Source organism: Bos mutus, chromosome 29, assembly GCF_027580195.1.
Source record: "Bos mutus isolate GX-2022 chromosome 29, NWIPB_WYAK_1.1, whole genome shotgun sequence".
NCBI classification, from domain to species: Eukaryota; Metazoa; Chordata; class Mammalia; order Artiodactyla; family Bovidae; genus Bos; species Bos mutus.
In genome coordinates this window covers 32,115,880-32,187,968 of record NC_091645.1, presented here as the reverse complement: position 1 = coordinate 32,187,968, position 72,089 = coordinate 32,115,880, and the positions used below count along the sequence as shown (strand labels likewise).

Below are 72,089 nucleotides of genomic sequence, written 5' to 3'. Positions count from 1 at the left end.
AAACCAAAGTGAAACAGGAGAAAAATTAGTTAAGAATTTTTATTTTTTAATTAAAGTACAGCTGATTTATAATGGTGTGCTAGTTTCATGTGTACAGTAAAGTGACTTATATGTTCTTTTTCTGATTCTTTTCCATTATAAGTTGTTACAAGATATTGTATGTAGTTTCTAGTGCTAAACAAGAGGTCCTTGTTGTTTGTCTATTTTATGTATAGTTAAACAAAACAATCAGTTCAGTTCAGTCACTCAGTCTTGTCCGACTCTTTGCGACCCCATGAATTGCAGCACACCGGGCCTCCCTGTCCATCACCAACTCCCAGAGTTCACCCAAACTCATGTCCATCGAGTCTGTGATGCCATCCAGCCATCTCATCCTCTGTCGTCCCCTTCTCCTCCTGCCCTCAATCCCTCCCAGCATCAGTCTTTTCCAATGAGTCAACTCTTCACATCAGGTGGCCAAAGTATTGGAGTTTCAGCGTTAGCATCGGTCCTTCCAATGAACACCCAGGACTGATCTCCTTTAGGGTGGACTGGTTGGATCTCCTTGCAGTCCAAGGGACTCTCAAGAGTCTTCTCCAACACCACAGTTCAAAAGCATCAATTCTTCAGCGCTCAGCCTTCTTCACAGTCCAACTCTCACATCCATACATGACCACTGGAAAAACCATAGCCTTGACTAGACGAACCTTTGTTGGCAAAGTAATGTCTCTGCTTTTGAATATGCTATCTAGGTTGGTCATAACTTTCCTTCCAAGGAGTAAGTGTCTTTTAATTTCATGGCTGCAGTCACCATCTGCAGTGATTTTGGAGCCCCAAAAAATAAAGTCTGACACTGTTTCCACTGTTTCCCCATTTATTTCCCATGAAGTGATGGGACCAGATGCCATGATCTTCATTTTCTGAATGTTGAGCTTTAAGCCAACTTTTTCACTCTCCTCTTTCACTTTCATCAAGAGGCTTTTTAGTTCCTCTTCACTTTCTGCCATAGGTTGATGTCATCTGCATATCTGAGGTTATTTCTCCCGGCAATCTTGATTCCAGCTTGTGCTTCCTCCTGCCCAGCGTTTCTCATGATGTACTCTGCATATAAGTTAAATAAACAGGGTGACAATATACAGCCTTGACATACTCCTTTTCCTATTTGGAACCAGTCTGTTGTTCCATGTCCAGTTCTATCTGTTGCTTCCTGACCTGCATAAAAGTTTCTCAAGAGGCAGGTCAGGTGTTCTGGTATTCCATCTCTTTCAGAATTTTCCACAGTTTATTGTGATCCACACAGTCAAAGGCTTTGGCATAGTCAATAAAGCAGAAATACAAACAATAGTAGTATGTATTTGTTAATCCCAAATTTCTAATTTATCCATTCCCATCCCCCTTGGTAACCATAAGGTTGTTTATTATGCCTGTCAGTCTGTTTCTGTTTTGTAAATAGGTTCATTTGTATCATTTTTTAAAATTTTGTAAATAAGTAATGTGCTTAGTCACTCAGTCATGTCCAACTCTTTGTGACCGCAGCCTGTAATCTGCCAGGCTCCTCTGTCCATGGGGATTCTCCAGGCAAGAATACTGGAGTGGGTTGCCATGCCCTCCTCCAGGGAATCTTCCCAACCTAGGGATCGAACCCAGGTCTCCCACATTGCAGGCAGATTCTTTACCGTCTGAACCACCAGGGAAGCCCAAATAAGTGACATCATATGGTATTTGCGAAGAGGATTCAATTACAGTTTCCAAATGTATGCATGTCTAAGACCAGTTACGCCGTGTCAGTAAAATATGAAAATCAGTCCACAGCCATATGCAACCTTAATAAACCTGTTGGGCCATTATGGTATTAGCTCCCACTTTCCATTCTCCCGGGATTTGAGTTCTCTTTGTTTTATTTGTTTAGCTAGCATCTCTACAGTTAGGCGTAGATGAAATAAGGAGGGAAGCCCAAGTGAACACAGGCAGGTTTACTGTTAAAAATTGTACTGATATATATATACTGTGTGTATATATATATATATACATGTATCAGTGTGTGTATATACACACACTATATACACTATATATATATAGTGCTAGCAGAGTAAATCAGATTATGAAATGGGAAGCCTAGGACAGGAGGTGCTCAGGCAGCCCAGCAGCTTTACTGGGCCAGGGTCTGCGTCTTCCAGGTTAGCCTATATCCCTGAAGACCAGTGTCCCCCTTACTCCTGATTCAACAGGAAGGGCAGAGGCCAGACCCACTGCCTCTCTACTGCTTATCTTAACTCTCTATCAGTTGGTAGGGATCTTAAGCAGGCTGACTCCTACCTGCTTATTTGAGAGCTAGAACCAGTTTGAGGCTTCTTCATGAGTTGTGTGGCAATGGTGTCCCCAACTAGCTTGGGGTGCTGACAGAAATTGCCTTGGGAGAGATGCCTCCCTCCTAGTTCGCCATCTCCACTTGGGGAGTAGAGTGGGCCCTGGTACTGCTCTGAGTGGTCCCCGGTACATCTCTGCCCCCACCCCACAGGCCCCCATCTGTGCCCAGGGCTATGAGGTGCTCAGAGCTTTTGCTTCAGAGGAGTGTGTGAAAAAGACCAAAGGGAATATGAGTCAGAGAAGTAACCTCACCCTAGAATTGTTTCATTAAAATGGAGAGCTGGAGAAAGAGGACCTTCTTTTGCCAAAGTTTCCACACTGTTCCAACTTGCCCTTGACGTGAGGACTCTGCAGACCCAGGGCTCATGAATTGAGAAGGGCTTGGTTTACAGAGTTCTCCTCTGTCCCGAGAGGATATCAGACGTTGTAAACTCAAGCTCCAAAGTGCTTGTAAACCATGTGAGCTGGTCCTGTGCCCCACCTCTGCCTAGCACCCTAGAGTAAATTTCCAAAAGGAGGCAGCACAGAAAAAAGTTTCTTCTCTCGAGATACCATTAGGTGGGTTGGATGAATAGCCCAGCCAGTTGCTGAGTTCTTCAAGGCAGGAATCTCAAGTTCACCGGGGGAATTTCCTGCAAGCTCCCAGCTCTCTGCCACTCAGCTTCAGGGGTCTTCCACTGGGACTGGGGCGTGTTGTTTAATGATAGGGGCATGTTGTTTAATGGTAGGAGCTTGGAGAGACAGCTCCAGTTGTCACAGCGTGGCCCTAACAACACAGACAACCGAGTTCCTACAGACTGTTTTTAGACCTTCTTCCCAGGGAACACAGTCCTACCTCGCTTCCCTGGAGCACTGCAGTGTATGACTGGCTTCCCTTACAGTCTTCCCTCCAGAATTTCTATAGAAGAGGGCCTTAGAGGCCTCAATAATGGAAGCTGAGGAATTTGTCTTAAACCTGGGTTTTCAGGGACAATCAGAAAAGAAACAAACATAAAAGCATGACTCATGAAAATATGTATATATTTGTTTATATTAATGAGTTACTCCCTTGGATTTTGTGGACTTGAAATCTGGGATTTATTTTTTCTTTCTTACCGTCCATCAGTTTTCCTAGTTGTATTTTGTATCATTTGCTTTTGCTTAGTTTCTTCCTTCTAGAATATCCTGTGACCTCATTGGCTGAGAGTTTAAATAAAACATACCTTGTGATTAGCTGAAATTTCTGTATGTATTTGCTGACTTAATTTGTTGGGTGTTTGGGCAAAGGTGTGGAGTAGATATGTTTGGCCCTGCCACTGTTCCTTGGCTCCTTGGGCTCCTGAAATGAATGCTGTTTTTTAGAATTAGCCTGACTACATCTCTAGTAGAAGCACAAAGAATCAGATTGAATCCAAAAAAAAAGGGAGATGTTTCAATCTCATAAGAGAGCAAGACACTGTTCCTCTCTGGATTTCCACTTCCTATAAAATGAAGATGTTGGCTTAGCTGACTAAGGTCCTTTTCAGCTAGCTCTATCTAACCACCCTTTTGTCCTCAGCAGACCAAATGATGGGGCCTATTACTCAGGTTATTTTCATCTCTCCCATCTATTGATTATAATCCCAGATTGAGTTCTTTTGAGTCTCTCCAACCTCTTGTCCTCTAACCACGAAGTAGAGACACTTAGATTGGCCACAAGTATTGGCAAGGAGTCTCAGCATCTCAGGCAGGAAAGGTGATTGACTCGTCTTTCCTGAAGAATCTCCAGAGCACAGCCAAATAGGGAGGAAGTCACACACAAGCACAGATGGACATTTCCTTTCTTGAGAGAAGGAAAATTAAAGAGAATTAATTAAACATGGGACTACTCCAGACCAGCTGGCCCACGGCAGTGGCAGCAGGCTCCACCCACCCTCCCCCTGGGATCCTGGTCACTCTCACATTTACACTATTGGAGCAGGAAGGTCTGCCAAGATCGTCTCAACAACTATAATTTTGGAGGATGATATAAGCTGTGATACATCTTCATTAAGCTGGAAGCCACCTTTTCCTTCAATAGTTAATCCAAAGAGAATCTGGTAAACACACAAATTCAGAGCCAAACCAGATGAAATAAACAGAGAAGGCACCTTCCCACTAAGAATTTATGATCTAAATTAAAAAGCATAAACTCCCAATGGGGAGTTTAAATGTCCCGTTTAAATCCTGGACAGCCTTAAAGAGCATTGAGTCCACAGTCGATATTGATTATCTGGCTTTTGATGTGTTTGGAGTGGGGTGAGTACTGTGGGTTTGACATGGGGCTTTGCTCTCTCCAAGAAAATCGTAATGTCCTGTAAGTCAGTCAGGGACATTTCCTGGCTAGTGGAAATAGCTTACAGTGAACGATGTTGGATTTGTGATTTCTGGAGAAGATTTAGCTTTGGGACCAGGGACCAGGCTTGATCACTCAAGAGCTTTTGTATAGCAGAGTTTTATTAAAGTATAAAAAGGGACAGAGAAAGCTTCTGACATAGATATCAGAAGGGGGATGGAGAGTGCCCCCCTTGTTCACCTTTATCAAGGGAATTATATATTTTTTAAAATTAGTTATTACAATAAATCAAAAGAATGTGTCAAGGTTGTAAAGATCTTACTAGACCCACTCCCATAACTTATATTTTAGGATAATAGGATTAGAATTTAACAATAGAAAGATCCTACCAGACCCACTCCCATAATATACATTCTAAGATATCAGAATTAGTCATAAGGTTTTCAGGAAGGAGAAACTGTCCTCAAGCAGGATACATTATTGCTATATAATCCTTAGTACAGAGTTTAAACTGAGTTGTTTGTTGTGTAATCATCAGTTCCAGGCTTAAAGGAAAAAAATGTTTTATGTGACAGACTAAGGAATGTAGAGGAGAAAAAAAAAAAGACTTTTGTCCTTTCCTGCTCCTTGAGAATTCCAGACCCCTATCTCCTCTTCGAGAGCCCCAGACCCTTCTCTCTTCCGGGACCCAGGACTCCTTATCAACCTGCCTAGGAACTGACTCTCTCAGTAGGAATGCTAGAAATTCAACAGGTTGACCTGGAAACTCGGGAGCCAAGGTGGTGCCCAGAGGAAGTTGAAAGGAGAGTGAATGAGCTCATTTAACAAAGACCAGTATTTTCTAGAGCCTTAAAGCATGTGGCTGCTTGAATCGAGAAGTTGCTAAGTTGATTCGCTGTATCTCATTATGGAAAAGTCTCTGGAAATCCCATTTCCTCCACAGCGCCTTTCCAGGATGCATCCCACTAGACTCCGGATCTCCACCATCAACTTACCGTGTTAGAATTCAGATGGATGTGTGAGTGCTCTCTACCTAAATTCGCACTGGCCTCTGGCACGTATTTATACTTCAGTGGCTTAGTGAATTGTATCCATTGTGTACTTTCAAGAGGCAGACAACATGCATTGTCTGTCCATAGAATGTTAGAGCAGGAAGAAGGGTTAGCTACTGCAGCCCACTCATTTCACAGATGCAAACACTCAAGTTACCAGAGACTTTGGAAAACTTGCCTTGTCAGTGACCTTGGGAACACAAATGTCATATGTGTCCGTGCAGTGCTGGTGGTGCATGGCCTTGGACCCGTCTTCCCAATGTGCCCCATTCCAGCTTCCCTTCCCTGTCTGGGGAAGCCTCCTCCACCATCCCCATCCTCTGGCACTCACCCCCGCACTCAAAGACTCCTCCTGTTAAGCTCTAGCATGAAAGTCACAGAGTAGAAGGGAAAACTGGGCTTCAGTATAAAGTGGAGGGGAGGAGAGAGACAGGTGGAGAAAAGAAAAGGTGCAAAGTATAACTGTCTTGTGAACATAAAGCAGATAAGACTGACCACGTTGATTATACCAGTTCACAAAGAACTCCAGAGATGTTTAGCCCAAGGCAGCCACTTCTGAAGACTACTGTATGTTTCAAGGTGGTTATGGAGAAAAGAAGTGACTATTTTAGTACTTAAAAGTATTCTAACTATTCACTCCCTTTTAAAAATTATTATTTTTTATTTATTTTTGGCTGTGCTGGATGGATCTTAGTTGCTGTGCATCCGCACAGTTGCAATGAGCAGGGATTACTCTCTAGCTGTGCTATGCAGGCTTCTCAATGTGGTGGCTTGTCCTGTTGCAAAGCATGTACTCTAGGGTGCATGGGCTTTACTAGTTGCAGTTCCCGGGCTCTAGAGCACAGACTCAATGCCCGTGGCTTAGTTGCTCTGCGGCACATGGGATCTTCCCAGACCAGGGATCGAACCTATATCTTCTGCATTGGCACTTACCACTGAGCCACCAGAGAAGCCCTCACTCTTTTTTTTTTTTTTTTTTTGAGTCTTTTTTCTTTTTTAGTGGAAAGTACATTTCTCCACTAGAGGATTCAATTCAGCTATAGCTGCACAAGAATCATTTCTGGACTCGAGACCAAACTAATGACGTATATTGGTCAGCCTGGCTATAATTCCAGGCCAGGAAGGGAGCATTCTTGACACTCAAAAACAACATAATAGGAGATGAAGTGATGGAAATTTCAGTGCAAAGGTTAGGTTGTGCATCCTAAAAGCAAAAATTCTTTAAGAAGTATGCCTACCCTAAGATAAGATAAAGGTGTAGTCAGTGCTTGTGGAGTAGCAGTTCAGAAAGCAAAACAGAATTCAAATGCTAATGACCAATTACATGTTGCTTTGTATATTTGCCAGCTTCAAGAAAATTTGTGCTAACAACTTGGCAGCAGGTGCATGCCTCCCGGGATTTATTTCCTCCAAGTCATCACAAACCCCTGTTTCTTCAAAGTTCTATTTAAAGAATCTTATCAGAACATATCCAAAAATTGCCTTGAAAAATGCAGTTTCACTTTCTACTCATTGTGGTAAATATAACAAAAATCATGCTAAGGTATTAAAGGTTTAATTGATTATTGTATAGCAGTGGTTGGCTTTTCTATCTCCCTGTTTGGCATTTACACATTTCATAAAGCTTTATACTGACTTGTGTACAGATATATAATTTGCATTCAGTTGATTGTGGCATTTGTGTCATTTTCTAGAAAAAAATTTGTCACTCTGCTGTTGGTAATACAAGTGGCTTAGTTTTTGCTAGGAAATCTGATTCACCATCCAACACTTTGATTTATGGCAACCTTGCCAGGAATGGAATCAGCGAGTGCAAGATTGCTCTATTTCCTCTCAGGTCAGTAGAGACTTGTTGTTTTTAATGGGTTGTGTGTAGGACACAAGGATGTGACTCATCTATCCACTTAGGAGTCATAAAAGTACATGAGCAACTCAGCTTCAGTCATAACATTCATTGTCTGGACCAGATTGAAGGTGCATTGCCAGGCAGTTGTTGTGATTTAAGAGGAACCTGGGCCTTGGTGCCCAGTGAATAAGCAGAATGTCTGTAAAGTTCAATATACCATTAATGTCATTAACATAAATGTTTCCAGTTGTCATAATGTAGATGTGCTGACTAGTGGGTTATAAATTGGACATCACTGAAATCCCCTTCTGAGGTCTTTCTGCCATGAAGAAGAGAAGCCAGTAGCTACATTTCCAGGCACTGCCTGGTTCCAGGAAGCATCATCCTATGAAAGGCACTTAGGAGGAAAGGGGAGCAGAAGAAGGGATCATTATTCTCCTGAGGCAGATGGAGGCAGATACACAGAGAAATGCAGGTTCAAACTGCTTTAGATAGATTTTTTGAAAATTGTCTATGTTGTGCTATAGGCTGAGACGGCTGGTGGAAACATCTCAGAGATTCGTAAGTTTTGTAGTTTCCCAGGTCAGCTCTTGGGGATCACATGCTTCAATGTCACAGGTTGAGAGTATTTAGGATGACTTTCTTGATCTTTGCTATCCCAATGGTTGTGTAATGATACAATAGACCAGTTAGACCTAATTGATATCTATAGGTCAAGCCTTACTTTCTTAAAGCTCTTAATACTTGTAGGGCATACAGAGTGGTTTCTCTTTTCCTAATAAAACCATCACTAATACAATAAGTTGGAGAAGAAAATGGCAACCCACTCCAGCATTCTTGCCTGGAAAATCCCATGGACAGAGGAGCCTGGCAGGCTACAGTCCACAGAGTTGCAAAGAGTCAAACACAACTGAGTAACTTCACTTCACTAATACAATATGTAGTTATTAAAAACATTTACTACAAAGTTAGGGAAAACAGAATGCAGAATGGATGAGAAAAGTATATTGTGTTATAGGAACACCTCTAAAGGGAATCTAATCCAGAACTGGGGATGGGGGAGAGAGACTTCCTGAGAAAATGGCCTCCAAGCTGAGACTTGCAGGATAAAAATGGGTTAGGTAGTCAAAGCGCACAGGGTGGGGGAGATGGAAGTTGTCTTATCTTTGTGCAAAGACCCTAAGGCCAGAAGGGGCTCAGAGAGTGTTGGGGGTGGCGATAGGTAGTGAAATCTAAGAGCAGTAGAGAGATACTATAGCATTTTAAATTGTAGAGTTTATGATTTCAGATGATCACTCTGGCTGTGGGGTCAAGAATGGAAATTCAAGAGAGCAAGATTAAATGTGGGGAAAGTGATAGGTGGCTGTTGTAAGGGTTCGTACATGAGACGTCCATAGCCTGGAGTTGGGAACTGGCAGAGGGGGCAGAGAGGTGGTGGCAGAGACAAGAAATGTTTAGTAGATGCCTGGACGGGTTAGAGAATGGGAGAAGTCAAGGATGACTCATTTTGCATCAACGGAAACCGAAGCTTAGAAGGATTATACAGTTTACCTCAGGTCACATAGCTGGAAGCACTGGAGTCAGGATTCAAACCTTAATTTGTCTAACTCTGGAGCTCTTGCTTAACTAAGCTCTATAGCATACAAACAAGAACACAATCACAGATCAATTTTTAAAAAATAATTAGAATGAGGACCTTGTGGCCCACAAGGTTAAAGGTAGCACATGGGCTAATGCCAGGTTACACATGAGATAATGCCGGGTTCTCTTCCTCTCCTCTATGACTTCCTAGTTGATTTACCTTATTTTCAAAAGTTTTTCCTCTATGTTTTACAATGTTGTAATTAAAAGAAAAAGAATGGGGAAATATTTCTCCTTCTCACTTGAATTGTGGTTTCAACTAAAGGAAAACCAAAAGGCATTTCTATTTCATTTTTTTGAAGTACATAAATCTGTAACTTCGGAAGTTCGAGAGGCTAAAAACCATAACTGGTTGTCATTATGGTTTGTTTGCTTGCCAAAATGACTAAGATAACGTGTAAGGTTGGGAAAGCACTAAAATAATTACCCATCCTGCTCCCAGACGCCCACCTCTGCTGTTATACTGTCAATGTCTTAAACAAGTCCCAAATAGTTGGAAGCAAATACCAACTTGCCCAGAATTCTGACTCCTATTTGTTACTGAGTCTTGAGCCTCTGTTTCTAGAACAGACCTCTTTGCTGAGCCCCAAACAGAGGGAACACTCTCAGTCGAATGACTTGGGCTCCTCAAACTTTTTGTATTCCAACAATCTAGCTGTTCCACACAGCTTCTCTTCCCAAAATCTTCACCACCCATGTCCACAATACCAGACACTTCAGTAATTATTCTGGACTCACATCTTCCCTATTTCTCATGTTAAATCAGCCACTAAATCTGATGATTTACCTCTTAAATATCCTTTTATTTTTTCTTTTCCTCTCAACTTTCACTGTGGCTGCTTAATACAGGATAGCATTTCCAAATTCCTGAACAGATAGTAATTCTTGTGAGGCAGAAACAAGAAATTGGAATTCCAAGGTATTCCCCAAATAATAATTTATTCTGTATTTTTCCATAACACTTTCAGTTCAGTTCAGTTCAGTCGCTCAGTCATGTCCGACGCTTCCTGACCCCATGAATTGCAGCACGCCAGGCCTCCCTGTCCATCACCAACTCCCAGAGTTCACTCAGACTCATGTCCATCGAGTCAGTGATGCCATCCAGCCATGTCATCCTCTGTCGTCCCCTTTTCCAAATTGCCAACATCCGCTGGATCATGGAAAAAGCAAGAGAGTTCCAGAAAAACATCTTTCTGCTTTATTGACTATGCCAAAGCCTTTGACTGTGTGGATCACAATAAACTGTGGAAAATTCTGAAAGAGATGGGAATACCAGAACACCTGACCTGCCTTCTGAGAAATCTGTATGCAGGTCAGGAAGCAACAGTTAGAACTGGACATGGAACAACAGACTGGTTCCAAATAGGAAAAGGAGTACGTCAAGGCTGTATATTGTCACCCTGTTTATTTAACTTCTATGCAGAGTACATCATGAGAAACTGGACTGGAAGAAACACAAGCAGGAATCAAGATTGCCGAGAGGAATATCAATAACCTCAGACATGCAGATGACACCACCCTTATGGCAGAAAGTGAAGAGGAACTAAAAAGCCTTTTGATGAAAGTGAAAGAGGAGAGTGAAAAAGTTGGCTTAAAGCTCAACATTCAGAAAACGAAGATCATGGCATCTGATCCCATCACTTCATGGGAAATAAATGGGGAAACAGTGGAAACAGTGTCAGACTTTATTTTTCTGGGCTCCAAAATCACTGCAGATGGTGAGTGCAGCCATGAAATTAAAAGATGCTTACTCCTTGGAAGCAAAGTTATGACCAACCTAGATAGCATATTCAAAAGCAGAGACATTACTTTGCCAACAAAGGTTCATCTAGTCAAGGCTATGGTTTTTCCTGTGGTCATGTATGGATGTGAGAGTTGGACTGTGAAGAAGGCTGAGAGCCGAAGAATTGATGCTTTTGAACTGTGGTGTTGGAGAAGACTCTTGAGAGTCCCTTGGACTGCAAGGAGATCCAACCAGTCCATTCTGAAGGAGATCAGCCCTGGGATTTCTTTGGAGGGAATGATGCTGAAGCTGAAACTCCAGTACTTTGGCCATAACACTTTACTTATATGTTTTTAAATGATAAAAATTGGTCACAATAATGAACAATGAACAGCTTTTCTATGACAGGGTTATACTAGATATTTGAAACGTTTTCTGTAAAGAAGAAAATATATAATAATAAGTTGTTGACTATTACTATTTATTGTTGTTGTTCATTCACCCAGTCATGTCCGACTCTTTCTGACCCCATGGACTAAATTACGCCAGGCCTCCCTGTCCCTCACCATCTCCTGAAACTTGCCCAAGTTCATGTCCATTGCATTGGTGATGCCATCCAGCCGTCTCATCCTCTGATGCCCTCTTCTACTGCCCTCAGTCTTTCACAGCATCAGGCTATTACTGTGTGAACCAAAATACTGGAACAAAATTATTTGTTTCAATAACATGTAAAATGACATGTACCTATTATGGACATTTGATAAGAAGATAAAATTAAGGGCTTCCCCAATGGCTCAGTGGGTAAAGAATCCGCCTGCAATACAGGAGAGATCCCTGGATTGGGAAGATCCCCTGGAGGAAGGAAAGGCAAGTATTCTTGCCTGGAAAATCCCATGGACAGAGGAGCCTGGCAGGCTAAAGGCCAAAGGGTTGCAAAGAGTTGAACGCGACTGAGTGACTAAGCATAGACACACAGAAGATAAAATTAAAAGGAAACATTAACAGAAAATAAATGTCAAGTAAAAAACCATTTAAAAAATCTAAAGATAATATCACAAATATTTAAGATTTAAAAATTACTCTTAAAATTACAAATCATACAAGCATGAATCTTGCTGTCCAACAGTGAAATCTTCTTAGTTTCAAGATAAGCATTCCAGATACAGAAAAATGTCTTTCATCTTTTGTGAGGTTCATGGAATTGGTTGGTTGAGGGTGTGTTCAAAAGCATCTTCAAACTGAGTGATTAGCGAGCATGTTGTTTCAAATTAGATAATTTCCTTTTTTAGTAACAAGAATATTTTGTCTGTTTGCCCTGGTTTTTGTTTTGCCTTTGAAATAGGCATTGCTTTTTTAAATTCAAATTTTAGATCAGATTCTGATCTCTTAGGTCATTCAATAACATTAACCTGCTTTTCTCACTGTATGTATCTTGTTAAAATATTTGCAAAGAACTGTGGCTTCGGGTGTTTAAACACTAGAAACATCAATGAACATTTAGTAAGATTCATATCCTCTAATAAGGTTAACAGATCTTCACAGAATTATTTGCCAAAATTGCCCACGTAGAGATTTATTTTGGCTTCCAAAACTTATTTCTTAGTACATACATACAGAATTAGTATAAAGTAAACAATATGTATAAGCATATTAATATTTATTTTATTGGCAAGAATGATATTATGATTAGCAGACAGGACCATGAAAACATCCTTACGCCAGTGCCACTAGCCAGATCAAGGCTGAATGCTTGTCTCTTTCCTGATGTTCCAGGGACACCAAATTTAATGTTCAGCTCTGAAGCTCACTGTTCCTGGCTCTAGCCTTTGCCTTGATGTTGAGTGGATTCCTTTGAGCCAGTAATGTCCCTATGTTAATAGTTAAGCTCTAATTCTTACTGGGAAATTATAATATTTTCTCTCATTTTTCTGATTTCTCAAATGATTATGATTCATATTTTGTTAGGTTCAGGATTTAGCTCCAAACTGGAAACAATCCAAATGCCCATTTGGATACATAAATTTGTGGTATATTCATGCAATAGAATAATAGTCACAAAAAGGGACATGAATGAATCTCAAAAATCATTGTGCTAAATGAAATAATACAGGCAAAAAAAGTGTCTAGTGTATGATTCCATTCTATTTCATTCTATTCTATAGCCAAGTAATATTCAGTTGTATATATGGGAGAACAACATGGCTGAGGAGTAGGTGGATGTGGAGTACATCTCTCTCCATGGATACATCAGGAATACACCTTCAGACACAGAAGTGCATGCAGGACACCAGCTGGGAGCTGACAGGAGTACCTGACCAGTGGAAAAGAATATATAGAACCACACAAATCTCGGTAGGACTAAGGAAGTAGAGGGAAAAACAGGAGTGTTAGTAGGACGGGACCTGCCCTCGGTGGGTGGGGGAACTGAGGCAGGGGTCCGATCCCCACATCGGGGCCATTGTCTGAGTCAGAGGAGAAACATTTAAGGCTAAGAGTGAAACAGTTGATCTACGGCAGCCTAAATGGAATGAGGATCAGACAGTCCTTGCCGCAGCCATACATACCCTGGACAGGGACCCAAGTCTCATGGAAGGTGCAGTGGCTGGGAGCTGGAGTTTAGGGATTGTGGAGCAATCCCAGGGCAAGGGCTTCTATTGACTGTGGAGAGATGGATCGAGGAGATGGGAGGGAGGAGATTGGTGTGGAAAATGCTTATGGAGGAAAGCCGGGCAGCCATGGAAACAAGGCGATACTGCTGAGTCACACCTAGAGGGTAGAGCCATCATCATAGCCTCTCTCTCCCCACATGCCAGCATTTGCAGCTGAACAATAGAGAGGCTGGCCCATCAAAAGCCTGACACACTGAACTACAGAGCAGGAGCCCACCCAGGGTGCCCCTTTAAGTGCCTAATGCACCGATCCACAAAGTAGGACCCCAGCCAGGAAGGCCTCTCTATGTGCCTGACATGCTGAACAACAGAGAAGTACCCCAGGTAAGGGAGCCCTCTAAGTGCCTGAAGGGGCAGAGCTATGGAGAAAGGCTGACCAAAGAGGCCTTCTGATCACCAGCTACAAGAGGCTTGAAAAGAGGCAGTCTGTGTCGCTTCACACTTTGTACCACCAGAGTCCCCATGAGCCAGGCAGCTGCACCACCTTCATGGTCAACTCTCACTGGGGCAGAGCTGCACATAGGGTTGCTTTGGTAGTGTCTGACTCTTTGCGACCCTGTAGACTGTGGCCTGTCAAGCTTCTCTGTCATGGGGGTTCTCCAGGCAAGAATACTGGAGCATATTGGCCAATACTGGTTGCCATACCCTTCCAGAGTACTACATTTCCTGCTTCCCTAGCCACCAACTCCCCTGAGTACATGGTGCTGCCAGAACCCCTGAGACTCAAGCAGCTGCACCACTTCCACACCTGGCCTTCAAAGGGGTAAGCGCAAGTCCTCCAGGGAAGCCTCAGGAACAAACCCCAGTGTATGACCCACATGCAAAGGTGGAAATAAAACCACAATTGAAGCCCAGGGGCAGTATGACTAAGGAAGAAGACCCAAAACATTCCCACCAGCTGTATAAGCTGCAGATTAAATCCACACGATCAATTAGGCAGACTCTGTGTCTATGGAATATATAAAAGGTCATTGAGAGCTCCCACAAAAGAAAATGCACTAGTTCTGACAGCTGTGGACATTGGAGGCAAGAACACACAGCAGTAGGACCAAAATTAGAATCTGAGCTGCCCCCACAATAGGTCCAGTAGCACAGTGTTAGAGGGCATCCTAGGCAGGTGAGGTGGACTGTGACTCCCGGAGAGGGAAAGGACTCTGACAGCAGTGACTCAAGAAAAACATTTATTTTTCTTGTGTTTTGACTTGTCCTGTAGATTCCTTTGGATTTTTTTTTCTTTTCTTTTCCCCCCTCTGTTGTAGTTGTGGATTTTATTGGCACTATGAAATCTAATTAAGCATTTAAACTTTTTCTTTTGCTCAGTCACACTTTTTATTGTTGCTATAAACCTCTGCCTCTACATTGGGCTTTTGCAGTTCTGTGGACTTTCCCTTTTTTCTCTCTCTCTCTCTCTTTATTTAGTTTTAATTTTTAGTTTTTAAACTTAAAAAGTATGATTATTATTTTTATTAATATTTATTTATTTATTTTTATTTTATATATTTTTATATATATGAACAGTATGAAAAGTACACGAACAGCATGAACAGTATGAAAAGGCAAAATGATAGGATACTGAAAGAGAAATTCCCCAGGTCAGTAGGTGCCCAATATTCTACGGGAGATCAGTGGAGAAATAACTCCAGAAAGAATGAAGGGATGGAGCCAAAGCAAAAACAATACCCAGCTATGGATGTGACTGGTGATAGAAGCCAGGTCCGATGCTGTAAAGAGCAATATTGCATAGGAACCTGGAATGTCAGGTCCATGAATCAAGGCAAATTGGAAGTGGTCAAACAAGAGATGGCAAGAGTGAATGTCGACATTCTAGGAATCAGCGAACTAAAATGGACTGGAATGGGTGAATTGAACTCAGATGACCATTATATCTACTACTGCGGGCAGGAATCTCTCAGAAGAAATGGAGTGGCCATCATGGCCAACAAAAGAGTCTGAAATGCAGTACTTGGATGCAATCTCAAAAACGACCGAATGATCTCTGTTCGTTTCCAAGGCGAACCATTCAATATCACAGTAATCCAAGTCTATGTCCCAGCCAGTAACGCTGAAGAAGCTGAAGTTGAACGGTTCTATGAAGACCTACAAGACCTTTTAGAACTAACACCCCAAAAAGATGTCCTTTTCATTATAGGGGACTGGAATGCAAAAGTAGGAAGTCAAGAAACACCTGGAGTAACAGGCAAATTTGGCCTTGGAATACGGAATGAAGCAGCGCAAAGACTAATAGAGTTTTGCCAAGAAAATGCACTGATCATAACAAACACCCTCTTCCAACAACACAAGAGAAGACTCTACACATGGACATCACCAGATGGTCAACACCGAAATCAGATTGATTATATTCTTTGCAGCCAAAGATGGAGAAGCTCTATACAGTCAGCAAAAACAAGACCAGGAGCTGACTGTGGCTCAGACCATGAACTCCTTATTACCAAATTCAGACTTAAATTGAAGAAAGTAGGGAAAACCACTAGACCATTCAGGTATGACCTAAATCAAATCCCTTATGATTATACAGTGGAAGTGAGAAATAGATTTAAGGGCCTAGATCTGATAGCTAGAGTGCCTGATGAACTATGGAATGAGGTTCGTGACATTGTACAGGAGACAGGGATCAAGACCATAGAAAAGAAATGCAAATGGCTGTCTGGGGAGGCCTTACAAATAGCTGTGAAAAGAAGAGAAGCGAAAAGCAAAGGAGAAAAGGAAAGATATAAACATCTGAATGCAGAGTTCCAAAGAATAGCAAGAAGAGATAAGAAAGCCTTCCTCAGTGATCAATGCAAAGAAATAGAGGAAAACAACATAATGGGAAAGACTAGGGATCTCTTCAAGAAAATCAGAGATACCAAAGGAATATTTCATGCAAAGATGAGCTCGATAAAGGACAGAAATGGTATGGACCTAACAGAAGCAGAAGATATTAAGAACAGATGGCAAGAATACACAGAAGAACTGTACAAAAAAGATCTTCACGACCCAGATAATCACGATGGTGTGATCACTGACCTAGAGCCAGACATCCTGGAATGTGAAGTCAAGTGGGCCTTAGAAAGCATCACTATGAACAAAGCTAGTGGAGGTGATGGAATTCCAGTTGAGCTATTCCAAATCCTGAAAGATGATGCTGTGAAAGTGCTGCACTCAATATGCCAGTAAATTTGGAAAACTCAGCAGTGGCCACAGGACTGGAAAAGGTCTGTTTTCATTCCAATCCCAAAGAAAGGCAATGCCAAAGAATGCTCATACTACCGCACAATTGCACTCATCTCACACGCTAGGAAAGTAATGCTCAAAATTCTCTAAGCCAGGCTTCAGCAATATGTGAACCGTGAACTTCCTGATGTTCAAGCTGGTTTTAGAAAAGGCAGAGGAACTAGAGATCAAATTGCAAACATCCCCTGGATCATAGAAAAAGGAAGAGAGTTCCAGAAAAACATCTATTTCTGCTTTATTGACTATGCCAAAGCCTTTGACTGTGTGGATCACAATAAACTGTAGAAAATTCTGAAAGAGATGGGAATACCAGAACACCTGATCTGCCTCTTGAGAAATCTATATGCAGGTCAGGAAGCAACAGTTAGAACTGGATATGGAACAACAGACTGGTTCCAAATAGGAAAAGGAGTTCGTCAAGGCTGTATATTGTCACCCTGTTTATTTAACTTCTATGCAGAGTACATCATGAGAAACACTGGGCTGGAAGAAACACAAGCTGGAATCAAGATTTCCAGGAGAAATATCAATCACCTCAGATATGCAGATGACACCACCCTTATGGCAGAAAGTGAAGAGGAACTCAAAAGCCTCTTGATGAAAGTGAAAGTGGAGAGTGAAAAAGTTGGCTTAAAGCTCAACTTTCAGAAAACGAAGATCATGGCATCCGGTCCCATCACTTCATGGGAAATAGATGGGGAAACAGTGGAAACAGTGTCAGACTTTATTTTTCTGGGCTCCAAAATCACTGCAGATGGTGAGTGCAGCCATGAAATTAAAAGATGCTTACTCCTTGGAAGGAAAGTTATGACCAACCTAGATAGCATATTCAAAAGCAGAGACATTACTTTGTCAACAAAGGTTCATCTCCAGTCAAGGCTATGGTTTTTCCTGTGGTCATGTATGGATGTGAGAGTTGGACTGTGAAGAAGGCTGAGTGCTGAAGAATTGATGCTTTTGGACTGTGGTGTTGGAGAAAACTCTTGAGAGTCCCTTGGACTGCAAGGAGATCCAACCAGTCCATTCTGAAGGAGATCAGCCCTGGGATTTCTTTGGAAGGACTGATGCTAAAGCTGAAACTCCAGTACTTTGGCCACCTCATGCGAAGAGTTGATTCATTGGAAAAGACCCTGATGCTGGGAGGGATTGAGGGCAGGAGGAGAAGGGGACGACAGAGGATGAGATGACTGGATGGCATCACTGACTCGATGGACGTGAGTCTCAGTGAACTCCGGCAGTTGGTGATGGACAGGGAGGCCTAGCGTGCTGTGATTCACGGGGTCGTGAAGAGTCGGACACGACTAGCAACTGATCTGATCTGGTCTGATATATTTTTATATTTATTATTATTTTTTCAACATTTATTCCTTTGTTTGCTTTTCCTACTGTTCTTTTCTCCTTGCAGTTAACCTTTAATGTATATAAATCTTCATCTACCTCTATTTAACTTTGCATATCTATTCTTTCTTTTCTTTTTTCCTTTCCTCTCAACTTATTTGTTAGTTTTATTTTCATTGCTTTATTCCCCACTTGGCACTTTGCTTTACTTTTGTGTTCTGGTTTGTGCTTTAGTTAATTTTGTTCTTAACTGGTAAATATAATTTTGATTTCCTTTGTTTGCTAGGTCAATCTGCTGTACTTTATTTTTCTTGGACTGTTTTGATTTTGCTTATGGGTATATATGTATATGTGTATATGCCATTATTTTAATTATTATTTGACTGATTTTGTAACTGCCATTTGTCTGGGGTTCCTCTTTGGTTTCTCATTTTGGGGTATTTGTTTTAATCTCCCTTAATGCCATAACAAACCACTTGTGGAATCTTCATTCCTAAGCAGAGATCAAGCCCTGAGCCTTTGGAGTGGTATCACTGACTCCAAGACCCTAGACTACCAGAGAACTAACCCTAGGGAGTATCAAATAGTGAGAACTGACCCAGAGGAAACCACTTGAATACAAGACCCGGCATCACCCAACCACCAGTAGCACCCTGTGCAGGATGCCCCATCTAAACAACAAACAAAACAAAACTACAAACCCAATCGTCAGCAGACAGGATTATCACCTCACTCAGTCTTGCCCATCAGGGGAAAAACAAACAAAAACTCAGTACAAATCTAACCCTATAAGAAGCTTACACAAACCACTGGACCAACCTTACAGAGCAGAAACCAAAAGGAAGAAAGAATTCAACCTTGAAGCCTGGGAAAAGGAGACCTCAAATATAGTAATTAAAAAAAATAATGAAAAGGCAGATAAATACTACACAAATGAAGGAAAAAACTAGAAACACAGAAGTCCAAATAAATGAAGAGGAAATAGGCAAACTACCTGAAAAAGAATTCAGAATAATGATAGTAAAGATGATCAAAAATCTTGAAAACAAAATGGAGAAAATGCAAGAATCAATTATCAAAGACTTAAAAGAAATAAGAATAAGCATACAGAGACAAACAACACAATTACTGAAATTAAAAATACTCTAGAAGGAATCAATAGCAATATCTGAAGCAGAAAGATGAATCAGTGAGCTGGAAGATAGAATTGTGAAATAACTTCTGAAGAGCAGAATAAAGTAAAAAGAATAAAAAGAACTTAGGATAGTCTCAGAGGCCTCTGGGACAACATCAAATGCACCAACATTCAAATTATAGGGGTCCCAGAAGAAGAAGAGAAAAAGAAAGGGTATGAAAAATTTTTTGAAGAGACGATAGCTGAAAATTTCCCCAACATGGAAAAGGAAATAGTCAATCAAGTCCAAGAAGCACAAAGAGTCCCATACAGGGTAAAACCAAAGAGACACATGCCAAGACACATACTAATCAAACTAACAAAGACTAAACACAAAGAAAGACTATTAAAAGCAGCAAAGGAAAAGCAACAGGTAACATACAAGGGACACCTCATATGTTTAACAGCTGATTTTTCAGCAGAAACTCTGCAGGCCAGAAGGGAATGGCAGGATATGTTTAAAATACTGATAGGGAAAAATCTACAACCAAGATTACTGTACCTGGCAAGGATCTCATTCAAAATTGATGAAAAAATAAAAAGCTTTTCAAACAAGCAAAAGTTAAGAGGATTCAGGACCACCAAACCAGCTTTACAACAAATGTTAAAGGGACTTATATAGTCAAGAAATACAAGAGAAGGAAAAGATCTACAAAATCAACCCCAAACAATTAAGCAAATGGCAATAGGAACACATATATCAATAATCACTTTAAATGTAAATGGATTAAATGCTCCAACCAAAAGACACAGATTGGCTAAATGGATACAAAAACATGACCCATATATATGCTGTCTACAAGAAACCAACTTCAGGCATAAAGGCACATATACACTGAAAGTGAGAGGATGGAAAAATATATTTCATGTAAATAGGAAGCAAAAGAAAGCTGGAGTAGCAATCCTCATATCAGACAAAATAGACTCTAAAATAAAGAAGATAAGGAATGACACTACATAATGATCAAGGGATCAATCCAAGAGGAAGACATAACAACTGTAAATATCCATGCACCCAACATAGGAGCTCCTCAACACATAAGACAAACACTAACAGACTTAAAAGGAGAAATTGCCAGTAGCACAATAATAGTAGGAGACTTTAATACCTCACTCACACCAATGGGCAGATCATCAAAACAGAAAATGAATAAGGAAACACAAGTCTTAAATGATACATTAGATGAGATGGATCCCATTGATATCTTCAGGACATTCCATCCAAATGCAGAATACACCTTCTCAAGTGCACATGGAACATTTTCCAGGATAGACCACATCTTGGGTCACAAATCAAACCTCAGTAAATTTAAGAAAATTGAAATTGTATCAAACATCTCCGACCACAATGTAATGAGACTAGACACCAATTACAAGAAAAAACTCTAAGAAACACAAACACGTGGAGATTAAATAATACAATTCTAAATAACCAAGAGGCTACTGAAGAAATCAAAAGGGAAATCAAAAAATTTCTAGAAACAAATGACAATGAAAACACAACTCAAAACCTATGGGATGCAACAAAAGCAATCCTAAGACGGAAGTTTATAGCAATACAATCCTACCTCAAGAAACAAGAAAAACATTGAATAGACAACCTAACTTTACACCTAAAACAACTGGAAAAAGAACAAAAAAATCCCAAAATTGGTAGAAGGAAAGAAATCATAAAGATATGAGCAGAAATAAATGAAAAATAAATGAAAGAAACAATACTAAAGATTAATAAAACTAAAAGCTGGTTCTTTGAGAAGATAAACAAAATTGACAAACCTTTGGCCAGACTCATCAAGGAAAAAAAGAGAGAAGAATCAAATCAATAAAATTAGAAATGAAAAGGGAGAGGTTACAACAGACAATGCAGAAATACAAAGGATTTTAAGAGACTGTAATGAACAACTATATGGAAATAAAATGGATAACCTGGAAGAAATGGACAGATTCTTAGAAAAGCTCAATCTTCCAAGACTAAACAAGGAAGAAATAGAAATTATGAACAATCCAATTACAAGCAGTGAAATTGAAACTGTGATCAAAACTCTCCCAAAAAACAGAAGCCCAGGACCAGATGGCTTCACAGAATTCTATCAAACATTTAGAGAAAAGCTAATGTCCATCCTTCTAAAACTCTTTCAAAAAATTACAGAGGAAGGAACACTTCCAAACTCATTCTATGAGGCCACCATCACTCTGATACCAAAACCAGACAAAGACAACACAAAAAAAGAAAACTACAGGCCAATATCATTGATGAACATAGATGCAAAAATCCTCAACAAAATTCTAGCAAACAGAATTCAGCAACACATCAAAAAGCTCATACACCATGATGCAGTTGAATTTATTCCAGGGATGCAAGGATTCATCAATATATGCAAATTAATCAATGTGATACACCATATTAACAAATTGAAAGATAAAACCATATGATAATCTCAATAGATGCAGAAAAAACCTTTGACAAAATTCAGCATCCACTTATGATTAAAACTCTTCAAAAAATGGGCATAGAAGGAACCTACCTCAACATAGTAAAGGCCATATATGATGAGCCTACAGCAAACATTCTCAGTGGTGAAAAACAAAGCATTCCCCCCAAGATCAGGAACAAGGCAAGGGTGTTCACTTTCACCACTATTATTCAACATAGTTCTGGAAGTCCTAGCTACAGCAATCAGAGAAGAAAAAGAAATAAAAGGAATCCAGATCAGAAAAGAAGTAAAGCTCTCACTGTTTGCAGATGACATGATACTGTACACAGAAAACTCTAAAGACATTATCAGAAAATTACTAGAGCTAATCAGTGAATTTAGCAAAGTTGCAGGATACAAAATCAACACACAGAAATCACTTGCGTTTCTATATACTAACAATGAAAAATCAGAAAGTGAAATTAAGGAATCAATCCCATCCACCATTGCAACAAAAAGAATTAAGTATCTAGAAATAAATTTACCTAAGGAGACAAAATAACTGTACACAGAAAATTATAAGACATTGATGAAAGAAATCAAAGATGACATAAACAGATGGAGAGATATTCCACGTTCCTGGGTAGGAAGAATCAATTATTGTGAAAATGATTATTCTACCAAACGCAATGTACAGATTCAATGAGATCCCTATCAAATTACCAATGACATTTTTCATAGAACTAGAACAAAAAATTTCACAATTCATATGGAAACACAAAAGACCCCAAATAACCAAAGCAGTCTTGGGAAAGAAGAATGGAGCTGGAGGAATCAACCTTCATGACTTCAGATTATATTACGAAGCTAGTCATCAAGACGGTAGGGTACTGGCACAAAAACAGAAATATAGACCAATGGAACAAGACAGAAAGCCCAGAAATAAACCCATGCACCTATGGGTACCTTATTTTTGACAAAGGAGGCCAGAATATATATACAATGAGACAAAGACAGCCTCTTCAATAAATGGTGCTGGGAAAACTGGACAGCTACATGTAAAAGAATGAAATTAGAACACTTCCTAACACCCTACACAAAGATAAACTCAAAATGGATCAAAGACCTAAATGTAAGACCAGAAAAGATAAAATTCTTAGAGGAAAACATAGGCAGAACACTCAATGACATAAATCAAAGCAAGATCCTCTATGACCCACCTCCTAGAGTAATGGAAATAAAACAAATGTAAACATGTGGGATCTGATTAAACTTAAAAGCTTTTGCATAGCAAAGGAACTATAAGCAAGGTGAAAAGACAACCCTCAGAATGGGAGAAAAGAATAGCAAATGAAACAAGTGACAAAGGATTAATTTCCAAAATATACAAGCAGTTCACACAGCTCAATACCAGGAAAACAAACAACCCAATCAATAAGTGGGAAAAAGACCCAAACAGACAGTTCTCCAAAGAAGACATACAGATAGCTAACAAACACACGAAAAGATGCTCAACATCACTCATTATTAAAGAAATGCAAATCAAAACTACAATGAGATATCATATCACCTCACACCAGGCAGAATGGCCATCATCAAAAAGTCTACAAAAAATAAATGCTGGAGAGTGTGTGGAGAAAAGGGAAAGCTCTTGCACTGTTGGTGGGAATGTAAATTGATACAGCCACTATGGAAGATGGTATGGAGATTCATTTAAAAACTAGGAATAAAACCACCATATGACCCAGCAATCCCACTCATAGGCATGTACCCTGATGAAACCAAAACTGAAAAAGACACATGTACCCCATTGTTCATTGCAGCACTATTTACAATAGCTAGAACATGGAAGCAACCTAGATGTCCTTCAACAGATGAATGGATAAAGAAGTTGTACATATACACAGTGGAATATTACTCAGCCATAAAAAGGAATGCCTTTGAGTCAGTTCTAATGAGGTGGATGAAACTTGAACCTATTATAGAGAGTGAAGTCAAGTCAGAAAGAGAAAGATTAATACCGTATTCTAACACATACATAAGAAATCTAGAAAAATGGTACTGAAGAATTTACTTACAGGGTAGCAATGGAGAAATAGACATAGAGAACAGACTTGTGAACATGGAGAGAGGAGAGGGGAGGGTGCGATGTATGGAGAGAGTAACATGGAACCTTACATTTGCTGTATGACTTAGGAAACCAAAACAGGGGCTCTGTATCAACCTAGAGGGGTGGGATGGGGTGGGAGATGGGAGGGAAGTTCAAAAGGGAGGGGATATATGTATACCTATGGCTGATTCATGTTGAGGTTTGACAGAAAACAACAAAATTCTGTAAAGCAATTATCCTTTAATAAAAATATAAATTAACTTTTAAAATTATATAAATGTACCACATACTCTTTATCCATCCTCTGTTGATGGACATTCAGGCTGCCACCATGTCCTGCCTATTTTAAATAGTGCTTCAGTGAACACTGGGGTGCATGTACCTTTTTGAACTAGGCTTTTCTCTGAATATATATGCCCAGGATTGGAATTGCTGAATCATATGGTAACTCTATTTTTAGGTTTTTAAGGAACCTCCATATTGTTCTCCGTAGTGACTGCACCAGCTTGCATTTCCACCAACAGTGTAGGAGGGTTCCTTTCTCTCTGCTCTCTCTCTCTCCAGTATTTATTGTTTATAGAAATTTTGATGATGGCCATTCTGATTGGTGTGAGGTGATACCTCATTATTGGTTGATTTGCATTTCTCTAATAACTAGTGATGCCAAGCATCTTATTGTGTGCCTGTTGGCCATTTATATGTATTCTTCTGAAAAATGCCTATTTAGGTTTTCTGCTCATTTTTGGATTGAGTTGTTTGTCTTTTTGATATTGAGCTGTTACAATACATGTATTTTGAGTAGTTCCTAAATCAAAGGGGAAAACAGCTAGAATGCATATACTTGGCATAACTGGGAAAATTTGAATATCACAAGATATTATTGAATTAATGTTGATTTTCCTAGGAGTGGTAATGGTGATGTAGCTGCATACAAAATGTTATTGTTCTTTGGGAATGTGTTGAAATATTTGGGAGTGAAGTGTCCTATATAGCCAATTTTCAGATGATTTTTTAAAAATATTAAAATATATATTATATATATATATATATAAATAACTATATGTGGGAGGGGGAGAAAGGTGGGAGCAACAGACTTGGTAAGAATTTAACAGTTGGTGAATCTTAGTATAGGTTTGCGTGAGTGCTCAGTCATTCAGTCGTTTCTGACTCTGTGACTCCATGGACTGTAGCCCACCAGGCTCCTCTATCCATGAGATTTCCCAGGCAAGAATACTGGAATGGGTTGCCATTTCCTTCTCCAGGAGATCTTCCCCACCTAGAGCTTGAACTTGTGTCTCCTGCATCTCCTATATTGGCAGGTGGACTCTTTACCACTGCCCCACCGGAGAGAAACAGGACTCCCCTGGTGGTCCAGTGGTTAAAACTTTGCACTTCCAATGGCAGGGGAGAGGGTTTGATCTCTGTTTGGGGAACTAATACCCTACATGCTGTGTGCTGCAGCCAAAAAAACCCCTACTGCTACTTATCAGCCATCAGTATTTCAACCTTGAACATTGAGTCAAATTATTCTGTAAAAATAAACTACCTAGAAAAAAAATGGGGACCTTAATCCTCTAGGTCAGCTATTCTCAAATATTTTGGCTTTAACACTCCTTTACACTTTTAAAAATTGTTTAGGATTCAAAGTATTTTATGTTTATGTGAATTACACATATTGATACTATCACGTATTATTATTCAAAATTGAAATTAAGAATGTTTAATAGGGCTTCCCAGTTGGTACAGTGGTAAAGAATCTGCCTGCTGATGTAAGAGACACGGAGTCATGGGTTTGATCCATAGGTCGGGAAGATCCCCTGGAGGAAATGGCAACCCACTCCAGTATTCTTGTCTGGAAAATCCCATGGACAGAGGAGCCTGGAGGGCTACAGTCCATGGGGTCGTGAAGAGTCGGACATGACTGAACGCACACATACATACACACACTATTTTGTAAATAATTTTTTAAATGACAAATAATATATTTGTATTGTCTGAGACAAATATTTGCAAGAAGTGTCTGCTTTATTGCAAGATAGCTGGATTGTCATATCTACACCCAATTTTTTACAATATGATATTTTGGTCAAAGTATATGAAGAAAATCTTGCTTTCCCCACATGTAGTTGGAAAAGAAAGGAGTATTTTAATAACCTTTTTAGATAGCTTTGTATATTCTTTGATACTACACTAAAATTTGATAACAGGCAGTTTCTTAAAGGTGAGTTGCAATGTGGAATTTGAAGCTGTATTAATGAACATTTCAAAATGTTACATTAACACCCATTGGTCTGTCTCACACTTGAACAGATCTTTTTTTACTTATGCATGATTTTGTAACATCAACCATTGGCCATTTGGAAAATATTGACTCACAGAGTCATGTAACTCATCTGAATGTTAACACATCTCATGATCCAAGAGAAGCCTCACATATTTGTTAACATCACTATCAATCTCATCAGAAAAGTCAGTAAGTATTGGGAAGCTGCCATGCTCGTAGTGGCAGATGCATTTTCCAAAATTCTAATATTTGCTTGTAAGATCCAATTTTTCCCACTGGCAGCTAACATTGTCAGGTGTTTTCCTTAAAGTGACAAGTCACTTCATTAATCTTTAAGAATGTGCCTGCCAAATACCCAAGTCTGAATAAGCACAGTTTGTCAGTCACACTTTCAAATAAAAACGGTGTTAGGTGAGGGGAAACAAGACTAGTTTAGCTTGCAACTCAAATGATCAAGCTAGTGCTTTTCTCTGAGACGACCATCACACTTTGGTACATAATTGCCTTATGGGTACTTTGCATGTTGTCCCAGAATATTAAAAAGATGCTCATTCCAGGGCTGAGGTGAATAAAATTAATATTTTTCTACTTCATCAGGGACATTCATTTCATTAAATGAAACCAGCTCTTCTGAGAGTGCACAGTCTTAAGACCAGAACGACTAGTTCATAGCACCATTTGGTTCTGTGGCCATAATCGGTGCTAAGTCTCCCTCCGTTTTACCCACCAAGGCTTTTGCCCCATCAGTGCAAATGTCAGCACGGTGAAAAGGGTAAGTAATGCTTTACTATTATCATGTAATAAATCTGACTTATGGGCTTCCTGAAAGTGTCTTGGGGTTTCATGTTGAGAACTGCTGCTGGAGGAGATGAGAATATTGGGGAGGAACATGATCAATTTTGCAATTTGGGGAAATCACTCTGCTAGCAGAATGAAGAGTTGGATGGAATCAGTCTGGAGGCAAGGAGACTGTAGCAGTGTTCCAGAAGTGATGATGAGGGTCCTGCCTAGGACAGGGGCTGTAGGCGTTGGGAGCACAGGGATAAGAAAAGTCCAGGTCCAAGTGTGAGAGTGATGAGCAGGGTAGTTGGGGTGCTTTGCCGTCTCTATACAGTTGGTCAAATCACAAGGCCACTGCTGGAGCTGTGGTTTTTTTCTTGTCCAGGAACCTTATTCAGTACATTGGACAACATAGATTTTTATCTGAGAGCACATTAAAAAATATCTTACAGGGACTTCCTTGCTGGTCCAGTGGTTAAGACTCCACACTTTCACTGCAGGGGGCATGGTCTGATCCCTGGTTGGAGAAATAGGATCCTCCATGCTACATGGTGTGCCCCTCAAAATTTATATATATATATGTATATGTGTGTACATATATATATATATATATGTATATATATCAGATCAGTCGCTCAGTCGTGTCCGACTCTTTGCGACACCATGAATCGCAGCACGCCAGGCCTCCCTGTCCATCACCAACTCCCGGAGTTCACTCAGACTCACGTCCATCGAGTCAGTGATGCCATCCAGCCATCTCATTCTCTGTCATCCCCTTCTCCTCTTGCCTCCAACTCCTCCCAGCATCAGAGTCTTTTCCAATGAGTTAACTCTTCGCATGAGGTGGCCAAAGTACTGGAGTTTCAGCTTTAGCATCATTCCTTCAAAGAAATCCCAGGACTGATCTCCTTCAGAATGGACTGGTTGGATCTCCTTGCAGTCCAAGGGACTCTCAGGAGTCTTCTCCAACACCACAGTTCAAAAGCATCAATTCTTCTGCGCTCAGCCTTCTTCACAGTCCAACTCTCACATCCATACATGACCACTGGAAAAACCATAGCCTTGACTAGACTATTTGTTGGCAAAGTAATGTCTCTGCTTTTGAATATGCTATCTAGGTTGGTCATAACTTTCCTTCTAAGGAGTAAGCGTCTTTTAATTTCATGGCTGCAGTCACCATCTGCAGTGATTTTGGAGCCCAGAAAAGTCTGACACTGTTTCCACCGAGTAAATGTGTTCTAAAAATATATAAATATTCTAAAAGGTAAAAAAGAAAAATCACAGGTCCAGGGTGACTCTCAGTGTCCCCAGTCACATAGCAGGATTCACTGAACTGGGAAACACAGGAGGAGGAGCAGAGTTGGCACAGAGTTCCTAGAGTCCAGCTGTGGTTAGGTGGACACCGAGGTGGTGTCCACGTGGAGATGTATGGAGCAAGCTGATTATACAGGTATTGAGATATATATCTAACAAATAAAATCAAAGAGAAGGATAGAACCTTGGAGGGTAAGTGTAGAACCTAGAACACAACCTACTTAAAGTAAGGCTTTAATGAATAGATGGTGGTGGTGGTGGTTTAGTCGTTAAGTTGTGTCTGAGTCCTTGTGACCCCATGGACTGTAGCCCGCCAGGCTCCTCTGTCCTTGAGATTTCCCAGGCAAGAAGAGTGGAGTGGGTTGCCACTTCTTTCTCCATGGGATCTTCCCAACCCAAGGATCAAACCTGAGTATCTAGTATTGCAGGTGGATTTTTTACTGACTGAGCCACCAGGGAAGCCCTAATGAATCAATAGAGAAGGAATTATAAAGAAGATAGAAGAATCATAGGAGATTGGTGAATGGAAAGCAAGAGAGTGTTCCCAGAAAGCAGAGTTCAAGGACGACAAATGCTGCAGAGACCTAAGAACTAAAAGGAGCCCACTGAAAGGTAGACTGTGAGAAAGCCTTTACATTGCTGGATCTGCAGGCCAGGAACAGCATCTGATGCAGAGAAGACACAAAGCTTTGTTGACTGGATCAGTGAATGAGTCCACTGCACATGGCCATTGAAGGCCATTGACCACCTTTATCCTAGTGTTTCTGTGGGTGTAGAGAACACAAGCCTGGCAGCTATGGATGGAAAGTGAATGAAAGGAGAAGGTGAGTGCATTTTGTGGAGGAACTTGGTTAACAAAGGAAGGAAGGAGTTAAAGGGAGAGCTTGCCAGTATCACAGTGTGAAGGAAGACTTGTACTTAGTTAGATCATTTTGTTAAGGATAAAAGAGACTTCTTAAAAAAATACTTATTTGGCTGTGCGGGGTCTTAGTTGTAGTGCACGGGATCTTCTGTCTTCATTGTGGCACGTGAAATCTTTAGTTATGGCATGTGAACTCTTAGTTGCAGCATGTGAGATCTAGTTCTCTGACCAGGAATTGAACACACGCCCCCTGCACTGGGAGAAGTGAGTCATAGCCACTGGACCACCAGGGAAGCCCCTGAAAGAGACTTTTAAGTATGTTTTATAAGTCTTAGGCAAAGAGTCTTTAGGAAGGGAAAGTTGACACTCATGATGAATTCTGATCCTTTACTCACAACTCCCTGTCTTCTGCAATGTCCTTACTCCCCAAAGTCACAAGTGACTTGAAGAAAGAGAAGTTCCCTTTGATTCAAAACAAACTGGGGTCAAACTTTTGGCTGTGCCTGACACCCACAAGGAAGCACTGCTGAGAAATTATGCCCACTCTTCCTGCCTCCTCCTGTCCTCTTACCAGACTCTCACTGACCTCCATCCTTCACAGCCTGGGCCTCTCGTGAGTTCCCGCCTGGATTTCAAGCATCTATCTACCTCTATGAAGGTAGGTTCCACATCTTGCTCCCTGGGGATCCCCAGCACCCTAACACGAACTCACTAAATGTGTGTTTTTATGAATGAATGAACACTTCACAGAGCTCCTAGCCTGGTGGGAGAAGGAAGGGTTGTGAGTGGGAATTCACCATCCACTATGATGGATGTTACGTAGAGGCACAAGGAGGGACGGTTGCCTATGTGGAGAGCTTGAGCATGCATGGCACCTAGCCAGGTGACAGGGAGGGGAAACCTGGAGGTAAGAAAGAGGAAGGCATTCCAGAAGGGGTGAAAGTAGTTCCCAGGGCTGATTCAGGCTAGACATTGGTCTGCATCTTCAGTGGGATGCTTGAAATCCAGGCGGGAACTCACGAGAGGCCCAGGCTGTGAAGGATGGAGGTCAGTGAGAGTCTGGTAAGAGGACAGGAGGAGGCAGGAAGAGTGGGCATAATTTCTCAGCAGTGCTTCCTTGTGGGTGTCAGGCACAGCCAAAAGTTTGACCCCAGTTTGTTTTGAATCAAAGGGAACTTCTCTTTCTTCAAGTCACTTGTGACTTTGGGGAGTAAGGACATTGCAGAAGACAGGGAGTTGTGAGTAAAGGATCAGAATTCATCATGATTGTCAATTTTCCCTTCCTGAAGACTTTTCATCCCGACTCTCCTCACAGAGGAAGAAGACTCAGGCAAAGCAGCAGACTTAGGAGCAGAAATCGAAGAGTCACTTTAGGTTATGTGCATGCTCCCTCTCAAGTCTAACCTCCTCTCGCTGCAGATTAGGCTTTAAGCAGCCTGCAAAGTTGGAGGCAGTAAAGACTACATCATAATAACTATCTATTAAACTTCAAAAGGAGGAAAAACTTAAAACATGAATGGAGCTAATTGCTGGCTGCCACAAATTGGTTCCTGGGCATTCTAAATGGTTTAATAGTTGGTCTAGATACCATTGCAATAGGTGCCATATATAAATACAAACACAGAGAGATGCAGAGATAACTGACAGGCTGTGACCTCGTCAAGTTACAGTTTAGCCTAAAGGGGAGAATTTTACCTGTTCAGTGTGCTTGTCATAATTATCTGTCACAAAGTAGCCAAAAATGACTCTCTTGTTTAACAATTACATTACCTAAAGACTGGAGTCAAGGTGAAAGAAATTAGACAATTACTATTTTGGGCTGGGTGTCAGGATGCCTGGGGGTCACGCCAGGCTCTGGAGCAGCCAGCTGTGTGCCCAGGCCAGTTGCCTGTCTCCATTACTCAACACATTTGTAATGATGCTTCAGCTCATGCATTCACTTATTCATTAATTCAATACATATTTATTAAGCACCTACTGTATTCCTGGCACAGGGCTAACTACTGAGAGTACCAAGAGGCAATAAAATTTAAGCCATCCACTAGGAAGGTGATGCTGAGAAACTGAAGTCCAGGGCATGATGATGCTGTGGAGGTATGTCCCGGGGCTGTTGGGGGACAGTGGAGGAGGTAAGTGGACTGTTGGAGAAGATGGGTGAAATCTTAAGATGGGGAGGTCTTTGAACTGGGTTTTAAATGATTAGCAGGAGTTTGCCAGGTAAAGAAGAACAGAATTATCAAAGTAACAGGAGCATGGTATCAAAAACATGAAAAAGAAATGTTTAGGGAACAGTGAGTGTCAGGTGGATGCAGTTAGACTATAAGGAACTGATGAGGGGGGTCAGTTAATCCTAAAGGGCTGTCTGGGTATTCTCTTGTAGGCTCTAATGCAGTGGTTCTCAAACTTTAGTGCACACCAGCATTGCCTGGAAGGCTAGTTAGCACAGATTGCTGGGCCCTTCCCCTGTTCTGGGGTGGGGCCTGAGAACTGGCATCTCTAATAAGCTCTCAGGTATGGCAGATGACCTGGGAGGGAAGATGGGTTCAGCTGCGTCTTATCCTGATAGCATGACGCTACCCAAGTCGCCTCACCTCCCTGTGTCCTAGTCTCAGTTTCGTCCTTGGTGGGACTGGGGGTGTGGACGCTGCCTGGCAGCCTTTTGTCTGCCAGCTGCATTAATTAAAGAATGTGTGTGAGCTCTTGGAATACATCAAGTGCTAGGCAGTTCCAACCAGTCCATTCTAAAGGAGATCAGCCCTGAGTGTTCTTTGGAAGGAATGATGCCAAAGCTGAAACTTCAGTACTTTGGCCACCTCATGTGAAGAGTTGACTCATTGGAAAAGACTCTGATGCTGGGAGGGATTGGGGGCAGGAGGAGAAGGGGACGACAGAGGATGAGATGGCTGGATGGCATCATCGACTCGATGGACGTGAGTTTGAGTGAACTCCAGTAGTCGGTGATGGACAGGGAGGCCCGGTGTGCTGCGATTCATGGGGTCGCGAAGAGTCAGACACAACTGAGCGACTGAACTGAACTGAACTGAAAGCAGTTGCTGATACTTAGGCCACCTGGCGTGAAGAGCCAACTCATTGAAAAAGACCCTAATGCTGGGAAAGACAGAAGGCAGGAGAAGAAGGGGATGACGGAGAACAAGATGGTTGAATGGCATCACTGACTCAATGGACATGAGTTTGAGCAAGCTCCTGGAGATGGTGAAAGACATGGAAGCTTTGAGTGCTTCAGTTCATGGGACCACAGAGTCAGACATGACTGAGCGACTGAACAACAACAAGACATATTTTTCAACAAGGTGAAAAATATGTTTATGTACATACACACAGACACATGTGTATCTTTCAGTACTTCTTTTAGCTATCAAAAACTCCCTAAGTCCCTTAAGGAATCCAAGAGATCTGTCAAACCTGTTGTATGGTTGCTCTGTGTGTGTGGGTGTGTGCATGTATGTGTGTACATGTGTGTGCATGTGAAGGAGAGACAGAGAGATCACAAGACAAAGGAATGAGATAATTAGAGTAGAATGGAGTGGGAAAAGGAGGCCAATGTTAATTCCATTTTTATCTTTGAGTTCTGGTCTTGTTTCTGATAATATCTTAGAAGATCTATAAATTAAAACAGATCCGGATTTAGGAATCTTCAGCTAGGAATTTCTCCCTCCTGTCAAATAAAAATCTTTGCTGGGACCCTTAGGGACTTCCTGGGTTCTCTGAAATATTAGCACTGTTCTCCACAAGCCTAGAAATAGGCAGTATTGATAAGGCTCACTCTGCATGCACTCACACTCTTTTAACAAATGAGTGTCTAGCTAGTTGGAGGGAACCTTTGCTTACCCTCGGTGTAATTCTCCACCTCTAAGGTATTGGGGCTTCCAGAACCCACCTCCCAATGCAGGAGATGCAGGAGATGTCAGTTCAATCCCTGGGTCAGGAAGATCTCCTAAAGGAGGGCATGGCAACCCACTCCAGTATTCTTGCCTGGAGAATCCCACGGAGAGAAGAACCTGGTAGCTACAGTCCATAGGGTATCAAAGAGTCAGACACAACTGAAGCAACTTGGCATAGCATACTAGGGTATTGAATGGCCAGGTTGAAAGAGCTCCTTTAACTAAACATGACTGAAGTTTTCCTTTCATCAGGAAGGGCATGGAGGCTGTAATATGTTATTCTGGAGTGCGTTGGCAGGTACACCCCGGAATGGCAGGCTATCAGCTTACACACAAGGGAACAATTACCCGGGTGGCATGGTTAATCGCAGGCACTTCACCATGGAAAAAGAAAAATAATACCCTTCCCATCTCATCCCACAGAAAAGAAAGGAGACATCTACCAGTTTGTAAGAGGATAATTTCCTAATTACCCCATGAAGGTTGTTATTTCTGTTAGGTCCTTAAATCAGATTGAGGAGGGTGAAACCTGATCCTTCCTTTAGTGATGAAAAATGTTATTGTAGGATTTGGTTTTCACACAGTGTCTCCCACAGCTGAAGGAAGAATTTACTAATCTCAACCAGGATAGCTGTGGAGGCAGCTGGTGTGGGCAGAGGAAAGTCCACAGTGGGGAAGCAGGAGCTGGGGCACTTCAGGTTGGTCCAACAGGATTGTTTAATTACTTGGAAAACCTTTCTCCTGAGTGTGAGGAGGCCTCTGCAGAATACATGACTCATAGCATATTAACTTCTGAATGTTTTAGAAATGAAGCTTGCCTTAGTTTTCAGCTACCATTAAATCCCCCTCAAGGCATTTTAGGAAAAAAAAGGAGGGGTGTTCTGGCGGTGATTATCAAACCAGAACCAATCCCCAGCCACACACAGGGCACGCCCAGAATGTTGCCTACTCTTCAGGGAAAGGAACTAACATTTCTGGAGCACCCATTGCATGTTCCAGCATTTTTTTCTCCCACTCTTTGCTTTCAGAATGGGGAGGCCACCGGGCCACTGCTCCACTGGCAGAGCTCGGCTCCTCTGCGTTCCCCTCTGTCCCTCTCTGGCAGCGGAGGGTAATAGGCAGGAGACCAGTAAAACAGAGAGGTCAAGGGGAGAACATGCAAGAATGGGAGTGGGAAAGAAAACTTGGCATCACCTGGATGTGGAGAAGGGCTGGCCTTGAGGGAGTGCCAGGGCTGGTGCCAGGAAGAATCGCCAAGCGGGTGAAATGTGGGTTTGTTCTCACTCTCTCTGGTTCTAGAATGCCCTCCCTCCACCCCTGACATCCAGGCATTAGCTCAGCAACTATTTATTAAAAGCCTCCTAAGTTTTAGGTATCGTAACGGGCATTGGGGATACGGCAGTGAACAATCAAACACCAAGCCCCCCTCAAACAGCCTACATCCTAGAAGTTTCTATCAGTGGCTTCAGGTAGTCTTGGGCTGCTGAGAAGTCCCTATTAGGGCACCTCCTTACTGTCCCTGTTTACAACGCACACGCCCTGCTCCCTGCCTCGCAGCCCTCTCTTGTGATCACATGCGCACAGGTCTACGCACACGCACAGACATACGCGCACACACACCCGCGTACGCACCCACCCTGCGGGGCAGTCCCTTCCTAAGCCAAGGCGCAGCACGCAGGTGCGGGCAGTAGACGCGCGCGTGCGCCCAGGGGCCGCTTATCGCGAGGCCGCCTCTGCGGGTCCCCTGCAACGTGCGGGCGCGGCCAGAAGGAGGCCGGCGCGGAGCGGAGCCCGGGGAACGTGAGTCCTGACTGGCCGTTCCCCTCCGCTCTCACAGCCGGGCTCCGCGCTGCGGACAGGTGGGCAGCGCCCCCAGGGTCCCAGGGTCCCGCTCCCGCTCCCTTTTCAGGATTCCCTCTGGGCGCCCAGGTGGGAGGAGAGGACAGGCGCGCCCGAGGCGCGGGTTTGTGCGAGACGCGCGGGGAAAACAGTTATCAAGCGCTTTGGGAACAGCTTTGGCCCTGGGTCCGTGGCAGAAACTTGGACTCCCGGCCCTGAAACCAGGCCCAGGACACTGTCAGGAGGTGCGGGCCTGGCCCTCGGGGCTGGTCCATTAGCTGCTGCTTCCTTCCGGGGCGTCTGAGTCGGTGGTTAATTTCCCACCGGATCAGTCTCCCGCGGCGTCTGCTCACGAACACGCTGGTTTCTTCCTGGGGCTCCTCTCTGATCTGACTCCGTACCTGGCCACTTTCGTTCCCTCGGGTCAGTTGGCACTTGTGAGAAGTTCTCAGGCCACTCCTACCCGCCCCCCCCCACCCCGCCCTATCCTCTTGAGGAGAGGGGTTAGGAGGAGGGACCCCCCTCCCGGCTGGGACCCCTGGTTTGGTTTAGAAGCCGTCAAGTTGGAGGGTATCCCATCCTGTCTCTACGTGGCAGGGGCAGTCCTGCTTTCTGAGGGGATGGGCCCCCGACAGGCTCCTCCTGCAGTCCCTGTGGATCAGAGTCAACAGCAGGTGACTCACACAGAGCCTGGTTCTCCCTCCTTGCAGGGAGAAGAGAACTCGGTGACCCTGAGTTGGAGTCACCTACCAGGGAGCTTGGGGGAGAAATGCCCTCATTGCCTGCCTATTAGCACTTGCCCCTGGAATCGGCACCTTTTATAGGAACAGTTAGACATGTATCATCATCCCCATTTCACAGGGCAAGAGAGTCACACTTGGGTGGTTAAGTGACTTGCTGAAGTTCACTAATATGGGAGACAAACTAGAACAAACTAGACCGCCTTCAACTAGTTTTTATTACTGATAAGAGTTCATCTTCCTGGTTCTTTAAAGCAATGCTAATTTTGGCAGTTAGGATGCACTCTTGCTCCAGACATGTCTGGTTCACCTCTGCCCTGTAGAAAGTCCTTCTTCCTCCTAGACCTCTCTCACAGTTTGCCCAACTTGCACTGCCACTCTCCCTCTCACCAGTGCAACTCCTACACACCCGTCAGTTCAGTTCAGTCGTTCAGTCGTGTCCGACTCTTTGCGACCCCATGAATCGCAGCACGCCAGGCCTCCCTTTCCATCACCATCTCCCGAAGCTCACCCAGACTCACACCCAGCTAAGAAACCCCTTCCTGTGTGAGCCTTTCCACTCCCTCTAGCTCTCACCCATCTCCCTTTACTCCATGCGCCAGTGTTTACAGTCTGGGCCATAAAATCTAGCCTTCATTATATCATTGCCTTTTCCGACTCTCTCATCCTTTCATTTTCATCTGTCTTATTCCATCAGTTGGGTGGTCTCCCTAAGGGCAGGGACTGTGGCCTAGGCACTTGCTTTACATTCCCCGTGGTTTCCATCAGGGTGCTGGGCAAAAAGTCTCACCCAGTGTCTCCTGCATGCATGCTAAGTCATTTAAGTTGTGTCCTACTCTTTGTGACCCATTGGACTGTAGCCCGGCAGTCTCCTCTGTCCATGTGATTCTCCAGGCAAGAATACTGGAGTGGGTTGCCATGTCCTCCTCCAGGGGATCTTTCCAACCCAGGGATCAAACCCCTGACTCCTGCATTGCAGACGGATTCTTTGCCACTGTGGCATCAGGGAAGCCCACACCCTGTGTCTCTTGTTTGGCTGATTGACCAGATTCACTGTAAACCTGGTCAAAGATGGGCCCAGGAGCTTCTGTTTCAAGCCTTTGAGGGGTGGTGTTACTGGGCTTCCAGCCATTAATCAGCTATCTGCAACTCCCCCTCATTGAGTGGCTTGCCCGCCTGGTTCTTCCAACCCATCAGGAAAGATTGCACCTGGATTACCTGAGAGGGAGAGACAGAGCTTAATTGTATTCTCTGTTCACATCAGGATATCCAAGGACTGCTTAGACCAGATGCTTCTTTAACAATGCCCTTGTTATGCAGTGATCGTGGATACGTCAATGAAATACAAACACAACATGAAATACACAACATGAAAGATCTGGTCTAAATTGAAACAGAGGGCTTCCCTGATAACTCAGTTGATAAAGAATCCACCTGCAATCCAGAAGACCCCAGTTTGATTCCTGGGTTGGGAAGATCCCCTTCAGAAGAGAAAGGCTACCCCACTCCAGTATTCTGGCCTGGAGAATTCCATGAACTGTATAGTCCATGGGGTTGAAAAGAGTCGATACGACTGAGCGACTTTCACTTTCAAATTAGAACAAACTAACAAAAACCAGAAGGTGAATGATTGTTTCTTTGAAGGAGGAACTCTGTGTTTTGTGTCAAGGGGAGGGCGGTTTGAGATTGTTTAAGTGCATGTCTGGGGCCAGGTCTTTTCCTGTTACCCTCTCTGTGTGTACGAGTGAGTGAGTGAAGAGAGTGAAGTCTCTCAGTCGTGTCCAACTCTTTGTGACCCCATGGACTGTAGCCTACTACGCTCCGCCATCCATGGGATTTTCCAGGCAAGAGTACTGGAGTGGTTGCCAGTTCCTTCTCCAGAGGATCTTCCTGACCCAGGGATCAAACCTGGGTCTCCCGCGTTGTAGGCAGACGCTTTACTGTCTGAGCCACCGAGTGCTTACTCTTATTCTTGTAGTTGATAACATGTTTTCACATCCATCATCTTGTTTATTCCCTGCAAAACTCTGAGGAAGAATAATAATAGTCACTAATCACAACAATGTTTATAAAATGTCTATAATTATTTAACAACTACTATGTGCTGGGTACCATTCTAAGGACTTTGTGTGTTAAGTCATTTGTTCCTTCCCATTTTACAGATGCAGAAACCGAGGCACTGAGACTGCCAGCAGCGTGCAGTGGTGGGAATGTCCCCAAGGCAGAAGTGAATCAAGATTCTTAGATGATGAGAGCTCCATTGAAAGAAAAAAGATGCACTAAGTGAGGAAACCGACGTTGAACACCTACTCTACCAGGTAAGACTGTTTAGAGCTTTGTGGGCACTTTCTCACCAGATCTTCACAGTTACACATCAGGTTATTGTGTCTGCGCTGTGACCTGCCCCCACATTTGAAGAAACACGGCCTCATGAGGTCAGCTGGCTTGCCGCAGACACCTGGCTAGTGTGTGGCTGATCCAGGACCTGATGCCAGGTCTGCGGACTCACGCCCATGTTCTCCGTGCCCCATGTCAAGTGCTTGGATGGCTTGGCCTTCTCTGGCTCTTTGTTTCTCAAGAAGAGGGGTGGGGGGCAACGTTTATTTCACTGGCTGGGTGGTGAGATCATTATCACTCTTACAAAGCAGGTATTAACTCTGTAATTGTACATGGCACTGAGCAGAGCAATGAACTATTTTGTACACAAAAATAATTAAGTAAAGTCCACAGGGAGGAACTCTGCCTCTGGGAACAAAGGATCCCCAGTGAGTGAAGGTGTCAGGGTAGCCCGAAGAGCCAGCATCCTAGCACACATCCTCCTTGGCAAAAGTGTGTCCTTGCTGACAAGAAGTGGCACAGGGGTGTGTGGGGTGGCTTCCAAACCCATCACCGCTTCTGGGAAGTACCTCTGAGTGGTCAAGACTTTGGAAGCAGATAAAGGTGAGTTTGAAGCCTTCTTAGTAGCTGTGTAAGCTTGGACCAGTTCCGTGACCTCTCCAAGCTTCATTTCCCATCTATGGAAGTGGACTGAACGTGTATGCTTCTGTCAAATGAAATGATATACGTAATGCACTTAGCACTGCTGCTGCTGCTGCTGCTAAGTCGCTTCAGTCGTGTCCGACTCTGTGTGACCCCATAGACGGCAGCCCACCAGGCTCCCCCGTCCCTGGGATTCTCTAGGCAAGAACACTGGAGTGGGTTGCCATTTCCTTCTCCAATGCATGAAAGTGAAAAGTGAAAGTAAAGTGAAAGTGTCCGGGACTTTTAGCGACCCCATGGACTGCAGCCCACCAGGCTCCTCCGTCCATGGGACTTTCCAGGCAAGAGTACTGGAGTGGGTTGCCATTGCCTTCTCCACAGTGCCCGACATGGAGTAAGCATGTAATCATTGATAGCTCTTGTTTCGGCTGTTGGGTATGTGTCTTGCTCCCAGCGTGGATTTTAAGGATAAAGGGAAGATTCATTTTCCTAGTGGAAAGGGGGACTTGGGACAGCACAGCAGAGGCGCCCCTTCGATGCCCCAGTGCCTGTGGCTGTCACAGGCAGCTTGGCCCTTTGTTTCCCACTCACTCCTTCTCCTGAGACAGCCGGGAGAAGGAGGGGTGGGGGGTGCCTGGCCTTTCCGGGCAGCCCCTACAAGTCTCCTATTCAATAGTTGGTCTTTAGCTCTTCATTCAGGAGAGTCGTGAAGCTTTCTAGGTGACAGGAAGTACACCTGGTGAACGGTACACAGTAGGAATTCAGTAAGTGCTGACTGCCTGGGGTATCTGGGGTCCAGTTTCCCCAGACTCACAGAGGGGGCTGGGCCCAGACAGTACTTGCTGAGAAGTAAAGGGCAGAAGGGTAAAGTGCATCTGCGTGTGAGGGGCTGCCATGCCATGCCAGGTGGACCACTGTGCCTGCAGCCCGCATGAGTCCCCGGAGTGTACGCCCTTTGCTCACCCAGAGCTGGGCTGAGAGCAACCCAGGGTACACGTTGCAGAACATTCCTTTTGTTTCTACCTGGCAGAGCCCCCCGCCCAGCACTGGCTTCCTGCTTAATGGCCCGTTCGGGATGGGGAGGCAGGGGAAATGTGCAGAACTCAGGGAGAAAGAGATTAAACTCACAATAAAACCAAACCCAAACATCACCGCCTTCCCTCTCGTCCTCCGCAGCCCTGACCCTGAGCTGTCTCTCAGCCAGTTTCCCTCCCAGGCAAATAATATTTATTCCAGGAGGCCCTGACACACTGGGCCAGAACAAGACAATGCTTGATTGTTCTTCCTCTCCCCTGCGGCAGGCGATGTGCTGGAGGAGAGAGCGTGAGGGAAAGGAGCTGCCCCCGCCGCTCCCAGTGGGACTGGCTCTGGGAGCTGTCAAAACAGGCCACGATCAGGGCTGGGGAGGGGTGCCGGGCAGATTAGTGCGGCTGCTCTCGAAGTTTCACTCTTTTACCCCAGTTCCTGGCAGCTGTGGCCACTTAAACAGCTTTGGCTTCCATTAAACAGGAGAGTCATTAAGTCATGGAGCTTAATGAAGCTCTAAAGGGCCCAGTAGTCATCCCTCGGTGAAAAGTGCCAATTCATTGCTTGGGAGATAACAAACCTGGAGACTGTGACTAAGTCAGAGGTGAGCAGCTCCAGGCCCGGATTGACGGCTCACCTCAGCGTGACCCTGCGCTGAGAACCAGCCTCGTGTGCAGGTGGGAAGAGGTAGGTGACCACTTGGAGAGAGTTGGACTGCTGGTTTCCCCAGCTGCTCAGCTGGTGTTTGGGCTAGAAAGAGCCAGAAAGTTCTCCCGTGGTTACTGGTTTTTATTAATCGGGGCTGACACAGAGTGTGTTGTCCTGAAGTGTATCCCCCACCTGAATCAGGCCACCACCATCAGGGGCTGGACCAGGGAGTTAGTCTACTTCTCCCCCCGCCCCCAACCCTTGACGTTAGGGATTTTGCCTCATCTGTTGCGCCTTTGAACAGTCCCTGGCATGGTGCTGGTAGAACGTGTACAGGAAGTAGGGAGGACAAGTGAAAACCCCAGGGCCACCTCTTTTACCTCCTTTGAAGGAGGGCAGGGAGAGGCATTACTGTCCCCATTTTGCAGATGGAGAAACCGAGGTTCAGGAAAGTAAGTGACATCCAGACATCGGATTCCTGGTCTAGCACTCCGTGGTCTCTCATGCTTATATGCAGCACCGGTGACCATTGGGCTACAGGACTTGGCTCCTTGCCTGATCTTCGTCCTGCTCTTGGGGCCCCTCCAGACCAGGCCAGACTGCCCCTCTTACTCAGAGGCCAGATATTGGACAGGAATCAGAAGAGGAAAATAGTCCAAGAGCCTGTCTCCTGGCCTATTTCCCCAAGGTTTGAAAGCCGTCAGGAGAAGGATGGAGAGATTTGGTTCTGAGGCCACTCTCAACAAGGGAGAGTTTTCCTTCCTTTAGCCATCTCATCTGCATTTTCACTCTCTGCTCTCTCGGGGCTGGATGGGAGGAAGGGTCACACCTGCATAGAACCACGAGCTTGCAGACTGTGGGAACTGGCAGGGATACTTGCCTGGGGGGACATTTAAAGGACATGGTGGCTCCCAGGACTACCTGGCTCCCTGTGACTCCATGGGTGGGAAGGACATTCAGCCTTGCTACTGTCCTGGGATGGCCAGCCTTCTGGAAACACCTCTCCTTATAGGAACAGGGCCTAGGGAGGCTAGTCCCTGGCTGGGAAAGCTGGCTGAGTGACAGTCTGGCTTACCCCATGTGGGATTACTCAGCCTGTAAAAGTCCTGTTTGTTTGTTAAGGGAGAGGCAGATCCATAACCCATCTGTTGACACCTGGACGGCACAGCGGAGGGAGCTGCACCTCTCTGCCCGGCCCTGCAGCCCCACTGTGGTTTTCCTGCCAAGCTGCAGTGGTTGCTGGGAAGAACACCTGGTGGGTGAGTGATGGGAGAGCTTCCCGCTGGCAGCAGCCACCTCTGCCCAGAGCCATGCTCATCACTGGGTGCCATGGAGGGCCCAGGCAGGAAGCCTGAGAACACTGTTCCAGACACATCTGCCGTAGAGCTGTGCCCTGGAGTGAGCCTGACCATGTCGGTGAGACCCAGTTCACCATCTCCCAGGGGCGGGCTCTCCAAGAACCTCTTTGCAATCTCCCAGCCTTTCTTTCCATGGCTATGTTAATCTTGGCTCCAAGACCAAATGAGTGGAAGATTCAGGGGGTTTTGAGTGTTAGATTGCAGGTCTGAGCTGAGCACACCACGCCTTCACTCCAGGCTCCTCCACTTTCATTCTAATGTTAGGAAAGCAGAGGAGAGAAACTGGCTGTTGTTGACCTTGTTTCATGGTGTCATCAGAGGACAGGTCATTATTGTAAGAGTGGTGTTTGGAAAAAGAACGGGGTCAACGCTTAAGATACATGGGCTCCTGTCCTCACTCTGGCCTGAGCCAGCTGTGTGACCTTGAACAGCGAGTTAGTCTTTCTGCATCTCCATTTCCTCAACCAGGAAACAAAAGAAATTGGATTGATGTCTCCCAGCGCCCCATCCAACTCCAACATTTTAGACTGTACAGCTGCGAACCTCAGGACTGATGTCGTTCATTTACAAAGAAAATGTCACCAACATCCCCTCCCCGCCCCCAGGAGGATGTGGTCTGAGTTGTTCTCCCTGTTGTGATGGTGGGTCTGCAGTGCTCCACACCCGCCTGCCCGTCCCCATTGTCCGCTGTGGTTCCCATGCAGGAGGGCTGACCCCCTTGCCTCTGCTGTCCTCTGAGTCTCTGGGAGGACACCGTCAAGAAACCACTCGAGGCTGGTAGGTCTGGGCCTCGGTTCCCACCTCAGGAAACTGACTTGCTGGTTGACTGCAGGCAAGACTTGGCTTCTCTGAGCCACATCCGCCAAATGGGGCAAAAAATTCTCCCTGGGAAAGTGCTTCGGGATGAGCACGGAGGCTGAGGATCCAAATCCCAGGCCCTTTGGGAGGCAGTGGACCTCTACTAATGGACCACACACTCAGCAGGGCTTTGTGTCCCAGTGTGCTGGAACCTTGGCCTCCTGGCACGTGCTGGTTGTCTTGCCCACATGCATTGTGAACAGGGATCAAGATGCCCTCTTTTTGGATTAGTTCTGCATTTGGTTCTGGGACTGTGAATGGCTTTGCAGTGCCTTTCAGTGAGCTCTTTTCAGCTTCACTCATCAGGCCTTGGTTGGGGAGCTCTGTTTCCTTCCAGCTGACTCAGTGTGGTTGCTGAGCTGATGCTGTTGAGTCACTCGGGCAAGGCCCGTTACTTGCCAGACATGGCTCACTTGGACCCATCTTTCCAGGGTAATGAACTCATAGGATTAAACTGAGAGCTCCTTCCTTCTCCTCTACTTTCACCTCCTAGCTTTCCATCAGCCCCCACCCACCCCCACTCCACCACCACCCCCAGCTTCTGGTCCTCAGGTGGGACGTCTTGAGCCAGGGAGCAATTAGCCAACTCAGACTTCAAGATTCTCCCTAGAAGAAGTTGCTGTTGTTGTTGTACAGTCTCTCAGTCGTGTCTGACTCTTTGCGACCCCATGGACTGCAGCACACCAGGCTTCCCTGTCCTTCACCATCTCCCAGAGCTTGCTCAAACTCACGTCCATTGAGTCAGTGATTCCATCCAACCATCTTGTCCTCTGTCATCCCTTTCTCCTAATTTCAATCTTTCCCAGCATCAGGGTTTTTTCTAATGAGTCTACTCTTTGCATCAGGTAGCCAAAGTATTGGAGCTTCAGTTTCAGCATCAGTCTTTCCAATGAATATTCAGGATTGATTTCCCTTAGGATTGACTGGTTTGATCTCCTTGCAGTCCAAGGAACTCTTAAGAAGTTGAGCACTGGCCTGATAACCCTGGGATGAAGCAGGCCTGCTTTACAGGAACCCTTGGAAGGATATGAGTATTTTTTTCTTTTTCCCAGTGAGACAGAAATCTCTTTACTGAGTTTAAAAGCCAAGTTATATTTTATTTTAAAAGCTTCAAAGTACATCAAATGTAAGAGATGACTTTCACTATCAAAAGCAATACTTTTATAATGTCCGGTTCTCTCTACATAGAATATCCCATTTGGTTTATTACAGTATAATTAGGTCCTCAGTATCTATTTTATGACCAGGTTAAAGCCAAACCCGTGTTCCCTGACTGTAAATATTAATATGATTTCTCAATTAGTACCTTCCTTATTAAACCTAAAATGCCATCATGAGGCATATTATTTTTTGTAAAACTAAAGAAGAAAAATTGTTGCCAAATTAACTCTGATAAAATATTTTCTTATTGTTTCATCATGTTTTCTTACTAAAATCTATACTGATTAAATAAGATCATTTAGAAGTTTTTAATCAATTTAAAAGTTAACTCCTATGTGTATGTGAAAAAGAAAACAATTTTGAAAACTGTTAAGGTACTCCTTAGATGGAAAAGACATGAGTATTAATGGGGAGGCTCCTACAGACTTATTTAGAACTGCTTATAAATACTCTGCCACATTCTGAGACCACTGTGGCCTCAAGTTGCTACCTTCTTTGCTTAGAATCCTCTTCCATTCTCACCTGCCTGGTTAATTTTTACCTGGTCTTTAAGATTCACTCTCTCCAGGAAGTAAAGCATTCATTCAGTAAATATGTATTAAGCACTTACTAGGCACCAGTGACTCTTCTAGCATTTGGGATACAATATTCAAAATTCCAGCCTTTGTAGAGACTGAAGGGAAACCAGGGCAGACAGACCACACAGATAACAGAAAATATCAGCTGGTGATACATGCAAGGAAGAAAAATAAAGTCAGTTAAGAGGACAAGGAACAAAGGAGTGGGGTCAGGAAGGCTCCCTGAGGCAGCAGCACGTAAGCAGGGACCTTAATAAAGTCAGGGAATGAGCCAGGTGAATATTGAGCACTGCAGGCAGAAGAAACAGTAAGTGCAAAGTCTCTGAGGCAGATGTGAGTATGACATGTTTATGAGAGGAAAGGAGGCTGGTGGAACTGGAGATGAGTGAGTGGATGAGGTAGTAGGAGACAAGAAGCTGAGAAGGGTGATGGGGGACAGGTCACATAGGGTCTTCTTGACCCCTGTAAGGACTCGACTTTAATTGAGAAGTTGTCAGATTTTTTAAATTTATTTATTTGGGTGTTTTGGGTCTTGGTTGCTGCGCATGGGCTTTTTCTAGAAGTTGTGGCGAGCAGGGGCTACTCTTCATTGTGGTGCATAGGCTTCTTACTGCAGTGGCTTCTCTTGTTGGGGAGCACAGGCTCTAGAGTGTGGGCTCAGTAGTTGTGGTACATGGGCTTAACTGTCCCGGAATCTTCCCAGATGAGGGATTGAACCCATGTCGCCTACACTGGCAGGTGGATTCTTAAACACTGGACCACCAGGGAAGTCCTGTTGGATGTTTTTAAATGGAGGGGTGACATAATTGGACTCAGGCTTTCATAGGATGGTTCTGGCTGCCGTAATAGAGGACAGGCTATAGGGAACAAGGGAGGAAGCAGGCAGATCAGCAAGAAGGCAACATCAGTAATCCAAGCTAAAGACAGTCATGGCTTCAGTGGGGCAGCAGCCATGAAATGCTGAGGGGGCACTTAGTGTCTTGAAACATTTTTATGGTAAAGCCAACAGGATTTCCTAAGACATATGGGAGACATGGAAGAGTCAAGGATGGCACTAAGGTATTTGGTTCGAACAATCAGGAGAATGGAGTTGCATCACCTGAGACAAAGATGATGAGTGAAGCAGGTTTAGGGGGGTTGGGGAGATTAGACATTCAGTTTGGGACAAGTAAGGCTTGAACTGCCTATTGGATATTCAAGTGGAGATGTAGAGTCGGCAGAAGGTAAGCCGGTCTGGCATTCAGGGAGTGGTCAGACTTGGAGATATGAATGTGGGGTTGTTGATACATAGATTGTATTTAAACAGGAAGGACTGATAAAGTCATCTGCAGAACAAAAGCACTCCAAAGACTGAAACTTGGGGGTCTCTAGTTTCTAGAGGTCAAAGAAATTAGGAAGTTGCAGAGGCAATTGCAAAAGATCAGCAAGTGCAATGGTAACGCTTATGTTCTAGAAGTGAAGTGGAGAAAGTGTTTCTTGGAGGAGAGGATGGCTCACTGTCAAGTATAACTGGGAGGTCAACAACCCGGGATTGAACATTACATGTGGCAGCTCAGAGGTCACTGGTGATCGTACTCAGAGCTGTTTCAGTGGTTTGAGAGAGAACTGGGGAAAAGAAGTTCATATGAACAACTCTCAAAGAATTTTGTTGGGAAGGTGATCAGAGAGACAGTGCACTAGATGGAGGAAAATACAGGTTAAGGTGGTTTTTTAAAAATGAAATGTACTTATTAGTTAGCTAAGGAACTATGAGGGGACATCGATGTGCATTTTTGAGAGCTTAACTTGGAGCCAGGAGAGGAGATTTAGAAAGGCTATTTTCATCTTTTCCCCATTAGCCCTGTCACCCCAGTTCTGCCTGTCTTTCACTAAATGGTGAGGGATATGTTCATTTGGGGGCTTCCAAGGTGGTGCCTAGTGATAAAGAACCCACCTGCAATGCAGAAGATGTAAGAGATGTGTGCTCAATCCCTGGGTTGGGAAAATCCCCTGGAGAAGGGAATGGCTACCCACTCCAGTACTCTTGCCTGGAGAATCCCAAGGACAGAGGAGCCTGGTGGGCTGTGGCCCAAAGTGTCGCAAAGAATCGGACTGACTGAAGCAACTTAGCACATACACCTGTTAATTTTTGTATCAACATCTTGTGCAGATGTCTAGTCTCTCTGGTATTTAGCATACCAGGGAGACCACCTGCCATTTTATATTGGATGCCTACCTATCATGTCATGTCACCTCTTTTCTAGAAAACTGGCATCTAGCCATAATGCCTGATTCATGTATTATAATATAACCTGGTGGTTGTATGGTGAAGTGATTTATCACTGCCAGAGGAGGCATAATAATGTTCATACTCTTATACAGTAATCAATTAATAAGCATGTTGCATCATGGAGTATTTAAATAGTCTTTAAGGGTCAGATTTCTGGCCTTTATACACAGAATATTCTTCTAAGTATGACAAAACAAACACCAGAAGACTTCTCTCCACTTAACACTATATATAGTGAGAACCCATACAGATGTCTGATCATGTTTTACAAACTTGAGATGATTTCTAGAAGAATATAATAGTAACCCACATTATTATTACCATAGATAATAACATTAACATGGAAATGGTTGACTCATGTTAGAGTCAGGAATCATTGACTAGGAATGATATTTTTTCTCATGACAAGGCACATGGTTTTCCTTCTTAATAACAACACACAAATAGGCATCACTTTCCGCTTTTCCTTCTTTGTGCATGCATGCATTTGTGCTCAGTCATGTCTGGCTCTTTGCCACCCCATGGACTGTAGCCCGCCGGACTCCTCTGTCCATGGAATTTTCCAGGCAAGAATACTGGAATGGGTTGCCATTTCCTTCCCCAGGGGATCTTCCTGACCCAGGGATTGAACCCTTATCTCTTGAGTCTCCTGCATTGGCAGGCATGTTCTTTACTGCTGAGATCCAGCCCAGGTGGATCCAGGGAATTCGAAGCGGGGACGTTGGCGGCGAGGATCAGGAAACAATTGCTTAATTAAATGTTAATTAAGGATATAAAGAGTGGTTAAATAAGGATAGCTCAGTGAGGAAACTCAGTGGAGAAAAGAGGCTGAATAACTTGGTTTACGTGGAAAGCTAATAAAATTCCAAAATAAGGAATTTGCATCACCTACGTAGGACGCAGGCATCCTCCCATTCTCCCGAAGGAGAGGAGACACTAAGGCCTCCCCAGTCAGATCTTAGAAGCCCAGGCAAAATTAGTAGGCTTGACAAGCCTCCATGCCCCAGATGGAAATTCAGCCAGAAGGTGAGAGAAAGAACTACATGGGGAGACCAAGTTTTGGTGAACAAAACTCGCACTTTATTTTCCAAAGTAGTTTTATACCTTAAGTTGTGCATAGAGGATAATGGGGGAAGGGGTAGAGTCATGCAAGGACAGCAGTCCTTGATCCTAATCGAAGCCAGGCTTTCAAACTTATCATATGCAAAAGTTTAGGTGATTTACATCATCTTCTGGCCAAGATGCCTGTTAACATTTTAAGATCCTTTCTTCAGAAAACTTATTTTTCTCTAAAGGTGATTATTCTAAAGTCAGGTGCCACCCTCCAAAAGCATTAGATAAAGTTGCATTCCTATAGGGCAAAGGTGTGGTGGGCTATAATAAGAAAAGAATTAACTCAAGGGTCCAAGGTTACAAACATTAAAGCTACTACTTACATTTCTATACACCAATTATATTAATCAATACACTGCCAGGGACACCGTAGGTAAGGGATATGGAAACTTAGCAGCAAACATTGGCCCAACAAGTGAAAAACCCTTCACCAATACAATTTCTAATCAATCTTTTAACTGCTCAAAGAAATCTGTATTTAGACAGTTTAGAACATCTCATGCCTCTCACAGTTGGGAGGCTCTGAACAATCACATGTGGCCGGAAGAACCTATTCAGGCAGGCTAGAGGACTTCCAAAGGAGTTTGTAGGTCGAAACAGTCTTGTCACACCCAAATTTTATTAACTGGAGCTGTAAGTTAACTCTTTTTTAGAGAGAGAGATGGTGGTGGGGGACAGCCCCCCATAAAGTCAGAAGTGTAGGTGAGAGCACAAAGCAGTAAAGTAGGCAGACTCTGGTTTTGGGGGTAGATGCTCGAGAATTTCCAGGGGGACTCCTGAGGCTCGATCCTGCCTTTGCGTATGCCGAACCTTCTTCCTCATGACCTTTGCCACGGGCGGAGTTCCTCACGCTGGCTCCCGGCACTTTACCAGCTGAGGCACTGGGGAAGCCCCTCGTTCTTGGTAGTGTAGTAAAAAAAATAATAATGAGCTTTGGGGTCAGTCAGATCTACATGAAAATCCTCAGTTTATCTATACCATTTTTTAGATTCCACATCTATGTGTTAATATATGATTTTTGTTTTTCTCTTTCTGACTTACTTCACTCAGTATGACAGTCTCTAGGTTCATCCACGTCTCTGCAAATGGCACAGTTTCATTCCTTTTTATGGCTGAGTAATATCCACTGAATATACAGATGAACTTTTTTTCAAAGCAGAAATGGAGACACAGATGTAGAGAACAAACATATGGATCCCAAAGAGAGAAGTGGGGGAGTGGGTGGGATGAATTGGGAGATTGGGATTGACATATATATGTACTGTATGTGTGTCTGCTAGTCACTCAGTCATTATGTATAAAACAGATAACTAATGAGAACTGACTATATAGCACAGGAAATTCTACTCAGTGCTTTATGGTGACCTCAGTTGTGCCCCTCCTACCATCTTGTTGTGGCTTCTCCTTTGTCCTTGGATGTGGGGTATCTTTTTTTGGGTAGATTTCAACATCCTCCTATTGATGGTTGTCCAACAGCTAGTTGTGATTTTGGTGTTCTCGAAGGAGCAGATGAGCTCATATCCTTCTATCCTGCCATCTGGATCTCCCTTTAAAAAAAAAAAAGGATATATGTATACTGCTACTGCTAAGTCGCTTCAGTCGTGTCCCACTCTGCGTGACCCCATAGATGGCAGCCCACCAGGCTCCCCCGTCCCTGGGATTCTCCAGGCAAGAACACTGGAGTGGGTTACCATTTCCTTCTCCAATGCATGAAAGTGAAAAGTGAAAGTGAAGTCACTCAGTCGTATACATGTAGCTGATTCACTTTGCTCTACAGCAGAAACTAATGCAACATTGTAAAGCAACTATACTCCATTAAAAATTAATTTTTAAAAAAGTTAACCATATAGTTGCAGGTAATTGCAGCCAGGTGTTTCTTTCCTCGGATCTCAGACCTGAGTGCGTGTCCCCTGGCTGTCAGTATGCACAGTGACGAGATGGCAGAAACTGGTTTGACACCAATATGAACCCTTCACCTAAAACTCAACTCAAGCCCAGGGATTTCTGAGCTTTGAAGCTTTGATGGCTTTCCTTGCTTAATCAGTCTCTGTTAAGCTCCCTTGAGGCTAAAGAGGGAAGAAGGGGCCATGAATTTTGTGTCTTTCTGTGGGAAAGTACACTTCCAAAAGCAGCATGCCCTCCTTCAAATCAATGTATAATCAAAGTAAATACAGCATTCCCTGCTTTGTAAAACTAGTGTAAACCAACACAATGTTGTAAAGCAGTTATCCTCCAATTAAAAATAAATAAATTTTTAAAAAGAAATTGTGGAATCTCCAAGGCCTAATAGAGTAACAATATGCATAATAGTTTAAACATACATGTTAAATTAGGTTTCATCGGTCCCCCCGACTCAGTGATAGCTGCCAGACACTCTGAGAAAATCTGTCCCAATGCCCATAAAACACTAGCTCCTGTTTCTCTGACCCACAGGAACATCAGAATAGGAAGGTACATCCTTAACAGCAGTAATTCAGGACTTAGCAAGCTCTCTGTTTCACCAACCAACCCTTTAAGTCAACAACCTCCTACTCATCCATTGGCACATGTTTTCCTGAGTGATAATTGCCACTCTTCCCACAGGTAAGTTTTTTTAGAGAAAAATAGGTTAGCTATTGGATGACTTTAAAAAAAAAACCAACTTTTTCTTTAAGTTGGAGTATTATAAAGGAGACCAGTCCTGGGTGTTCTTTGGAAGGAATGATGCTAAAGCTGAAACTCCAGTACTTTGGCCACCTCATGCGAAGAGTTGACTCATTGGAAAAGACTCTGATGCTAGGAGGGATTGGGGGCAGGAGGAGAAGGGGATGACAGAGGATGAGATGGCTGGATGGTATCACCGACTTGATGGACATGAGTTTGAGTGAACTCCGGGAGTTGGTGATGGACAGGGAGGCCTGGCGTGCTGCAATTCATGGGGTCGCAGAGTCAGACACGACTGAGCGACTGAACTGAACTGAACTAATGCCAATTAACAATGTTGTGATAGTTTCATGTGGACAGCAAAGGCGCTCAGCCATACTTATACATGTATCCATTCTCCCTCAAACTCCTTCCCATCCAGGCTGCTGCATCATGTGAGCAGAGTTCCCTGTGCTGTACAGTAGGTCTTTGTGGTTAATACTGGATTGATTTTATTTCAGGCAAAGAATACCCAAACCCTTACCACTACTCCATCCCTGTGAAAACTGCAACTCAGCTTCACCAGGAAAAATAAAAGTCGTCGTATTAAAATGAAACTGATTACACACCCTTCCTGACTATAAAAAATAAGAATAGCATTTCATCATATACAGAGGCATTATCAGGTGGTCATAGCTATGTCAAAGTATATGTCATATGTCATAGCTATGTCAAAGCATATGTCATATGTCATAGCTATGTCAAAGCATGTGTCATAGCATAGTCAAAGCAATGGTTTTTCCAGTCATCATGTGGATGTGAGAGTTGGACCATAAAGAAGGCTGAATGCTGAAGAATTGATGCTTTTGAATTGTGGTGCTGGAGAAGACTCTTGAGAGTCTCTTGGACTGCAAGGAGATCAAACCAGTCAGTCCTAAAGGAAAGCAACCCTGAACACTCATTGGAAGGACTGATGCTGAAGCTGAAGCTCCGATACTTTGGCCACCTGATCTGGAGAGACTTGTTGGCAAAGACTCTGATGCTGGGAAAGATTGAGGGCAGAGGATGAGATGGTTAGATAACATCATTGACTCAATAGACATGAGTTTGAGCAAACTCTGGGAGATAGTGGAGAACAGAGAAACCTAGTGTGCTGCAGTCCATGGGATTGAAAAAGAGTTGAACACAGTTAGCAACTGAACAACACAACAAATCAGGTAGTGATTAAAATTCTAGATTCTAGAGGTAGAGCTGTGTATGGATTACTGCTTTAAACCAGTAACTGCTCATGTGACTAAGTAGCTTGGCTTCTGTATGCCTGCTTCACAGGGTGTTGTTAGACTTGTATGAATAAGACAATGTATTGCAGTGTTTTGATGGTAGATAGTAGTCAGTTGTTTAAAAGAAAACTATGTTAGATGGTCCTGATTACAGCTGATATGAATATAAACAGCCAACAAGCATTCACACAGCTCTATTGTAATAATTTCTGCTGTAGGGAAAGAGAGAAAAAAATCGGTTCCCATCGCAAAAGACCACATATTATATGGTTGCATTTACCTGTATATGAAATGTCCTGACCAGACAAATCCACAGAGACAGAAAGTGGATTCATGGTTGCCCAGGGCTGGGTAGCAGGACATGAGAAGTCATGAAGGGAAGTGACTGCTAACAGGTACAGGGTTTCATTTTGGAGTGATTAAAAGGTTCTTAAACTGATTGTGGTGATGGTTACACAACTTTGAATACACTAAAAACCACTAAATTGTCAACTTCAAATGGGTAAATTGTATGGGATGTGAGTTATGTCTCAGTAAAGCTGTTTTTAAAAATATATTAGTGCCCATTTATTGCTCAGTTAATCTTTATAATAGCTCATGGTTTTATTCCACCATTCCACCAGTCAAGAAGACTGATATTAAGATGTATTAAAGCAACTTAATCTGGCCCATATAATTAGCATGTAACGGACCCAGGATTTCCTATTGATTGATTGACTGGATCTTAGTTTCACAAAATTGGATTAATCATAATCTTTGGTTCATGGTACATAATCCCCTTTGATCCACTAAAGGCCATCTTTTATTCTACTTTATTTTATGCATGTATGCATGCTGAATAATACAATAAATACGTCTGATGCCCCCCACCCCAAAGCAAGTTTAGAATGTCACCAACAACATCCAGCTCCCTTTTTGTTCTCTTCTTTCACATCCCTGACTCCTCCCCAGAGATAAGCACTAACCTGAATACTGTGGGACTTCCCTGATGGCTCAGCAGTAAAGACGTCTGCCTGCAATGCAGGAGACAAAGGTTCAGTCCCTAGGTATTGAAGATTCCCTGGAGGAGGAACCCACTCCAGTATTCTTGCCTGGAGAATCCCATTGACAATACCTGGTGGACTACAGTCTATAGGGTCACACAGAGTTGGGCACAACTGAAGTGGCTTAGCTCACACTCTGAATACTGTGCTTACCATTTCCTTGCCTTTTTCTAAAAAAAAAATAGCAATATGCATGCCTCAATGGCATATTTAGCTTGGCTTAGTTTTAGATTTGCTTCTCCATAGTTTTTAAACTTTATAAAAAGTCTCTCAGGTTGTATGTGGTCTTCTGGGACTAGGATTTTTCATTCAACATGGATTCATCCATGCAGAGGAGTGCCTCGGTGGCCCTTTTGTTTTCATGTCATAGAACGTTGCATTTTCTAAATACACTATGATTTCATTATGCACTCTTTTTTCAGTGGGTTTTGAGATTGTTTCCAGTGTTTTGGTAATTTAATACATTCAATTGTTATTATTGTTTGTATATTGTCTCCTTTACACATGCTAAATTTTCTCTTGGGTATATCCTTACAGAAATCGGTGTGCGTGCGTGGGTGCTCAGCTGTTCAGGCACGTCCGACTCTTTACGACCTCTTGGACAGTAGCCCACCAGGCTCCTCTGTCCATGGAATTTTTCAGGCAAGAATACTGGCTGCTGCTGCTGCTAAGTCACCTCAGTCATGTCCGACTCTGTGCGACCCCATAGATGGCAGCCCACCAGGCTTCCCCATCCCTGGGATTCTCCAGGCAAGAACACTGGAGTGGGTTGTCATTTCCTTCTCCAATGCATGAAAGTGAAAAGTGAAAGTGAAGTTGCTCAGTCGTGTCCAACTCCTAGCAACCCGATGGACCACAGCCCACCAGGCTCTTCTGTCCATGGGACTGTCCAGGCAAGAGTACGGGAGTGTGTTGCTATTTCCTCCTCCAGGGGATCTTCTCCACCCGGGGATCAAACCTGTGTTTCCTGTGTCTTCTGCATTGGCAGGCAGATTCTTCACTATTACATCACCTGAGAAGCCCCACAGAAATTGAATATATACCGATTAAATTTGCTGGGTATGCAGGCATTCAACTTTCCAGGATAACATTACATGGTTTTTCAGCTTCCACCAGCTATGTGTATGAGACCCTCTCCACATCCAACACCTTGGTATTGTCAGACTTCTTAGATTTGTCAATCAAATAGATGTAAACCAGTATTTCATGGGGACAAAATGTCATCCATCTCTCCCTGATTATTAGTGAGATGAGCACCTCTTTGTTGATCATGTGTTTCTTTTTTAAAAATAAATATGAAACAACTTTTATTTAAAACTTGAAGCAAACCCCACATATTGCTTAATTATATTTCATTAGCTCCTCCCTGTCTACAGGCTGAAATGATTGGTTCCATATGTATTTCTTGTTCTATTAGATGTTTCTTTATGGTTTCTACCCATTTTTATGCTGAGCTGAGGTTTTTCTTGATTGTAGGAGTGCTTTATATATTTTTGAAACTGCTTTTCTGTTGGCTGTATATGTTTCAGATATTTTCTTCAAGTTTGTAGCTTATATTTTTACCTTCATTGAAGACTCTTTTTAAATTTTTTTTAACTTTTTTTTCAAATTTTAAACTTTTTTTTTGTTTGGAGGTATAGCCTATTAGAAAAACATCTACTTCTGCTATATTGACTATGCCAAAGCCTTTGATTGTGTGGATCACAACAAACTGTGGAAAATTCTTCAAGAGATGGGAATACTAGACCACATGACCTGCCTCCTGAGAAATCTGTATGCAGGTCAAGAAGCAACAGTTAGAACTGAACATGGAACAACAGACTGGTTCCAAATCCAGAAAGGAGTATATCAAAGCTGTATATCGTCACCCTGCATATTTAACTTATATGCAGAGTACATAATGAGAAATGCTGGACTGGATTAAACATAAGCTGGAATCAAGGTTGCCAGGAGAAATACCAATAACCTCAAATATGCAGATGACACAACCCTTATGGCAGAAAGTGAAGAACTAAAGAGCCTCTTGATAAAAGTGAAAGAGGAGAATGAAAAAGTTAGCTTAAAGCTCAACATTCAGAAAACTAAGATCATGGCATCTGGTCCCATCACTTCATGGGAAATACATGGGGAAACAGTGGAAACAGTGACAGATGTTATTTTGGGGAGCTCCAAAATCACTGCAGATGGTGATTGCAGCCATGAAATCAAAAGGCTCTTGCCTGGAAAAAAACTTGGAAGAAAAGTTATGACCAACCTAGACAGCATATTAAAAAACAGAGACATTACTTTGCCAACAAAGGTCCATCTAGTCAAAGCTATGGTTTTTCCAGTAGTCATGTATGGATGTGAGAGTTGAACTATAAAGAAAGCTGAGCGGTGAATAATTGATGCTTTTGAACCGTGGTGTTGAAGAAGACCCTTGGGAGTCCCTAGGACAGCAAGGAGATCCAACCACTCCATCCTAAAGGAAATCAGTCCTGAATATGCATTGGAAGGACTGATGCTGAAGCTGAAACTCCAATACATTGCCCCCCTGATGTGTATAACTAACCCATTTGAAAACACCCTCATGCTGGGAAAGATTGAAAGTGGGAGGAGAAGGGGATGACAGAGGATGAGATGGTTGGATGGCATCACTGACTCAATGGACATGAGTTTGGGTAAACTCTGGGAGTTGGTGATGGACAGGGAGGCCTGGCATGCTGCAGTCCATGGGGTCACAAAGAGTTGGACACGACTGAGTGACTGAGTTGAACTGATAGCCAATTAACAGTGTTGTGGTAGTTTCAGATGAACAGCAAAGGGATTCAGCCATACAAATACATGTATCCACTCTCCCCCCAAACCTCTCCCATCCAAGCTGCCATATAATATTGAGTAAGAGTTCCGTATGCTGTAAAATAGGTCCTTGTTGGTTATCCATTTTGAATATATCAGTGTGTACATGATCTTCCCAAACTCCCTAACTATCCCTTCCCCCCAGCAAGTATAAGTTCGGTTTCTAAGTCTATGAGTCTCTGTCTATTTTGTAAGTTCATAATTTCTTTTTAGATTACACATATTATAAGGGATGTCATACGATATATCTCCTTCTCTGTCTGACTTACTTCAATCAGTATGACACTCTCTAGGTCCATCCGTATTGCTGCAAATGACATTATTTCATTCTTTTTAATGGCTGAGTAATATTCCATTGTATATATGTACCACATCTTACCTTTGTCGATGGACATTTAGGTTGCTTCCATGTCTTGGCTATTGTAAATAGTGCTGCAATGAACATTGGAGTGCATGTATCCTTTCAGATCATGTTTTTCTCCTAATACATGCCAAGGGTAGGATGGCAGGGTCATATGGTAGCTCTATTTTTAGTTCTTTAAGGAACCTCCATGCTATTCTCCATAATGACTAAACCAGTTTACATTCCCACCAACAGTGTAGGAGGGTTCCCTCCCATTGGAAACTCTTTGGACAAATAGAAATTCTTAGTTATAATATAGTCAAACTTATATATCTTTTCTTGTATAACTAGAAATGTTTATGTCTTGACTAAGAAATCTTTTCCTATTCCAAGGTTATTAAGATACTCACTAGTTCTGAAAGTTTTCAAATGTTGCCTTGATATTTATATTCTTAATCTATTCAGTATTGATTTTTGAAGGTGTGAGAAAGGGATCCTTTTCAATGATTTCCATGTAAAAAGCTCCCTTTTTTCAATGAAGGAGATATTTACACCTAGACCTTTGCACCTTGAAAGCCCATGCTTTTAATCACTCTGCTGTTCCAAGGAAATAGTGGTATCGTATTAGACCGTTGGATAAGCAAGCGTTAGACACTGGGGAGAAAAGTGAACTAAAGCACAGCTGCTACCCTCAGTCTATTGCTCAATATTAGGAGCTGAGGGTTGGATTAGATCCTTTTTTTCAAATCATTTCTGGCCCCTCTAAGTTTCATGACAGCATATTCCAGGTCATCTTTTGGCATTGGCAGTTCTGCAGAGCAGTTCCTATGGGAAGCTCTGGGTTCCATTTCTTTTTTTAAATTAAATTTAAATATTTTTAGTATAGTTGGTATGCACTATATGTTACAGATGTACAACATAATGATTCGCACTTTTTAAAGTTTTTATTCCATTTATTGTTATTACAAAACATTGACTATATTCTACATATTATACAATTTAGCCTTGTAGCTTATTTTATATCTAATAGTTTGTACCTCTTAATTCCTTACCCCAGGTTACCTCTCCTTCCCTCTTCCCATTGTAACTACTAGTCTGTACTCAAATCTGTGAGTCTGCCTCTTTTTTGTTATATTCACTAGCTTGTTGTATCATTTAGATTCTGCATATAAGTGAGATCATAGAGTATTTGTCTTTCTTTGGCTGACTTACTGCACTTAGCATAATGCCCTCAAGTCCATCCATGTTTCTGCAAATGCAAAAATGTCATTGTTCTTATGGCTGAGTAGTATTCCAGTGTGTATTTGTGTGTGTGTATGGACTCAGTACAATACTTATGAAAATACCAAGGAAATAAAAGCAAAAATAAACAAGTAGGACCTAATTAAACTTAAAAGCTTTTGATAGCCAAGGAAACCATTGATAAAATGAAAGGACAATCTATTGAATGTGAGAAAATATTTGCAAATTGACTTGACCGATAAGGGATTAATATCCAACATGTATAAACAGCTCAATGTCAAGAAGACAACTTGATTAAAAATGGGTAGAAGAGCCGAATAGACGTTTTTCCAAAGAGAAAATGCAGATAGCCAGCAGGCACATGAGAAGATGTTCGGCATCACTAATCATCAGGGAAAAGCAAATCAAAGCCACAGTGAGATATCACCACACACCTGTCAGAATGGCTGTCATCAAAAACATCACAAACAATAAATGTTGATAAGGATGTGGATAAAAGGAAACCCTCATACATGCTGGTGGGAGTGGAAACTGGTGCAGCCACTATGGAGAACAGTATGGAGGTTTCTCAAAAAACTAAAAATAGAACTACCATGCATGTGTGCATGCTAAGTTGCTTCAGTCGTGTCCAGCTGTTTGTGGATCCTATACTGTAGCCGGCCAGGCTTCTCTGTCCGTAGGATTCTCCAGACAAGAATTCTGGAGTGGGTTGCCATGCCCTCCTCCAGGAGATCTTCCTGACCTAGGGATCGAACCCAAGTCTCTTACATCTCCTGCATTGGCAGGCAGTGTCTTTATCACTAGTGCCACCTGAGAAGTCCGGAACTACCATATGACCCAGCAGTTTCACACCTGGGTACATATCTGAGAAACAAAAACCCTATTTCAAAAAGATAACATGCACCCTGATGTTCATAGTAGTATTATTTACAATTGCTAAGATATGGGAGAAACTTAAGTGTCCATCAGCAGATGAGTGGATAGAGAAGATGGATTCTGCTTCTTTAGTCCTTGTTTCTTTCGTTTTCTGGAGGTTAAAGTGATACCATGAGGAAGAGCACAAGCTTAGAGTCAGACAAACCTAGATTCAAGGCTCAGTCCTCCCACGCAGTAACCTGAAGGAAGTTAAACCCTTATGAACCTCAGTTTATTTGCTCTGTGTCCCTACTCTGCAGATCCTCTGCAGAAAAGCGTAGCTTCCTCATTTACTCCTCTGCTAGGGGTGAGGACATAGGAGATGGTGGTGGCCAGCCCCTCTGGGACCATCTGCCGCATGGAAGGGTGATGCCCCCACAGAGCTGACACAAATGACCAACGTCCACTATAGCTCCCTGGGATGTTACCCTGTCTTATCTTTCCCCCCTCTGCTTGGTTGGAGGATCTCATCACTCAGCTGGCCTGTGAGCTCCTGGTGAGAAGCCCTCAGACCTCATTTCTTCCATGGTCTCACCCCAATGCTGTGTACACAACAAAGCATTCATCAGTGGTCTTTGAGGGACTGAGTTAAGAGGGAAAGAGACCCCACTCTTGCAGTCTGGGGCTGAAGGCCATGCCTTTTGGTTTCCCAGGGAAAACAAAAACAAAACTCAAAAGCCAGCCATCAAAACAGAGAAAAGAGAAAGGCCTTCCTCCACATACCACCCCAGGTGCTGAGAGCCGGCTTTGAGAAGGTCGGGTGTGACAGGCGGCCTCCACTCTGTCCCTCATTGGTCCCCACCACCTGGCTGGAGTGTTTATCGCTGGCACCTCTCACGCTTGGCAGGCAGGGATTCCTGGCTCTGCACACACAGCAGCAGAGAGAAGAACGATCCCACAGCACACACGGCACCACTCCTGACTCCACAGCCCATGTATGTAGCCTGGTAATTAATCAACCAGCGATGAGATACAGGAACATCGCTGGGTCCTGTCGCTGCCCGGGGCGCTTTGCGTTGTCACCGCGTACGTTTTTCATCCAAGCTAAACAGAGTGCTGGGTGGGGTGCTGTTTCTTGCAGTATTTACAGGCCCCTGGGATTTTTCCCTTCTCTCTAAGGACTGTGAAGGGAACAGGCTGACTTCAGCAATTTCTGCAGTGAGGTCATAGGGCCCTGGGAGGGTAACCTGAGTCCAGAAGACGGTACCCAAGGCCCTTGTAGTGTTGGGGTTAGAGAGAGAGAGAGACAGGAAGGGGGGACTTGATTCAACTAAATCTAAGACTCATTTGCAGTGTTTTTGGTAAGGTTCCAATTATGCCTCTCAACAGAGCAAAGTTTTACAACATTCCAAATGTAAACATTGGAAAGAGGCTACAAAGTGAAAACAATCAGGTGACATCTCAAGCCAAAAAGAAGCCCAAAGTGATCTTAACGATCGAACTGCCCCAGGCTAAGTGGAGTTTGAATGATCGGCCTGCTAGAATCCACATGGGTCTTCCTCTCACTCACACAGGACACTCTAGAACTTGACTTTGAGACACTGGGCTCGCATCCCAGGTACACCGCCTGCTAGTCCCATGGTCCTGGGCTTGCAGCTGAACCTGTCAGTGCCTGACTGTGGGCATCTGTGAAGTGGGGACAGTCCAGTCCAGCTTCCCAAAAGGTTTGTATGGCGATTCAAAATGAGCTACTGTGAACAGCAGCTCCCTGGGTGTCCATGTCTCATGGGGGGGTCCAGATGGCTCCAGCGTACATGGGTGTCCTTGTCTTTTCTCTCCGAATCCTTTATCTTTGCTTCTTCTTCAGATGTCTTCACCTCTCTCTCCTTTTTAAATATTGAAATAAATAAGTATTTTTTTGTCTGTGCAAGGTCCTAGTTGCGGCATGTGGGATCTTTAATTGCAGCATGCAAGATCTAGTTCCCTGACCAGGGATAGAACCCAGGTCCCCTGCACTGGGAGCGTGTGAAGTCTTAGCCACTGGACCGGCAGGGAAGTCTGCAGGTGCTCCTTTTTGGGATTCCTCTTCTCCCATTCAGGCCATGGTTAGGATTTCCCAGGGGTGATTCATGGATTGCTGGTCCTCACATGGCACACAACGAGAGGGCCTTCTGAAGACAAATCAATTTGGAAACAGAGCCCTGTAACCCCCTCTGAAAGTTCCGGAGACCTCATCCATGTCTGCTCCTCCGTTGCTTGGCACCTCACTCCTGAATCTGATCCCAGACCCATTTTCTACATATTGCCTATTAATCCCTCTCCCCAAATACAACTTGGGACTCATCCTAGATGATGCTGGTATGGTGACAGGATACACTGAAGCTTATGACTTGTCAAGCACAGTGGTGGTTCTTTAGTGCTTGAGTACTAAGTTGCTTCAGTCGTGCCTAATTCTTTGAAACCCTATGGACTGTAGCCCACCAGGCTCCTGTGTCCATGGGATTCGTCAGGCAAGAATACTGGAGTGGGTGGCCATGCCCTCCTCCAGAGGATCTTCCCGATCCAGAGACTGAACCCACATCTCTTATGTCTCCTATATCGGCAGGCAGGTTCTTTACCACTAGCACCACCTCATCAACATTTAACTCCCAGGCAGCCCAGCAAGACCGGTGCACGCCACATAGGCATGTCCAAACCACGGGTCTACTGTCTTTTTAATAAATGAGGAAAGTAAGACTCAAGGCTGGTATCTTGCTCAGAGTCACAGAACAAGTTAAGTGATAGAGTGGGGCATGGCCCAGGCCTCCCTCCAGGTCTGTCCAGCAGGAAAGTGCAGTGTCCTGCCTGTCCCTAGCTGGAAGGACAGTGTCCTGCCTGGCACTGTGCATGTGGGTGTGTGGCCAGTGGGCCTTTGGACTGGAGTGCTTACAGGCCTCTGAGTCAATGTGATGGAAGTCGGAGTCGCATTGGTGGACAGTCAACTCCGTGTGTGTGTCCAGCATGCCCGGGGTCTGTCGGGCACTCCACGTGGAATGACAACATCATCTCCATACACAGATAGACAGGCTCAGGAGATGGAGTGGTGTGGCCGGGCAGCTGCCAAGCTAGAGTCCCAAATGTTCTAGATCCAACCTCACCCTCCATGCTCTGGAGCCGCTTAGATTGCCCTGCTTTTCTCACTAATTGAAACCTCAGGGCGCTGTTGTGGTGCCTGTTGCTATAAACACTTTGCCAATTTGCATAAGTATGTGACATTATAAAAGTTCCTTAAAGATCTTATCCACCTTGCTGGCACCCAGCCCAAGGGAAAGCCAGGTAGAAAGACAATGTGTGTGTTATTTAAGAGAAGAAAAAAAAAAAAAAACTTTTCTTGTTTTTGTTCCCCATGCAGGTGAACAGGGTAAGAAGTGGAAAACACCCCAGGCCGAGGCAGCGCCTGCAGCTTGCTTTGTTTTGTTTTGAAATTGCTTGAGAGAAATCTTCCTTGTACCTCCTAAGCTGCCTGTCATATGTGAAAAGCCGGAACGGGACTCTTAAGATTCTGTAAATGAATTCGTTTTGGAACACAGGGTTCTCTGCTGGGCGGGAAGGAACTGTAGCGATCACCGGGTCCAGCATGTCACTTGCAGAGAGGCCCGTGACCTGGACCTGGCAGCCGTAGGCCACTCTAACCTCTGCCGCATGGCTCTCTCACACTCTCCCAAGCACTCCAGGCTCAGCTGAACAGCTCACACTTGTTTTCGGCAGCATGAAACTCAACTCGATGCATCAAGACACAATCGATAGCTTCAGAGCTGGGCCCAGGTGAGCCCTCCCCAGACTTCCCTGGCCTCTCTGCTGAGCCCCAGCCAGTCCCAAGCATCAGCCCTAGGTCAGGATGGTACCTGCCCTCCAGTCTTTATCCCCGGAGCTCCTGCAGAAGATGGGTGCTGTCGTCCCTGCTTTTCAATATGGACATCAAGGCTGGGAGAGGTTAGTGTGTCTTGGGTCCACAGCTGGGAAATGAGGCTGACCACAGCCCAGGACTGACTGGCTGGGTGCTTCAGTGTCATCAGCTTCCTAGGTTGTGGGAAAGAGTAAGAAAAAGCAAGCACAAAGTCTAGCCCGGTGTCTTGTACACAGTGGGCGCTTTCAGAAAGCTCAGTCCCATCCCTGTGATGTCTTCTCTGAGTCCTCCTTCATCATCAGTTAAACCTGATGGAAACAGGGTCTATAACACGCAGATTTATTACCATTTGGTTTACCTAAGTAACCTGTCCTTCAGAGGGACTTGGTAACCCAGCGAATGAATTTCAAACTATCTGGCACTTGAGTGGGTGGAGGATAGTACTTTGCAACTGAGAGCCCAAGAAGCTGTTAAACACTTAAAATGTACAGGGAGGAATTGTTCATCCTATCCCATCTCCTAGCCAGGGAAGAATACATGTATCTTCTCTCTCCATCTCAAGCAGCCTTGTTTGAGCAAAGTTCTTGATATAATTTCTTGACCCCTCCCAACCAGTCTCCCTAGACATATTTTTGGAGGCTTCCTATTGAATAATTAAGCAGCACAACTTGACATATAAGACAGTTTGAGTGAAGGCAGTGTGTGGGACAGGATGGTGGGGCAGGAGGGTGGGGTGGGGGGTGGAAGTGTGTGCAAAGGATAAGGACCTCAAGAAACCCAGAAACCCAGGAAGTCAAGGGCTTGGGCTGGGGAGGGGTGAGTCCATGGAGCATTAGGGAGGTTCCCCTTGTGTCTTTCTGCTGGTCCACTTGTGGATCTTTCTGCACTTCCCCCTAAGCGTGCATGTTCAATCAGTCACTTGTGTCCAGCAATTTGAGACCCCATGGACTATAGCCCACCGTCTCCTCTGTCCATGGAATTTTCCATGCCAGAATGCTGGAGTGGGTTGCCATTTCCTTCTCGAGGAGATCTTCCTGACCCCGAGGGATTGAACCCAGGTCTCCTGCATTGGCAGGCAGATTCTTGACCACTGAACCACCTGGGAAGCCGAAGCAGGTGAGCAGCTTTGTCCTGCCATCCAGAAAGCCCAATTCCCCTCGCGCTCCCCCTCCACTCCGCCTACCCTACAGTTACTTCCAGGGCTGAACAGCAGAGCCTGGAGGAACAGTGTCCAAGGGAGGAGACGTGGCTGAGGGGAGGAGTTGCAGCCACAGGACCGTAGAAGGTGGGATCAAGGCTTCTGGAAGGAAGGAGATGGGGAGGGGACCAGTGTTGACTGAGCATGTACTAGGTGCCAGGAATTTGACACATATAATCTTATTTAATCCCCACAGAAGTCCTGTAAGATAGGAATTATTATCCTCTTTGTACTGGTGAGGATACAGAGGATCAGCAAGGTTAGGCAACTCACCGGAGGTCACATGATGACTGAGGTGGAGCCAGAATTCAATGCGTGTCCTTTGATTGGAAATCCTGTGTTCTCTCCATTAGCACTAGTACCCGGTGAGATCAGTTCCAAAGTGCTGACTGCATCAGTTGTCCCTTTTCCCTTGTGAACTTGAGCAAGCTGCTCAACTTTCTGGCTTCCTGGCCTCAAAATGGGCATCAGTAGACTACCTACCTTGGAGGTATGCTATGGATTAAGTGAGGTGTGCAGCTAAGCTGCTTAGAGCAAGGTCCCGCAGGTCCGAGTTCTCTAAACATCAGCCACTGCGTTGACTTTTACTACTGATGCCACTGTTCCTGCATCTTGGGGAAGACATGCACAAAATCTCTGTGCCTTGGTTTTCTCGTCTGTGAAATGGGTGGGTTGGACAAGAGGATGCCTAATCTATCCAATAAAAATGAAATTTTATTTCCAGCTGTAAAACCCAATTACTCTGCTTGGCGTTCAGGTTCCCCTATTGGCTGGTCCAAGGTTTCCCACCAGACCTGGACTCCCCTGTGGGGTCCCTTCATTCTTAATCATGTGCCCACAGCCTGGCACCCAGCTGATTTCAGCCACTGCCTGATTCCTTCCAGCCTCCAGTCATACTCTTTACCTTCCTTGATGCTCCTTGCTGTCGTCTGCCAACTTGACTTCTGCACTTCTTTCAAGGCCCAGATTAAAACTCAACTCTTCCATGAAACTGTCTCTGGCAAACCCCACCCTGCGATGACTTCTCCTTCACTTAAAACTCCCTCAGCTCTTCTGCCCACAGTCTGAGTCACACGGATTTTGAATGGTTTATATTGTCTCATTTAAGTCTGTTTGATTTGCTCAATTCCCTAAAAGTAAACTCCCTAAGGGCACGGCCCTCGTTTGCTACTTTGGTGTAGCCTCAGTAATACCTGCGCTGTTCTGGGTGCCTGTTTGGTGAACTAGTGGCCCTTATGCTGGCCATTCCCTGCTCAACCAATGGCTGAGCATCCCTGCTGGTGGGAGGTGGGGGGACTTTGTTCAGGATGCTTTTGACTCTGAGGATGGCAGAGGGATTACCTCTGCCCTCAGGGAGCTGCAGAAGAAGAGGCAGATGTCTTGGTGTAAACAGGCTGCAGTATGATTAATTGCATTGCAGAGGTGCGGGAAAGGTGGCCCTCTGCCTGCAGAAGGAGGGGAGCTCAAGGATGAGCAGGAGCCACCAGCAAGGACAGGGAGGGCATTTCCAAGGGCACAGAGAGCGGGAAGACACATGCGTCTGGTTTCTTGAGACCGATTAAAGGGTATATTTTAGGGGAGGGAAGCAGGTCAGGGACAGCAGGAGGGACTGAAGTTGGAAATACAGTTTTCAGTTATCCAAAGACATATCCAGAGACCCCCAGTGGGGTCTTTATCCCCTCAATCCGAATGAAGACCATGTCCAAATGAGAAAATTAACAGCTACATAAAGAGCTTTATTTATTTATTTGGCATAAAAGTGCCCCCTTTTTAATTTTTAATTAGAGGATCATTGCTTTACAATGTGGTGCTGGTTTCTGCTGTGTAACAGTGTGAATCAGCTGCAAGTATACCCACATCCCGTCCCTCTTGAGCCTCCCTCCCGCCTTCCTCTAGGTCATCACAGAGGCTGAGCTGAGCTCCCTGTGCTAAGGCAGCTTCCCACTAGCTGTTTTATATGTCGCGGTGTATACATGTCCATGCCACTTCCCAGGTTGTCCCACCCTCTTCCCCTGCTGTTTCTGCAAGTCCATTCTCTACAGCTGCCTCTCTATTCAAAAGTGCCCTTAAAAAAAGAAAAAAGAAAGAAATCATACTGATGAGAGATATTTGTTTTTCATTTCATTTTGTTTTAGCAAGATGTTTTGTTTATCTTGGCTCAACAAAATAAAGATCTGGCAATTCTATGCCAGAAGGGAAGTTTCCAGGTCTAAATTCTTGAAGCTACTGCTAAAGAGTCATTGAGATATATGGAAATAAGGAGCAGGTACAATGTCGATTAATCTCTTAGGAGGACAGAGAAAGGTTTAGAACTTCTCAGCAATTTCCACTGATGAGGTTGGCAGATGGAATGATGCTCATGGTGGAGGCTGTAGGGGAGCCAGGGGCAGAGACAGTTTGATCTGTTTTGATGGCTTTAATCCCTGCTCTCCCTCATGAGAGGTGTGAGCTATTCGAGCTGCCTCTTGGTCCTCCTCTGCTCTGTGCTCTTGCCCCCTTCCTGGGAGGGAATAAAAGGTGTCCAAGCTCTGCGTGCAGCTCAGACCCGATCGCCCATCTTTCTGCCTTTCAAAGCAACAGCTGACAACTGTGATTTCTCATCTCCAGGTGCAAAGGAAATTGCCCCTTGTAAGTGTCTGCATGTTTCAGGCCCCCGCTCCCCCACCCACGGCCAGGGTTGTTTCGGTGCCTGTCAGTTGAATTTGCACTAATGAGATTAAAGTCGGTGTGTTGGAACGTTCACACATTTTTGCCCAGATCCGTTCAAAATTCCTAAGGTAAGAACTTGCCTGAATCAATATAGTAGTCATTTCAAATCTTGAGCTGTCCCTTGTAGGGCATTTCAGTCATTTCGTTGAAACAAGAGAACAGCCAGGGGCCCTGGAAACAAAGATGTGAAGAGGGATGAGGGGCAGGGGCTGGGTAGGCTGCTCTGGGGGAAAGGGGGTTTCAAGTCTATATGGCAACATTTGGTTAGTTCAATAATTTCTTACTCTAGCTGGGATTTTACTCTACAGATGGTTTATCTAAGGCCTTGTGGCAGTTTTGGTCAAAAAGGCAAGCAATCATGATAATAGGAAGCAGGGGATCCCAGGGAGCAAGGGAGAAGATGCAGCCTGGGGAGGGTGGGGCAAGAGGGGATGATGACAGGGGGTTTTCAAGTCTTTGGCCCCTGGAGTCATGGACAGAGGTACTGAATCAACGAGAAGACTTGGAGGCTGGCAAGGAGGGGGCTCATGCGAATTTCTTGTTATTGAAGCAACCACAGCTTGGAAGAAGCAGCCAAGGCTTAAGGGAGTAGCAAAGACCTGAATTCTTGTCTTAGGTCCACTGTGTGAATTTGGGTCAGTGGCACCACCCTCCTGGGCCTCAGTTTCCCCAGAATAAAGTGAGGGCAGGGCACCACTGAGATTTCCTTCCAGTTCTGTCCTGATCTGAGACTCTAAGCAAAAGAGTCCTGCTCCCCGCTTTTGTTTCCTCATGAGATGCGAGCTCCTGGGAGCTGGGGCTATAACCCTGTCTCAGGCTAAGTTTGGGGTGTGTGGAGGGAGGGAAAGAGGAAGGGACTGAGCCAAGTGAAAGCAACAGGGGGTGCCACTGCACATGCACTGATGACCGCCCACCGGAAGACCAAGGACAACTGGGTGATGGACGGCATTCTACACGCCAGTGCCCTGGAACAGATGGTGCCCAGAGGCCAACCTGTGTGCTCCATGTACGAGCAGGTGAAATTTGGGAAGCTGAGTCAGCTGTGGAAGAATCTTCCCCCTCATTCCTACACACACACACACACACACACACATTATGGGGCCTCTTCAGTTCTGGAAGCCTGCTGATCTTTTGTCAGTTACTATCAGGTCCTCCTGTTTGCTTGCTGCTGCTGCTAAGTCGCGTCAGTCGTGTCCAACTCTGTGCGACCCCATGGGCGGCACCCAACAGGCTCCTCCATCCCTGGGATTCTCCAGGCAAGAATACTGTTTGCTTAGTCAATAGAATATGCTGACACTTGACTTGGTTGTACATTTTTGATGCCGTGTACATACAGTGGCCACTCCTGGGTCCCTTATGTCTATCACTACACACAATGGCATCTTGCTCACCAGTGTGTGAAAGGGGATGTGGCTCAGTGATATAGGAAGCTCAAGTTAGGACTTAGAGGGTCAAGAGGCCAGAGTAACTGGGGTTGATAGGAGTGCGCAGCTGTGCTCTAATGGTTGAGAAAGTAACAGAGAACTTCAGGGAAAAAGAAATGGGAGTTTGCGAGGCCTGTGTCAGAACTGAGCACACCTCAGTTGGAGGTGGCTGGTTCTGAATGTGAACGGCTCATGTTCGTCATCCATGGCATCAGAAAGGTTTGTTGAGACCTTGGGAAGTATGAAACTGTCTTACCTCTTCTACTCTGTCTCTGATTCCTATTGACTTATGTCACTTCCCATCATCCATTTCCATTAGCCCCAAAAGCTTGCCAAGGGCACCCTGCTAATTAATTCCCCATTGCCTGTGAGCTCAGGTATGCTTTGGTGATGATTTCTAGATTTGGGGAAAAATCAGTTTTGGGCTCTTATGGTATCCCTGCTGGTCATGATTTCTGCCTCAGACTTCTCTGTGGCATCAGATGACTGTGCCATTATTTCATTTAGCACTTATTGGAGACCTACTTGAGAGCAGGAAATGACCTTGTTTTTGGTTAGTCACTAAGTCATGTCTGACTCTTTGCAACCCCATGAACTGTAGCCCTCCAGGCTCCTCTGTCCATGGGATTCTCCAGGCAAGAACACTGGAGTGGGTTGCCATTTCTTTCTCCAGGAGATCTTCTGGACCCAGGGATGGAACCAGTGTCTCCTGCACTGGCAGGCGGATTCTTTACCATTGAGCCACTCAGCCACCCCCACTTCCTAATAATGGTACATATCGAGAAGCATGCCAACCAAGCACACAGGGCTTGTGATTGATTGTGGCAACCCAAGTCTAGCTTCCCTCTGAGCCTCACAGTGTTCCAAGGCAGAGATGGTCACAGCTAGATTTTCATTCTGAACCTCCTCCCACAGCTGGTTTTGACTGGGATGCAGTGCTGATCAATGATAATTGAGGGGCTTCAAGACTGGAACTTTCTCAGAGTTGCCACATCGTGGGGCCCTGAGAAAGGAGCTGGACCTCTTCATTAGCAGACCTCGTCATTAGGCCCCAGGGGGCCCAGCAAGCACCCACATATTCAGATGCCTCCCTGCTGTGGTCCCCTAATGCTCAGGAGGCAGTATCATTTCTCTGGGACCACCCCACCCCCGCGCTTTTTCTGACAAAGCCTGTATCAGATGGGCTGCTGCTGCTCTCAGGATCTCCCGGGATGCCGCATTTTGTCACTTGTTTGTCTTTGTCAGGTTTCCAGGATCTGTGTGGTTCTGTGTGTTATCTGTCTTAGATTGGAGGAAATAGGCAGATTCCTTTGGAAGCAGTTCAGTGATTAGCTGGTCTCAGAATGAACTACTTCCTAAATTAGAACATTTCTGCCTACTGTGCTGGGATGACCAGCTGCCCTGGGCTGCAGGGAACTGTGCTGGACATACCATACCACACTACACCACACCGTACCACACCACACCACACTACACCCCATCATACCACACCATACCACACCATATCATACCACACTATACCACACTATCCATATCATACCACACCATAGCACACCACACCACACCACACTATCCATATCATACCACACCCCATCATACCATACCACACCACACCATATCATACCACACCACACCACACTATCCATATCATACCACACCATACCACACCATATCATACCACACCACATCATACCACACCACACTACACCACATCATACCACATCATACCACACCACACCACGCCACACTACACTCCATCATACCACACCACACCATACCACACCATATCATACCACACCACACCACACTACACCCCATCATACCACACCACACCATACCACACCATATCATACCACACCACACCACACTACACCCCATCATACCACACCATATCATACCACACCACACCACACTACACCCCATCATACCACACCATATCATACCACACCACACTACACCCCATCATACCACACCACACCATACCACACCACACCACACTACACCCCATCATACCACACCATATCATACCACACCACACTACACCCCATCATACCACACCACACCATACCACACCATATCATACCACACCACACCACACTACACCCCATCATACCACACCACACCATACCACACCATATCATACCACACCACACCACACTACACCCCATCATACCACACCACACCATACCACACCACACCACACTACACCCCATCATACCACACCACACCATACCACACCACACTACACCCCATCATACCACACCACACCATACCATAGCATATCATACCACACCACACTATACCCCATCATACCACACCACACCATACCACACCATATCATACCACACCACACTACACCCCATCATACCACACCACACCATACCACACCATATCATACCACACCACACTACACCCCATCATACCACACCATGCCATACCACACCATATCATACCACACCACACTACACCCCATCATACCACACCACACCACACTATCCTATCATACTATACCATAGCATACCATACCACACCACACTATCCATATCATACCACACCATATCATACCATACCATATCACACCACATAATATCAAATCACACATACCACACCATAATACACCACATCATACCACAACATACCACACCATATCATACCACACCACACCACACTACATCCCATCATACCACACCATACCACACCATATCATACCACACCACACCACACCATATCATACCCATACCGCACCACACTATCCATATCATACCACACTACACCACAACATACCACACCATACCACACCATATCATACCACACCACAGACAACCCATCATACCACACCATACCACACCATATCATACCACACTACACCACACTATCCATATCATACCACACCATATCATATCACACCACACCACACTATCCATAGCATACCACACCACACCACACCACACACTATCTATATCACACCACACCATAGCATACCACACCACACCACACTACATCCCATCATACCACACCATACCATGCCATATCACGCCACACCACACCACACTACACCCCATCATACCACACCATACCACACCATATCATACCACACCACACCACACCACACTATCCATATCATACCACACCACACCACACCACACACTATCCATATCACACCACACCATAGCATACCACACCATACCACACTACACCCCATCATACCACACCATAGCATACCACACCACACCACACTATCCATATCATACCACACCATAGCACACCACACCATACCACACACTATCCATATCATACCACACCACATCATATCATATCACACACACCACACCATACCACACCACATCATGCCACACTACACACCATACCATACCATATCATACCACACCTTTCATAACTGACCAGAGGGGTGGTGGGCCCTGCTCACTGTGTTTGAATGCCCATAGCTCAAGCCAGTCATGACCAGTCAACCACCTGAGTTGCCTGCAGCTCTTCATTAATTTTAAAACCCTTGAAGCAAGGATAAAGAATAGCCCATAAATACATGAAAAGATGTTCAATGTCGTTAGCCAACAAGAAAATGTAGATCAAAACCACAATGAGATTCCACTTCACACCCACCAGGATGCCTAAATTAGATGATAACAAATGCTAGTTAAGATGTGGAGAAATTGGAATTTATACATTGTTGAGAATGTAAATGATAAGTGTAAAATAATTCAGCCACTTTGGAAAACAATCTGGTTGTTGCTCAACATGTTACATATAGGATTACTATATGGCCCTGCATTTTCACCCTGTGTATATAATGCAAGAAATGAAAACATAATCCCCACAAAAACATGTACATGAATACCCACAGCAATGTTACTCATAATAGCAAAAAGGTAGGGAAAAAAAAACCCTGATATCCAAATGGATAAATAACATGTTCTATATCCATGCAATGGAATATTATTCATCAATAAAAAGAAATGAAGCATGGAAAGACATCCTATACTCATAGATTGGAAGACTTAATACTGTTAAGATGGCAGTAATTCCCTAAGTAATCTGTAAATCCAACACATGAAAGTATTAGGCACTTAGCTATTCATTTCTGACTCTTTAAGACCCCATGGACTCTACCCGCCAGGCTCTTCTGTCCATGGCATTCCGCAGGCAAGAGTGCTGGAGTAGGTTGCCATTTCCTCCTCCAGGAGATTTTCCCAACCCAGGGATATTAACCATGTTAATATCTTAATAAGCTTATTAATAAGCATATTAACCATGTTGCAACCCACCAGTGTTTTCAAATGATTTTGCATGGACTAACAATCACAAAGGACATTCGGGCTAAATCATGTGTGATTCTTCGTCTTGAAGCACATACAGTTTACAGGGAAGACACATTTCCAGGCACAAATGACTAAAGAGTCAGAAAATAGAAAAATGGAACAGGTGGACATATTTGCAAAGCAGAAATAGAGACACAGACACAGAGAACAACAGGGAGACCAAGGAGAAGGGTGGGATGAATTGGGAGATTGGGACTGACATATATAGATTGATTGATACTGTACTGTGTATAAAATAGATAACTAATGAGAACCTACCATGTAGCACAGGGAACTCTACTCAGCGCTCTGGAGTGACCTAGATGGGAAAGGAAATCCAAAAAAGAGGGGATATATGTATACATATAGCTAATTCACTTTGCTGTCTAGCAGAAAATAACACTATAAAGCAACTATACTCCAATAATTTTTTTTTTAAAGAAAATTCAGAAATGGCTAGCTTCCCTTGAATCCTTTGGTTCAAATAAGTTCCTTTGTTCTTTGCACCCCAGAAGTCCTTACCTGCCCTATCTTAACACTCCACTTGCCATTTGTTAATCTGTCTTCCTGCTAGGGCAGGAGCTGGGTCTTCCCTCCTGCCCTGTCTCCAACACTCACTACAGTTCTGATCAGGTGCTCGCTCAATCCTGCACACATTGAACAGACAGATTGATTCTCAAGTGTGAAGTGTAACCTCTGCTAAACCCTGTGCCAGAGGTGTATTGTTAGAGAATTCAGAGAAGGAAGGGCTGCCCAGAGATGCTGAGATGTCAGAGAGTCCT

The 72,089-nt window shown here is 44.0% G+C and overlaps 1 long non-coding RNA gene across 4 annotated transcripts; it reads left to right on the top strand.

Moving 5' to 3' along the window:
- Positions 1-34,702: 34,702 nt before the first annotated feature.
- Positions 34,703-63,931, top strand: LOC138986205 (uncharacterized). Of its 4 annotated transcripts, XR_011463074.1 has the most exons (4): positions 34,703-34,841; positions 37,724-37,879; positions 49,985-50,134; positions 50,695-51,987. It is a non-coding gene; the product is annotated as an uncharacterized lncRNA (long non-coding RNA). The 4 variants fall into 4 exon arrangements; XR_011463072.1 differs by lacking the exons at positions 49,985-50,134; positions 50,695-51,987 and adding an exon at positions 61,166-63,931; XR_011463075.1 differs by lacking the exons at positions 49,985-50,134; positions 50,695-51,987 and adding an exon at positions 53,034-53,838.
- The last annotated feature ends 8,158 nt before the right edge of the window (positions 63,932-72,089 follow it).